The following is a 69,445-nucleotide window of genomic DNA, read 5'->3' on the forward strand; positions in this document are numbered from 1 at the left end:
ACAGCCCAAGAATCCTGTGGTGGAGATTGGTCCAAGATCTGATTTGGTCTGCACCAGCCAGTATGTGCCCAAACCACTCCTGGGCACGGCTTGGAAGCTAGGACAAGCCAGAAAACCATTCCTCACAAGTAGCACTGACGTGCCTCCCTCTATGGAACTCGTGAGTTTAATACCATGGGTATGACCAGACCCTGCCAGCTGGCCTCGGGACAAGAACAGGACATTGTGCTTCACAGGATACATCCATAGTAATGAATTAGGTGGGTTTTTTTTTACATCTAACAAATTTTAAAAGTCCTGAACATGCGTGATGGGGACAGTTTGACTACCAACCTCTAAGCGTACGTGAGGAAATTAAAGATGGGGTCTGACATCTCTGCGACACAGAGTTTGTAGCAGCTGTCCAGCTCTGCTCAAGAATTTTCTAGGCTTCTGTGAGGTGCTCAGCCTGTCCCAGCTGACGTTTTCAGACTGGGGCTGCTGCCCTGGGACTGAGTCACTTGATGATTTGAGAACAAAGGCACTGCACCAATCCACAAGCCATTCTGCTGAGTCCACACGGGTGTGACAAGTGCTCCAGCTGTATTTAGCCAGAGTTTGCACAGGCCCTGTGCAGGGACTGTCACTCACTGGCAGCAGAAGGGTGAGAGGACACGGGGGCATAGCGGAGCCACCACGCATGTGGCTTGCCAATGCACCACACCCCACACACCCTGCACACCTGGTGCACACCCAGGCCAGCAGCCCTGGGCATGTGTGACAGAAGACCTAGTGTCCAGGCTACAGCTCTGCATTAGAACCACCAGTGTGCCTTGATCAGTTTGATGCTGAATGAACTGCAGAAAATACACTTCTGAGCACACGGGATTTGCACATCCGTCAGGAAGAGACAAGACAAGAAGCCTCAGAAGTCAAAACGTGGGAAGTTCACCCTAGATACACAGAGCAATGTCTAATCCAAATCACCTCTGCTCTGGAGAGAGACTGGGAGAACTGAGGTTTTTCACCCCGAAGAGAATGCTCTGGTAAGATATTGGAGCATTTTCCAGTGCCTAAAGGGGCTCCAAGAGAACTGGAGAGGGATTTTGAACAAAGTGACAGGACAAGAAGGGGATGGCTTTTCACTGACAGAGGCCGGGGTTAGATGGGATATGGGAAATAAATTGTTCCCTGTGAGGGTGGTGAGGTCCTAGCACGGGTTGTCCAGAGAAGCTGTGGCTGCCCCTGGATCCCTGAAAGTGCTCAAGGCCAGGCTGGATGGGGCTTGGAGCACCTCGGTGTAGTGAAGGTGTCATTGCCCATACCAAGGGGGTGGAATGAGATGGGCTTAAAGCCCCTTCCAAACCACACCATTCCAGGATTCTATGAAATTCAAGATGGGACCTCAAAGTTGTTACAAGACCTCCAAAGGACAAAGCTTTGTGTATAATCTCCACATTGCATCTAATAGTGTTCAGCCTGTTCTGCAGCTGAGATCAGAGCAGTTTTGTGCCAAAGCTGTTGCCATAAAGGTCTGTGAATGCAAGGGCTCCAAAAAGCATGCTCTCTGAAGCCAACACATTCTGGCTATATAGTCAAGACGCTGCTGGGCTCTCTGACAAAAGTGTGCCACTGTTTATCTCAATGCATTAACTGCTAATAATTCTACATCACTTATAAATGATCCAGCTTCACTTTTTATTAAAGCCATATTACAAAAGGAGGACCCCCACAGAAAGCACAGTCACTAACTTAAGGCCTGGCACAGGTTTTGTGCTGTCTGTACAGCAGCATGCTCCTTCTGGGCCTGATTAAGGGGTGGGAAGAGCCGGGCTGTGTACAGGAGTTAGCAGCACTGCAGCCCGTGGCTGGACACTGGGAGGGATGGGTGGGGGGCAGTGGGAGGGATGGGTGGTGGGCAGCTGGACATGGCACCAGATATGCCCTGCATCCCAGCTGCATGGGTCAGCAAAGGGGCCGGACAGATACCTTTCCCGAGGGATGCTGGCATATGTGGTGCTGCAGAGGGATGAGGGATGGGGCACGTCTCCACCGGTGCCCTCGCCATCCTGCTGTGATCCGGAGAGTGGGCCACCCCTGCCCCCCAGCCCATGCCCTTGGGGCTGCTGCTCAAGGGCACCCAGATGTTTGCCCAACTTACTGCTGCAGCAGGGAGTAAGCACCAGACTGCACATCTAAAAATAAGTGGCCCCTTTTTAACACCCCTGACTGCATCTCTTCCTGAATCCGTCAGTACGTGTTTTGCAACACGGCAGAATGTAACAGAACACGTCCGGTACTCGCAATTCGATTTGATGTCTCAGTGACCTGTCGAGGGGCAAACAGACAGCAGGAAGCGGCTGCTGACAGAGGCCACCCCGGCGAGTCAAAGGACACAAGGACAGCGGTACCTCGGGTACGCTGAGCTCGATGTTCCAGCAAACACCGGCAGCAAGGGACAGGATCCCCGTCACCCGGCCGGCCCCAACCCGCCGCAGCCCGGAGTGTCCGTGCCCGGGGCAGGAGCTCCCTCGGGGCAGAGCGCCCGTTCCACCCGCGGCGGGAGCTCCGGGAAGGGCAGCGCGGCAGCAGCCGTGCCCCGGGGAGGGGACTCGGAGGCCGCGGCGCCCCGGGGGTGCCCGAGGAATCCTCGGGGATGGCGGCAAAGGCCACGCCGGGAATGCAGCGAAGCCGGCGGGGGTGTCTGGCGAGGACCGCAGCCCCCGGGGTGTCCGGCAGGGTGTCCCGGCCCGGCGGGACGCGCAGCCCCGGTGCCCTCCCGGCCCGGCCGCACTTACTGGCTCGCACGAAACACAGGTCGCAGCCGAAGAGCACCAGCACGGGGCTGATCATCGCCGAGACTCGGGCCATGGCGGCGGGGGCTGCGGCCCGGCCGGGCGCGGCCCTGGCACCGGCCCGGCTCCCTGCACCGCGGGACCGAGCGGGGCCGAGCCCCGGCCGCAGCGCGGGGGGGGCGGAACGGCCGCCGGGCCCGGCCCGCCCCCGAGCGGCACCGCAGCGGCTCCGGCACCGCGGCGGCTCCGGCGCCGCCTCCCAGCCGTGCCCCGGAGCAGCCGGCACCGCCCCCAGCCCCCAGCCGTACCCCGACACCGCCGGTACCGCCCCCACCCTATCAGCGGAACCCCGGAACCATCGGCGCCGCTCCCGGTATCGTTCTCCGGTAACCCCCGGCAGCCCCGCCGCAGGCTGCACCCCCGGCAGCCCCGAGCGTCCGCTCTCCCCGTGCTTCACCGCCAGCATCCCCAGTGCCAGCTCCTTCCGTGCTGTACCGCCGGTGACCCCCGGCACGGGAGGCTCCACAGCGGGCACACAACACGCGTGTCCTGGCGTGGGCAGCGAGCGGCACCGGTGTCGCCGCTGCTGGTCACCGGCAGATGCCGACAGTCGGGCTGGTGCCCCGGCACTCTCCCGCTGCTCCTCTGCACCTGCGGGCGCTCTGACCCTCCGGGGTGCTCCTCTCCGTGTGCCTGAGGACACAGGCATGGGGTCCGCCCCATCCCCAGGAAAGGCAGCGCTGGGTGTGCCTAATGAAGCAGGAGAGAAATAAGGAAATGAACCCAAATCATCCTCCATTACCTTGCAGCAGTAACCTACTACTTTCTGTGAGCAATGCAGACTGGAAGGAGGAGTCAAGCCAAGATGGAATCAATGGTTCCAAGGGCTGTTAAGGTGCCTCAGCCAAGCTGTGGTTTTGGGCAGACTTGGGAACTGCTGGGGCTCCTCTCTGTCCAGCTGATGTCCTTGGCTGCAGCCTGCATTGTCCTGCTGTGTAGCATAGCCAGACCCCAATGGCAGCTTAGACCATGCCCTGGATGAGATCAGCCCACAACAGAAGTACATCAGTGCGGGCATGTGTGCAGACATGGGCACAGACATCCATTGTTCTGTGCCCTAGGGCCCCTAAAAGTCTTTACCTGGTCACTTGAAAAGGCCTTTCCTAGTTACAGGAGAATTGGTCTGTGCTTTGGGGAGACCTGTGGAAGATCAGGGCAGTGACGTTGCCATGTGAAGGATTTAATCTGCAGTGCCTGTGTGCAAAAGGCAAGTTCCAGCCAAGTGAAAACTGAAGCTTGTCAGAATTTACGTTATCTGCAGCTGCATGGCAGGTGAGGTGATCAAAATGGTCCCATCTGGGTTGTTCAATGCTGCTTTTCAGATATTCTTGGCAGATCAGGACGGCCTCTTTCCTGTGCTGAGCTTCATTGGTGCTGCAGTCCACAGTGGTGAGGAGGAGGGTGAGCCTGATCCTGCTTTCCCAGCAGAGCCCTGTTTCAAAGCTCCTTCTCCCTCTGTCTGCATTATGGGGAAGGAACTTCAGGAAAGCCAAGGGTAGAGCTGGCAACTGTCAAACTGTGACTGCACGTGGTTTTACAGGAACAGTTTGCCAGTTATGTCTTCCCTGCAAGGTCCCTTCTCACTTGGTTGCTGTGAGAAGCACTTGGTTATTGCAGAGCTAGCTGTGGTGTTAATGCTGACTGCTCCATAGCCTCCACCAGGCAAGGATCCCTGGCTTGCCCAGCACTGCCCTGGCCTGCGCAGGAGTGCCCAGACACGTTATTTGAAAAGCTCAGTGCTGTCAGTGTTAGGTATCAGTGAGCAATACTACTTTTTTTTTTTTCTTTTGATAGCAGAAACAGGTGGCGTTAGCACTGTGGGACAGTTTATTTTGCATCCTTCCCCCAAACTACTTAAAAGTGGTTCAGGCTCTGTGTCCTTTCCCTGTGCTCCAGGGTGCAGCCCCACTGCTTGTGCAGGGTGAGAATTATGCTGTGATTGGGGAATTTTGTGTCTGATGACCCAAGGCATCACTGTTGGCTGGCTGGCATTCCCAGGCTTCACACACCTTCTGGATCAGTCCTGGACATGGAAAACGACATGCTGTGCCACTTAGGACAATCCTGGGAATTTAGTGACTGTGCACAGGCTGCATGGTGTGCTTTGGGAGCAGTGATGGCATTTGTATTTGTGGGTTCAGTCTATAAATAATAAATACTGAGAGTGCAAATTCTCCACACACATTTAATTATCACTTGAGTATTTGGGATTTTGGCCAGGCAAAATTCAATTTGCCATCACAAATCAGGAACTAATGCATCTAAATTGTATTATATGCCTTGCAGTGCCTTGTACTTAGGATTCAGTGGGGAAATCCAGCAGCAGCCTCACCTCTATAGCCTGGCCTGCGGGCTCTGGAGTCCCAAGCTGCCCCAGCAAATCCGAGGTTCTGGGGGTGGTGCTGGCAGCAGGAGAACGTCCTGCCCATGATGCAGGAGCCTCCTGTACCTGCATCACATGGCCCTGCTGTCACCTTCCTCTGCCCACAGAGGAACACACCAGCAAGAGCTCCCAGCACTGGGAAAGGTTTGGATTGATTCTGCCTGTGCAGAACCTGCCCCATACTTGGTACTGTATAAATGTTATTGATTAAATGAAACCCACAAGGGATGTGTGGGTTTTGTGTCCCTAATTTAAGCTTTAGTTAGCTGCTAACTGGTGTGAGGTGAGCATTCACAGATTTAGGAAAGCACGACATGACTGCAATAGCTGGGTCCTGATCTGGGGGTCCTGGAGCTCTGTGACTGTTCCCCTCCTGGGACACAACACTCCTGCAATTCTTTCCCCCACATTCTGGCTGCTCCTTTTTCCTGCTCCACAGCCTCCCATGGCCAGTTGTGACCCAGCTGTGCCTCTGGAAGCCGCTGGCAGCTGTGGCTGTGACTCAGGTGGCCTTGTCCTGCTGAGCATTGCCCCTCAGACAGTGCCTGCCTGGCCTTGTCTGCCCAGACAGTGCCTGCCTGGGCTGGAGGAGGGCAGGGCAGGGTGTGTGGATGCCAGACCTGCCCCTGCACCCCCAGACCCTGTCTCCCAGCCAGCCCCATGCCTGCCCACCGTGTCCTCTCTCCAGGGCTGCCTGGCTGCTGCTTCGTGTTAGCTGTGTCTCCATGTTCACTGAAAGGAAATGTCCAAAGATGCTGTGAGGGTTCATTCCCATCCCCTTTGTCAAGTCTGTGTGCTGGCTGCTGTGTCCTCCATTCCTCTCCCATGGAAGTGGGAATGAACACACTGATTCCCTGTGAGGATAATAATAATGGAGAGCAAAGCACAGACATTTTCTATAAAGCTGCTGCAGGGAAGTGCCCTATTGTCCTCAGCCAAGGAACAGGACCAGACCTGTCACCAGTCTGTGGATATCAGCACTTCATCAACACTTCATGAACTTCCTTAAATGGGGAAAGTCAATCTCCTAATCATTAATATGCACTAATCATTAATAACTCCTGATCCTCCTTTTGTCTTTGCTTATATGTCCTGTGATGGCATCTTTTTACCATCTGCTGCATAATTGGATTTGGGGAATTCAGTACTGCCCAAGAACAGACATTTATACTTTCTATTATCACAGGGTATTGTGAAGTCAAGAGTTTTGCTGTGTAATTATGTGCATTGTGAAAAGTAATTTATTCTGTTTCATTAAGACCAGATGCCCAATTACTTCTTCTGGTGCTTCCTAGCTTCTATTGTAAGAAACAAGTAATATCAGTTTGCTGTCTATCTGCACTGCACCATCTGCAGCACAGCAGACCCTGGTCATCTTTCACAACTGATAATTTCTTTTTTACCCTTTTAGTACGGGACAAGTAGACAGCATATGGTGTTTGAGATGTGGGTTTCCTGTGTGCCAATATATTCATAATAGTGTCACTACTCAGCCCTTTCCCAGTTCATTTACAGCACGTGAAGCCACCAAAGCCAAGAGCCTGGTGAAGCCGAGAAGCCAAGTGATCTGACAGGTCTATTAACAGCAAAAGCACTCAGCAGTGTCATGGTCAGTGAGCACACAGCTGATCAAGGTCGATGAGCAGCTCTATTAAAGCCCACCCCGAGGAAAGAAGTTTATTTGTTATTGCTCAGATAAAAGCACAAAGCACTGAACGTGAGGCACTTAACCCTCTTCATCAAGAGAACGGAGCACTGGGCAAACACTGAGCCTTTGCCAAGGCAAGGGCTGCTCTGCAGTGAGCAGCTGCCATACAAAAGGGGGTGTTGTGGCCCTCTGCAATGGACACACAGCCTGCAAGGAACCTGCTCTGGCTCTATGCCCCATTCCCTGCCTGTTAGTACTGGGATCTCCTCTGAGTTCAGTGTCCAGTTAGGGGCTGGGGCGATAGGAAGGGAGAAAACTCACCTGGCACTGCCCGGAAAGCTCCCTGGGCTGACCCTGGCTGGATACCAGGGGCCCATCAAAGCTGCCCCATCACTCTCCCCCTCAGCTGGGCAGGGAAGAGAAAATATAATGATACACTCATGGATTGGGACAAGGACAGGGAGAGCTTACTCACCAGTTACTGTCATGGGCAAAACAGACTCAATTTTGGGAAATTACTTTAACTTATTACCAATCAAGTCAAAGTAGGGCAATGAGAAATAAAACCAAATCATAAAACCACGTGCTCACCAACCCTCCTGTCCTCCCCAGCTTAGCTTCACTCCCCAGTTCTCTCCCTCCTCCCCCTCAGCAGTGCAGTGGGACAGGGAATGGGATCAATTCACCACAGCACGTCTCTGCCACTGCTTCCTTCTCAAGGGGAGGGTCCTCACACTCTTCCTCTGCTCTCACATGGGCCCCTCCATGGGCTGCGGGTGGGTCTCTGCTCCTGACTGGATCTTTTTGGGCTGTGGGTGGGTCCCCACAGGCTGCAGGGGAATCCCAGCTCCAGGGCTTGGGGCACCTCCTCTCATTTCTTCTGCATGGCCTGGGGCACTGCAGGGCTGTTTCTCTCACATACCCTCGATCCTCTCTCTGGCTGATGCTGTGCACAGTTTTTCTCTTCTTAAATCCCAGAGGCACTGCCACCATTGCTGATGGGCTCTGCCTTGGCCAACAGCAGGTCTGTCTTGGGTCAGCTGGCTTTGGCTCTTCTGGACATGGGGGAAGCTTCTAGAAGCTTCTCACAGAAGCCATCCCTGTAACCCGCCCTCTACCAAAACCCTGCCGTGCAAACCCAATACAATTCCCTTAAGAGGGAGTTTTGGGCAAAGCAGCTTATGGTGAAAGCCTAAATTAGCTTGAGTTGTTTAGCCTAGAAACTATGAAACTGAGGGGGATGTGCTGACAGCTTCTCTTTCAATGCCTGACAGCTGCCAAGCATCTCCGTGGCTGCTGCAGAGACTGGCATGGCCTGTTCCACATCAGGGGCAGAACTTCAGTCCCTGCTGGCTTGGCCCACATGGAGAGCAGGGCTGATTGTCCTCTCAGGGTGAGACTGCAGAATGTGGATTTCGTTTCCAGCCACTCCTCCACCTCTTTCTTGCTGCCATTCTCCTGACACCCTCTCCCTGGCATTGCTTCTGACAGGGCCAAAGTAATTTGCCAGCTGCATCACTGGCACTGGGATCTGCTCCTTGTGTTTGCTTGTGCTGACTGTTCCTGTAATTTGGGAGCAGAGATGAAGTTCTGGAGAAAGGGGAGAGTGTGTATTTGGCAGCCAGCCTGGCTGTCCCCCCTGTTTGTGCTCTGTGCAGTGCCAAGCCCACCTGCCCCGCTGTGCTGGGCTCCACGAGGCTGGGGCAGAGCCAAGGGGGCAGGGGAAGGAGGGGAACCCTGGGCAGTGCCTGTACCTCCATGGCATGGGACAGGGAGCTGCCAGGGATATGGGACAGCGAGAAAAGGCACTGACACAGTGACGCAGGGCACTGAGAGCCCCTGTGACGGAGAGCCACTTGTGTGCACCAGGTCTGGCAGGGGTGTGGTGCCACCACAGAGAACCTCCCTGTCCTGCTCAGGGGCTGCTCTGGGGCTGTCCTTGCCTCGGGGGCTGGTGATGGGAGGTGGCCAAGGACGGGAGAGACTGGACCCAGGCACCCAGCTGGGTGCAGATCAGCCCCAGAGCTCCTACCAGCCCCCTGTGCCAGGGATGTGCCCTGTCCCTGCAGCAGGCAGGGGCTGGGGAGCCGCTGGAGCCAGGGCCCTGGGCTGGAAGTGCCCTCCCTGCTCTGCCTGTGCTCTGCAGCAGCTCTGGGGCAGGGGCCAGGGCCAGGCTGGCTGGAGTCTGTCCTGAACGATGGTGTTTGGTGTAGCATGGCAAGATGTTCTGATGAGGAAGGAGTTCAGCAGTAAGAAGTTATGCAGTAATCCTGTAGGCTTTCAGGATATCCCCATTTTGACCACCAATGCAAACCATCTTTGAGGGGCTGCAAGGACAATATATAGATGTTATTCGGGCCCTTTTCGTTTTATAATACTGAATTTCATCTGCCATTTCATCTCCCAGCCACTCAGTATTCTAAGATGCTTTAGCCCTTCCTCATGGTTACCTTTTGTTTTTTACTGCTCCATGTAATCCTCAAACCTGACCTTAGTCCCTGCTTGTTTATTTCCTGTGTCATAAGGGAAAGATTTTGAACAGTCCAGTGTTAATGTGGATCCCTGTAGGATTTCCCCAGTGTCCTCACTCCCCTGAAAATGCCAAATGTCTTATCCAAATGCTTCCTCTAGCCCTTAACAAGACAACCATCCTGTTTAATGCATTGCAGCCTTGCTTTTTAAAGAGGTCCAGGGCTTTGTCAAATGTTTTTGGGAATTCCAGTTGCAGCTGCAGCAAAATCAGATTGAAGATATTTAACTCTGAGGCTCCCAGCACAGGAAGGACCTGGAGCTGCTGGGGTGGGACCAGAGGAGGCCACAGAGCTGCTCCAGGGCTGGAGCCAGGCTGCGAGAGCTGGGGGGCTCAGTCTGGGGAAGAGAAGGATCCAGGGAGAGCTCAGAGCCCCTCCAGTGCCCACAAGAATGATGGGGATGGACTATTTAGTACAGTCTGGTGCAATAGAACAGGAGCAATGGTTTAAACTGAAGGAGAGTCAATTTAGAGTAGATGAAAGGAAGTTTTTCACAATGAGTGAGCCAGAGACACATACAGGCTGCCCAGAGAGGTGGTGAGTGTCCCCATGTTGCAGTAAAACAGATGGGATCCAGTTTCTTCATGCAGAAAAAGCCCATTCTCTATTTACAAAGCTTATATTTATAGGAAATATTAGAAGGTACCATGTTAGACTTAATTGACTAACAGTATACTGATATTTAGTTTATTGGTTGGTAAATGACTGGGGTGTATGTTTGTTAAATCTCTTTATTTTTGGTTAGTTCACATATTTTGGTTTTTGATTTTTATGGGGCAGATTTCTTGTTTATTACAGGTGCAAACAGTTTTCTTACTAGAATAGTTTGTTATGCTAACTACTTTCATTCTTATGATTTTTTTTATATGGGAAGTTACAAGCTAACTGCTATCTTAGCTAGACTAATAGGGCCAAAACTATATTTTATAAGGTCTTTTTTTTATTCTGTCTTTACCTGTATGCAACATCCCATCCTTGGAAGTATTCAAGATCAGGTTGGATGGGGTTCTGAGCAACCTGATCTAGTAGAAGACAATCTTGCTCATGGCAGGACCTTGGCCTGGTTGACACTTAAAGTTTACATTTGAAGTTGACATTTAAACCTTCCAACCCCAAGTGTTCCATGATTCCATGTGTGGAAATGTCTTCTTTGAGGTTTACCTCTTTACAAGTACTTGAATCAGAGACAAAGTCTATCTCCCATTCACATCCTTCCCCTGCATATGAGCCCTCCTCCTTCCTGCAGCCCTTACTGCTGCACGGGCTGGGCTCTGCTGAGATGAGGGAGCTGCCCACAAAATCAGCACCACGGCTGCCCACAAAATCAGCACCACACCCATCCTAGCCACCACCCCCAGGTCCCACCTGTCCTGGCCACCACCCCCAGCACCACGGGTGTCACCTGTCCTGCCCAGGGCAGCTCTGCCTACCTGGGCTGTGGCCAAGGGCAGGTGAGGGCCCAGCTCATGCTCAGGGGCCCAGAGGACCAAGAGCCTCCTTGGCCATGGGGAAGAACTGGATAAAAAGCTGACAGGACTGGCTGTGATTTTCCTCAGCTTTAATTTGGGTCTGCCTCCCCAGGAACCACTGGGACCCTGTCTCTGGTTCTGGTCATAGTCCAGTGTCTGAATAACTGCCTGGCTTTTGTCACCTCCTCCAATGACAGAGGCTTGCTTCTGAAATGCAACTGCACTCTTTGAAAACAGAAGCCTCCAATTTAGAAGACCTTTGAGTGTAGCTCAGATGGGTTTTTGGACCCAATACAGCATGCATAAAAGAGGACACTGTGCTAATTAATGTCTCAGCAGAGCTGTCCAATACAGCCACCGCCCCTCCAATCTCACTCTCGTTCCACTATATTTTAATGAGAAGATTGACCTACTTAATTCTGAAAGCAGCTGGCTTTCAGAGCCAAGCAACACTTGGAGGAATAATGTCATGTTTAGTGCTGATTTCATTACCAGCATCAGTCCCACAGCATCCCAGGATGGCATTAACCCGTCCACTGGCCAGGAAGGGCAGGTCACCGAGCAAGCACCGAGGACCAGACTGCTCCAGAAGCTGCTCCCAGGCCACAGCTCTGCTCCCAAACACCTGCAGTGGCACAGGGAAACATTTGATTCATTGGTACTGTCACTCCAAGGAAAGTGAAGCAGAGAAGAGCTGGCACAGGTGTGGTGTCCTCACCAATACAGAAATGCCAAACGAATGGGATGTACCCCAGGCTGACAGTGAAAGAGTTACGTGCACGACTGCAATGATTTCATCCTCACACGCCACACTCAGCACCAGACTGTTCCATGCAGGCAGGAATGACAAACTGCACTGGATATCTCTGTGTGAAGTGCACCCCGTGTCACAGTTTCCTCTCAACAGAACAGCTCAATTTTTTTGCAACATTATTAAATGGCATTATTAAAAGAGCTTAAATCTTAAAGCTACTGCATTGCATAACCTGCAGGAAGGATGGTAAGTGATCTCATGAAAATTACTGAATTATTAATGACATTTAACAAATCTTGGAACAATGGGGAAATCCTTAAGGATTAAGAAAAACCAAAACAGAACAACTCCCAAACCAAAATATATTCTCTCTCCTCCTCCAAAAAAAACTCCCTCCAGGCCCCCAAAGCAAAACTCAAGTGTGCCAGTATTTAAAAAAAGACAAACTGTGTGATGAGCGTAAGTACAGCTCAGTCTATCTCCCAGGCACACCAACAACTGACATCAAAGAGCATCATAAGACGCAGCCAACGTGGTTTCACAGAGAAGAGTTTTCTGTAAATATTATTCTTTAATTAATTACAAGTCCATTTTGGTAAAAGTAGCTGTTGACATCATAAATTTCTCTAAGGCCTTGTTTTTGACCCCACATGTTATACAAGCATTGGTGGAATACATTAAATGCTTGATATTAAATAATTGTAAATAAGGATTTGTCCTAGAGAATCCCATACTCTGCAGCTATTTGACATCTTTATCAAGAATGTTAATGAAATTATATAACAATTGCAAAGAGAATCTGCATATTAAACCCAAGCTTTCTGGAAAAGTTACTGTACAAAACATAGTTATTAAGGTATCTGCTAGAGTAGTTGTGTGAAATACACCACAATGCTTCAGAATGTGTTCATCATGTGCTGTCTGGCCTTAAACCCTGTTGAGTTTCTAGAAAAGAAATGAGTTCTCAGAGCCATTTGCAGAACAACTGAAAAATGTGCTTAAGAGGGTAAAAGTGAATATTAATAGTGAGAGAGTTGAGGACAAAAAGAAGTAGGTGAGAGCAGAGCAAGGTCATCCTTGTATCTTACATAAACCAGACTGTTACAGAACACTGCAGCTGGTTCCTGGCTCATCCCCCTGGACTTAAAAAGTGAAAAATGCACCAATTGATACATAACATGTCAGCAAAGAACAATGCACAACAGAAACAAAAAAAAAAAAAAAGCTGTTTTGACTGACACCAGCAAGCCTCTTTAGCTCATACAGCAAATTATGTATGGAGTTAATTATGACTACAAATATGCAGGAAGAAATTTCTGCTACCCTAAAGCTATTTCCATTACCAGGACTCAACAGTGTGGGACACAGAGACTGAAATAAAACAAGTTCCAAAGAGAAGACACAGCATTATAGTACAATGAACTACTGCAACAAGTATTGAGTGACTAGCCGGTCTCTTTTGTTACTTCTGATTCCTTCAAAACTGGATCTCTTCCCAAACATGTACTTGCTCCAGTAGAATTGGTAACAGCAAGGACCGGTTTGCTGGGGCAGTGGGCAGCGTTCCTCCAGGGCCTGCTGCCCATCTGAGCTGCTTGGTGCAGTTGATTTTCTGGAGAGGGATGTCACCCAGAAAAACCTGGGGAATCCATAGATGGCGAGCAGCCTGGGGGACAGACAAGGTCCTAGGGATAACGAAACTGGGCTGACACAATCTGGCCCCGTGCTCTGGCAGCCCAGGAAGCACCAGGGTCCGGGGCTGCCTCTGCAGCAGCGAGCACAGCAGGTGAGGTGAGGGAGGTGGTTCTGCCTCCCTGCTGGATCCCCTGCCCTCAGAGCACAGCAGCACAGCTGCCCTGGCCCCACTGCAGCAGCATGCAGCAGCACAGCTGCCATGGCCCCACTGCAGCAGCATGCAGGAGCACAGCTGCCCTGGCCCCACTGCAGCAGGGTGCAGCAGCACAGCTGCCCTGGCCCCACTGCAGCAGCATGCAGGAGCTCCAGGACAGAGCTCTCTCCTCACAAACCATGCACTGGCAGCAGTGCCACCAGCTCATACCAGCTTGAGCCAATCCCACAATCTGCTGCTGTGCTGATGACACGGATGGAACCTGGGAGAATGCTTTTTTCCATGTGCCATGTTATGTGGAGAGTACGTCACTGAAGTATCTACAAAACCCAAGTGGTCACAAAGTATTCATGTCTAGAGAGCAGGTCTAGTTAGTAACTCGTAAATGACAGGAAACAGGACTCTAGACTGAAAACCACTATGAAAAACCTTCTTTAATTCCTGGCTTTATTGTACTCAGTGGGAATGCAGTGAACATTTGCTCCAAGTACAGCACTGTGGAGTTCTGAAGAGAAACCACAAACACAGCTGAACAGCACCAGAGCATGCAGGGCAACCCTGCAGGACAGCCCTGCAGCAGGACAGACAGCCCTGCAGGTAGGACAGACAGCCCTGCAGCAGGACACACAGCCCTGCAGCAGGCTGGGCTGTGCTGGGGGAGGAGGGATGGCACCAAGAACACCACACAGCAAACAGACAAGAAACCACATTGTCGCATTGGTGACATTTTATTTTGTTCTCTTCTGATCTTGCCCATCTCACTGCAGACTCTGCACGCCCTGCACGGTCTCCAAATCTGCTTTCAGCACAGCACCTGCAAACGCAGCAGACCCTGGTTCCAAAGGCAGTTCTGGAGAGCCCCTCAGCCCTGCAGTATCCCCCACTGTCAGAACGATGGGATCGTGCTGGTACTGACACACAGGTACAAACCTGCCTGCTCCCCACACACTGCCATGCCTTCCCTGGGAATCTCAGCACCAGCAACTTTGTCCAACAGTGCAAATTTTGCAATTTTCTGGTATGGTGGGTCTTTGGATGACAAAGTCTGGAGAACTCATTCTTTAAAAACCAGGACTGCCTGTGCTAGTGCTTCCTGCTCGCTTCTGTGACATCTGCTGCATTCAGACACTGCACAGGGTGCCCAGGGAGGCTTGGATGCCCAAGCCCTGGCAGTGCTCAAAGCCAGGCTGGATAAGGCCTGGAGCAACCTGCCCTAGTGGGACGTGTCCCTGCTCCTGGCAGCAGGGGGTGAGACTAAATGATCTTTAAGGTCCATTCCAAACCCTTAACACTCTATGATTTATAGAGACAGGAAGATATTATTCCTTATGATCCAGAGACAATGCCAACAGCATGACTTAAAATGGTGACCCCTCTTCTTTTAACCTTTTCTACACAGGGAAGCCACTGCTATTATAGCTCATTTGCACAGAGAGGCGATGCTGAAAAGAAACAGGTTATGTAAGACAATGAAGGGGGGGATCTGCAGAGCAGGGGGAAAAGACACTGTGGGAGCACTGGCATGACAAAGAACCACATGCTGGCAAGGCAGCCTCGTGGAGCCTGGTCCCAGCACTGCAGGCTGCTCATGTAGGGATGCATGGGATGCTCCCAGGTGAGCACAGAACAGGTGGGCTTCAGAGGGCACACAAAGGCCACCTCAGTACATCATTACCAAGGTCTCTAAAAGGCTGGTGAATCTCCAAAGGCTTGAGAGCATTCAGCTGTTGCAGCACTGGAAGACTTTCTACACATGTTTAATGTCCAACATTACAGGAGACAGATGCAGGAGGAACAGTGGGTTCCTGACAAGGGTAATAATCATCTTCCATCCCTTCCAAGTCTGGTGCTGTCTGGTGCTGAGCCTAAACGCTGGGGTATGAAATAGAGCTTTGTGCAACAGGATACAGCAAATACTGAGAAGGTCTCTTTTGTGGCAGCCTTGCTGACAACGGACAGGAGAGTGACAGGGCAAGCCAGAGTCCTTGCATTCTGCACAGCACTGTTCTCATGTTCAGTGTGGGTGCATTCTGTGCAAGAAAGGATTTCCCCGCTGAAGAGTCCTAAACATTGTGCTAGTCAGTTCCTTTTGAGAAGAACTGTAAAAAAGAACCCTGATCTCACACATCAGAGGAAGATGACAAAACAGACACTTGCTGTACTGGAAACCACTATACAAGCAACTAGTATGACCAAACTGAGGCTGCAACCAGAGCAGGAATCACACTGAGCACACTGTGAGTGCCACTGTCCAAAGGAACTCCACTGGCAGAAGCAGCCTCTGCACCACAGCTTTGGTTTGAATTCCTCATGACTGACCAGATGTTTCAGTGTCAAAGTCACCTGTAGAACTGAGGCACAGTCCCAAAGACATTCAGCTGCTTATATTAGTGCTGTGGGTTATGAGCCTGACAGAAGTGAGGCTTGTAGCTGAAAAGCTTTAGGATTACTCCTTCTCATCTTCTACGGATTTACTTCGGCCTCGCTTGCGGCCGGTTTTTGGAACTTCAGCTTTCTGTGCAACTTGGGGTGCCCCCTCCTCACTGCTCGCGCTCCTGGTGTCTGCTCGTGGTGGACGACCTCTCTTACTCCTCCTCATTTTATCAGCTCCAGCAGCAGGGAGCTTCTTGGCAGCCAGGCTGCCAGATCTCTTCTTTTTGCCCCTGCTCAAAGGACGTTTCTTCCGTTGCTTCTTCTGCTCTTCCCTTTGGCGAATCTTCATTAGCTTCTGAAAGCTTTTGGTGGTCGTTGTGTTCACATCAAACCAGTCCTGCAGGTTTAGAAAGCAACAGGTTGGTACTGATCGTGGTGGAAATACCAAATAAAGCCTATCATGGCTTACAGTATAGCTGCCTTGTGGGACAAGGTTTCCCTGAAAGGTAAGATCTGGAAAGACAACTGTCTAACAGCACTCTGTTCTTTGATGTGCCTCCTTAGGTGTCACTGTGTCTCAGAGGATTCAGATTTGATTTGACATTTGCTTAGTTAAAGGAACAGGAAATGCTGCAGAGCTGAACAGAGCAGAAGCAGCTTGGGACAAGGCATGTGACACGACACAACACTTACTCCCCAGACTAACACATAAGACCAGCTAAGTTTAATGACCCTGTTCCCAACAGTAAGCAAGGAAAAAGTAAAACATGGCAGCATTTTCTTCTTCAGACACTCTCCCCACCTCCAGCATTCTGAGTTTGAGGTTCCACTCTGCCTGCCTTACCTCAGCGTGCACAGAGTTGATGTGATACTTGACCCCACTCTCTGAAGTGAACTCCTTCTCACACAGGAGACACTTGTATTTACCAGCCACAAAGTCTCCCTGGCACCAAAACAAACAAACAAACAAACAAACAAAATTCCATCAGGAGTTGCTGGACCAGGAGGCTGATAAACCTATAGATTTCATTTAAATCTTGCTCAGATAGAACCCAGCAATAAAAACTAGAAGCTGTCATCCATAGCAGACATCTTCAGCTACGGCAGCACTGCCATGAGTGAGCAGCTGTACCCGTGAAGCACAGAACTGCTCTCTGAGATGCCATAAGGTCTCCAGCAGTGCACCTGAGATCAGGAAAAGCTGCTCTTGTAGCTGTGAACCTACAGGTGGAACTGCTGTGTCATTACAAGGAATGCAGCAAGGGGCTTGCTCCTGTGTCATTACAAGGAATGCAGCAAGGGGCTTGCTCCTGCTCTCAAGTATTGTGTATTTTACAATGGCAACACCCTTAGCACACAGGGGAGCACCCAAACTGGCAGCTGGAATGAGGTGATCTTTAAGAGTCCCTCCAACCCAAACCATTCCATGAATCCATGAACTTGTGAGGATCTCAGATCAGCAGATGGCAGGACAAGAGCTTGAGCAAAGGTTATCAGAGGGACATGGACATTAAGAGGAAGGTTACCAACCAAGGTACATGTGCCAAGGTGAGACTTGAGTCCTGAGACACTGCCATACACAGATTCACAACCCTGAAAAAGTAGAAAAAACACATGTGAACTACATGCTAGCAAGAAATCACTTCTTCCTGGACAATAAAGCATTATTTTGTCTGGAGGCCAATCCCAAAAGTGCAAAAGAGAGGTAGAGGGAGGCAGATACCAATCCTCCACAGCCAGAAAGCTTCTGGTAAAAAGACCATTAGAAGAGTACCTCAGTATTTATATTTCCAGTTTCTGAGCACGTTTGGACATAAAAAAAGAGACCCCTGCAACAGTTACTCTCATACTCTATCAACAGCCTGACTAAAATGACAGTTTGCTTTCTGCCTGAAGTGCAACAGAGAAAAATTTCAAGTGGAGCACACACAAGACACTTCTCCCTCGTGCACTGCTCATGTCTCTGGCACAGAGCAGGAGCACAGCACCCCATAGCCCTGATCTCAGCAGCTTCAGAGGCCTGGCCCATGGGGAGCTCCAGGCACCAGCCCTGGGGTACCACGCTGTGCTCAGCCCTCAGCCCAGGGCCCACAACAGGAGGCAGAAGCAGGACAGGCTGCTGGGTCACTGCCTGGTGACACAGCACAGCTGCTCTCTGCACACTCTCCACAGACAACAGGGCTGCAATTCTGACCTTGGAAATGATGCCAGCCTGAATACTGGGGAGAAAGTGCTGGGGGTAGGGTAGGGGAGGGCACGGGGAAGGCACCATCTGCACACCAAACCCAGAGGGCAGCTGCCACAGCTCCTTGGCTCTCTGACAGCAACCACCACATGAAGATGTCCACCACCTCCACCAGTGGGGCCATTTGATCCCATTGGATCTGACTGGTGATTGTTGTAGGGCATTGTGGAAAACCAAGTTTTCCAGTCCAAGGGGTCCAAGAGAGCCAGAGAGGGACTTAGGACAAGGACCTGGAATGACAGGACAAGGGGCAATGGCTTCCCACTGCCAGAGGGCAGGACTGGATGGGATACTGGGAAGGAATCCTTCCCTGTCAGGGGGCTGAGGCCCTGGCAGAGGTTCCAGAGAAGCTGTGGTCGCCCCATGCTTGGAAATGCTCAAGGCCAGGTTGAAAAGACCTTAAAGCTGGTCTAGTAGAAAACTTTAGTGCTGTCCCAGACAAAGTCTCCTCACTCTTGTATTTCCAACTCTACTCCTTCCTTCTGTGAATAGATTTAGATAGAAAGGCAGAGGCCTGTCATTTTTCCACTATTCAAACCTCCAAATGGACCAACTGCCCACCTGGATGAGAAAACTGTACCAGCCTGACACCAAGTTACTGGCTCTCAGGTGTTCACACACATTCCCAAAAGGATCAACCCAGGGCACTTTGATGCAAAAGACAAAAGGAGCATCCCCAGACATCCCCAAGACTAAACAGGGCCTTGATTACACTGAACAACCATACTGAGATGGAGCAGGATTTGTCTCCCACAGAGAGACCAACTGCACTTTCAGGGTTGTGGGAAGCTGTTGGCTCATACAGACTTGAAATCTATCCCCTCTGGGGCGTCAGAAACAGTTAAGGATTACCTGATTTGGGCAGTGGACTCTTCGGTACATCTTTATCTCCGTTTTCCATTTGCACAGCACATCTTGACTAAATGTGGGCAGTCCAGGACGAGTGTATTTCAGCTGAGACAAAGATGGAATTGAGAGCTGGAAGTAATGCTGGCTATGCAGAATTTCCTCCTCTAGGCCAAGACAGAAGTGCTTTCTCTTCTCCTACTCTAACAGGCAAACTCCCAATAATCAATGTTCTCTTGTCTCACCAACCCTCTAGAAACATAACTGAATCTGGAAAACCCCACAATATCAGAATCTGAAACCTCCCATTGCCTTGACTACAATTGCTCTAAATGTCCTTACTCTGCTGAGATCCATTGTTTTCCTTTGGCTTTCACTCACAGCCTAAAGGACACTACTGGAAACTCTGAAATCTAAAGCACTGTGAAATAGCACAGCATGTATCAGAGACTGGAAGGATTGCTGGGGCCTTACAGCATGGCAGGAGTGATCTGAGCCTATGACAGCCCCTGTTCCTTGTGCCCCCTGGGAATTCCAGCAACAGGACTCTACAGTGATTACAGCCTGCCTGAACAAACAGTGCAGCACAGCAACTGCTGCTGCAGAAATACTGTGAGAGAGAGAGAGAGAGAGCAGAACCCAGTCCCCACACAGCACACTGCTTTCCACGTGCCATAAACACGGGGCAGGAGCCAGTACAAGACTCATTACATGTGGAGGTATAAACTTGAACCCCATAGAGCATTTTTAAGGCCTTATACCTTCCGGTCATCTGGAATCAAGTCCTGCAGAACTTTTCTTTTGGGCCACTCTTTGGCCAGCTCTTCTCCTGCCAGCTCATGGAGATAGTAGATTGCCACTTTTGCAGATCTCCTCTGAACTCTGCCTGCACTGTTTTGCTCCCGTTTCATTTCCTTCAGGTTCTCTGTTCTCTCCTCATGGAGGAAAGTGACCTGCAATGAAGGCCCAAAAAGGTGAGTCTCTTTCACTACTTCCTATTTCAGTTACACTAAATACTGGGAATAAATGTTTTGCCAGACTCCTCATAAACAGGCTGCATCAGCTATGGTTTACTGTCACAGACACAGGACAGAAGTGCATCCCATTGGTCAGACAGACCCCCAGAGCTGCTCACAGGGATCACAGCAGTGAGGCTCCAGCAGAGAGCTTCATGCAGTTGCTAGTCTTGAAAGGTATTCCATCATTCACTGGAAAATCCTCATGGACAACAAGACTGCCTGTTCTGCTCCAATGGTGAGTCTTTTGAGAGCAAAGGAAAGCATCTCACAAGTTATGTTAGCATCACTCTTTCATGGAGCCAAAGTCAGGTGATTTTCTGCTGCATGCTGATTTACTATTAAAAACTTCATCCTAGTCACAGACAAGCAACAGCTGCTGCTAGAAGGTAACTATCAAGGACAAAATAATCCAGGGGCAGGAAAAATGCAAACATTTGTGGTCTGTAATTACCCAACAAAGTAGTAGACAAAGCCTACATGTGTCTGAAGCCTGAGTGGCTGAAGTCCCACCCCAGTCCCTGATCCCACTGCAGGGTGCACTCACTGGCCCATGCTTCGATCGCAGGTGGTAGACAAGTCCTGCCTTTGATCTGTACGCTTTCCCACAGTGATGGCACTTCATAGCCATTTTCTCCAGCTCAGAAGCAGCCTTCCCACATTTTTTAATATGATATAGGTATCCCATTATGCTGGTGAAGCTGCCTGTGCAGCCCTGTCAACACAAAAGGAAAATACATGGAAGAAAACCATTCTTCAAGGGATTCCACCCCCAGTGTGAACAGGATCCACAGTTTGCTGACCAAAGTACTAGCACTCATCTTGACAGAGCAGAGACAGGCAGGTAGGAAACTTTAATGTTTGTCTATTCAGACAGACAACATCTGCAACAAAGAATTGGCATTGAAATGACAATTAAAGGTCTTTTGTAACCCAAACCATTCTGATTCTATGCTACTCTGCCTTAAAAGCATAGCTGGGATCTTGAAGCAAATCTTGCTTTGGCCAGCACCAGAGCACACTCTACAGCACTCTCACGTTCCATGTCTATGCATAGAACACTGCTGTTTAATCGACACTGCTGTTTAATTGACACTGCTGTTTAATTGATGCTTTGCACAATGCAGCTTACCTCCCTTGCACACTTCAGTTTTCCCATTCGCTTCAAGACCTTCCGAAGGCGCTCTCGCTCAAGCTGCTCATCCACTTCTTCTCCCTCCTTCATAATTGGCTAAAGCACAGCAGAAAGATGAATGAAAAACACAGGATGCTCAGCATTTACAGTTCTCCTCACAGGGGAATTCACTACTCACACTGGGGCAGGAAAGCTTCTAAAATAATTAAATCTCTGCAACTTAATGGTTTTACAGACACATATTTACTATAATGATGACTTTCTGTATCTCTGCTGGTTTTGCTGGGGTGACAGCTGGTGTGGGGCTGTGTTTTGGATCTGCGCTGAGAACTGGGCTGATAGCTCAGAGATGGTTTTGCTGTTGCTGAGCAGCCCCTGCACAGTGAGTGCTAAGGGCTTTTCTCGTGCTGCTCTGCCAGAGTGGCCTGGAGGGGCATGAGCAGCTGGGAGGAGACATGTCTGGGACAGCCAACCCCAACTGACCACGAGGATACTGCAGAGCACACTGCCAACCCCAACTGACCAACTGACCACGAGGATACTGCAGAGCACACTGCCCACCCCAACTGACCAAGTGACCACAAGGATACTGCAGAGCACACTGCCCACCCCAACTGACCAAGTGACCACAAGGATACTGCAGAGCATCCAACTGACCACGAGGATACTGCAGAGCATCCAACTGACCACGAGGACATTGCAGAGCACACTGCCAACCCCAACTGACCACGAGGATATTGCAGAGCATAAACTACCATGCTCAGCATGTAAAGCTGGGGAAAGGAGAAGGAAGGGCAGATGTTCAAAGTGGTGGCATTTGCTGTACCAAGCTACCACTATGTGTGATGAAGCCCTGTGGTCCTGGAGACGCCTGGACCTTCCTACCAAAGTGGTGAATGAATTCCTTGTTTTGCTTTGCTTGTGTGCTTTATCTATTGAACTGTCTTTATCTCAGCACATGAGTTTTCTCACTTTGATTCTCTCCCCCATCCTGTAGGTGAGGGAGAGAGTGAAGGGCTGTATGGGGCTTGGCTGCTGACTGGGGTTAAACCAAAGAGGAATTATCTTTAAAAGGAGTAAACTGACAGAAAATTATGCATCTTAAACATTTACTGGTCCTACTGTTTCCACAAAGCCTGACTAAGGTGAAGTAGACTGCTTGTAACAATTACTCATCTGTGCAGAATTACAGCTCAAATCCCTTATTCTCTCTCTGATGGTTACTGTATATTATTTACTACTTTACCTAATATTACACCTAGACTGAGTAAAAAGATAGAACTCAGTGACAGACCTAATTCTTAGGGCCAGAACATGATCCCTGGCCTGATTCATTTACTAATATAGCTCTAGGTTCAGAAACTGCAGTACTGGGAATCGCGCAAAAAATTCAGAGTGAATTATCTGAACTTTACACAAACTTCCAAATGACCTTTTCAAAAGTTCTAAATCTTCACAGCTACAACAGGAGACATTGCCTTCTTTAAAGTAAGAGCAAAGAGGAAAACCAGATTGTAGTATTAGTAGTAATCTAGTGTTAGATTAGGATTTTTAAAGTAAAGAGAGATGAGAACTAATTGCTGCTTCTGCTATTTTACCTCAAATCTAGTCTGCTCTGGATGAAGAAAAACTTCCTCCTTTCTAGCAAAGGATTCAAAATTGCGGCCTAATATTTTTCCTTCTGATTGGGAATGCCTTTTATGTGTGACTTATTACCAGCCTAAACAGAAATTCATCCCTCGTTCTATGATGTTGCATGCCTACCATCTCTGGTAACATTCTACTGTTTTTCAGATGTCAAGTCTCACTGGAAAAATAATAGTTCAACTAGATTTGGACAGCTAGAACACTGGAAAAAAGCACTCCATGTTCTGTGTCTGTGTGTAGCAGGAAAGGACCAAAGCCTGCTCTATGTCTGTGTGTAGCAGGAAAGGACCAAAGCCTGCTCTGCCTGTGTCTGTGTGTAGCAGGAAAGGACCAAAGCCTGCCCTGCCTGTGTCTGTGTGTAGCAGGAAAGGACCAAAGCCTGCCCTGCCTGTGTCTGTGTGTAGCAGGAAAGGACCAAAGCCTGTTCTATGTCTGTGTGTAGCAGGAAAGGACCAAAGCCTGCTCTGCCTGTGTCTGTGTGTAGCAGGAAAGGACCAAAGCCTGCCCTGCCTGTGTCTGTGTACCAGGAAAGGGCCAAAGCCTGTTCTATGTCTGTGTGTAGCAGGAAAGGACCAAAGCCTGCTCTGCCTGTGTCTGTGTGTAGCAGGAAAGCCAAAGCCTGCTCTGCCTGTAGGAGTTTCAGATGCTCAGCAGCTGTGTTACCTGATTGTTATGGTCTGCCATGACATGGTATTTCATCCCTGCTAAAGACTTCAGCTGCTTCCCGCAGTGCTGACACGTGAACATTTCCTAGAAATAAACAAGGAAATTAATTCCTAGAAATTAAACAAATAAACAAGGTGCATTTAACTGTAAATTAACCAAAGCAATGGATAACTCTGGGGAAAAGGAGCAGGAGAGCAGAACAATTTATTTGGGCCTGGTAACTCTCTTCAAAGAACTGATTTTACGGAGTGTAAAATCCAGTGGAACAATGAAATAACTACACCTCTGTTCACTAACCCAAACCTCCTGCAAAAGGCTGGGCAAGAAGCACCAATGACTGTTCTTACAGACGTGTAAGGGACTCTCGCTAAGGGACATGGTGATGAGATGAAACTGGTTTTAAATACAACACAAAACAGGCAGGTATTTCTATCAGTAAGCTGAAGAGGAGTAAAGAAACCCTTGCTCATCTCTTGTGTTCTTACCTTCCTGCAATTCAGCATATGTTTCTTCAGCCCTTCTACAGTCTTCCTCACCACAGCCCGGCACGTGGGACAGGTAACTCGGCCTTTGTCCTGAATCTCTAGAGACCACTGTTCTTCCATACTACCTGTCAAAACACAACGTTTAGAACACAAGCGCTAACACAACATCTTTTTTGTTTCCTCCTTCAATGTGCGCAGTGAACCCTAAAAAGAAACAGGTCACATGCTCCCAAACCTGTGTCCACCTGCACCTCAACATGTGCAGCTCCTCTACAGCTCCAGGTATGGACTGTCACAAGGCACACAGCACTCACTGACAAGGAGCATTTTACAAACACCCTTGGATTTCCATCCTCTTGTAAGGTGTGTTCTTCTACCTGACCAGTGCTAGAAGACCTAATCCTCAGGGCCAGAACATATCCCTCTGTTAATTTCTGTCACACAATTAGTTTAGCATGCTGAGTAAACTTTTCTTTTGGCCAAAGTGTTTTCATAGTAAAAGCAGTCACAGACCACCAGGGCAAGTTACTCAAGAGCCAGGGAAAAGCACCCTGTGTGGCATGGTTTTCAGTTTCTGGCCTCTTTATGAAATCCCAAGCAGAAGTCTGGCATAATCCACAAGAATTATAAACTACTGAAATGGGTTCTAGGAAGAAAGTGGTTTAGCAGCCATCTGCCTGAATTCTTACCTAACAAGATCCACAGCCTCTCTCTCCTCTTTTCCCAATAATAACAGACCCAGGCTGTCCCTCTCCTGGGGAAAAGTTTGTGAATCAAACAGCACTTGGTAGAAAACTGGGGTGTTTAATGAGTGCTGTAATTTACAAACACCAAGTTATTCCACTCACTGAATCAAGGCTAATTTTATTTTTCTAGGACAGATTGCTTGGGTCTCTGGCTCCCAGGATAGGTGATCTGGCAGCAACAGCTACGGAGTTTTTCCTGCAAACATATTCTGCTGAGTAAAAACGATAAATATTTTAATGAGTTTAATAATGCAACTATTTTAACAGGCTTTTGTTCAGTTCAAAAAGTGATTCCTCTTTCACCGTTACATTCTGCAATAGCCAAAGCACGTGGAGCTACACTCAGGCAGTGTGCAGTCCTTTCAGTCCTACTCTGCAGTACTGACACAGTGCCAGGCCAGCAGCCAGCTCCTCCCTGCCAATAGTACAGTGATCTGCTGAATGGGAACACCAGAAGCACAGCTGTTGCTCAGATTCAAATCCTGGAATCACATTTCTCTTTTATCTGCTTCATGAGCAACTCTTAGCTACTGCCTCTTCTTACCTGCGTCATAGGTTTCTGGCTCTTTCTGAACACTGTGGTGTTTCGTTCTGGAGTTTTGTTTTGTTCCAGTTTGCTGGTTTTTCCCTGTTATAACACAAACAAGACAAGCCAGAATAGTCAGTTCTGCTAGCTTTGTTACAATAAAAACCAGATTTTTTTGCTAGAAGGCTGCTATTTAGTCTGCTGTCTCAAAGTTATTCAGAAATGTTCAATGCTTTTTTTTTAAAGCAATGTCAAGGTTATGTTTCCTACTCAATTTCAAGATCTATTTATAGTGGCAGGCATTAGTCCCACTCAAACACTTGTAAGTTCCAAGCTCAAGGGATGTGAACTCTTCACACTGACATATCCTCTGTGCAGTTTGGCTGAGTCTATCTGATGATAACCATGGGGAGTCTCATTGCTCTACTCATTCCAGTCCTCTTCAGACTAAAAACCTCTTATTGTTTCAGCATGGGTTATGATGTTTGCTCTCATCTCCCTGTCCTCTTCAGTTGTCACACACACTTCCTGAACCGCAGTGCCTGTTCCTGGAAACAGCACTCCATGGTGACCCTGCATTAGAGCAAAAGAATTACTCCTAACATCTGCCTTCTTAAAGAACCACTCTGACACTGCCAGTCCCCAGTCAGCTTTTGATCTGCTATGGATCTTCAATCCTCTTCTGAAGCACTGGCTCCTGGGAGGCTGCTCGTTTTCAGCTGTGACAGTGTTTCTTCCCAAACAATATCATCTTTAATTTTATACTGTTCTCTGTTCTATTTTTAAATTGTTTCTCTGTTGTTGAGACCACTTTCACTTTTAGCCTTTTCTCCAGTACACTTGCTGTCACTTTCAGCTATGGGCTGTCTAGATCCTTTCAAGTCCTCGGTGACAGAAACAACAGTCAGAATTGAAAACAGGGACACTCCATGAACCGTCTTTCTACACTCCTATTTCACCGAGCTAGCAAACTCATTGGAGAAGGCTGTCAGGTTGATTTAAGCGTGACTGGCCCTGCATGAATCCATGATGACTACTCCAAATCCCCATCTTGTCCTTCATGTGTTTGGAAATGCTTTCCAGGATGATTCTCTCCATCAGCTTCCCAGGGACTGAGGTGAGGTAGACTGGCCAGTAGTTCCCCAGATCTTCTTTCTTTCTGTCCTTGAAGATACAATTGGTATTTTCTCTCTTCCAGCCTCCAAGAACATCTGCCAGTCGCCATCACCTTTCAAAGATAATCAAGAGTGGCCTCACAATGACATCAGCCAGCTCTCAGTGCACCCCGTCAGGCCCTACATGACTTAGAATCATAAATTGTTTAGGTTGGAAAAGCCCTCCAAGATCATCAAGTCCAACAGTTCCCCCAGCGCTGCCAAGGCCACTGCTAACCCATGTCCCCAAGTGCCACATCTACACACCCTTCAAATCCCTCCAGGGATGGGCACGGCACCACTGCTCTGGGCAGCTGTGCCAAGGCTGGACAGTCCTTTTGGGGCAAAACATTGCTCCCAGTTTCACATCTAAACCTGGTGCAATTTGAGGCCATTTCCCCTTCTCCTGTCACTTCCATGGAAGCAGAGCCTGACCCCCCCTATCAGGGAATTGTGCAGAGCCACAAGGTCCCCCCTGAGCTTCCTTTTCTCCAGGCTGAGCCCCTTCCCAGCTCCCTCAGCCTCTCCTGGGGCTCCATTCCCTTCCCAGTTCCATCCCCTTCCCTGGACACACTCCAGCCCCTGCAGGTCTCTCGTGTCAGGAGGGGCCCAGAGCTGCCCCCAGCCCTGGAGGTGCCCCAGCAGTGCCAGCACAGGGGACGGGCACTGCCCTGGCCCTGCTGCCACCCCAGAGCTGGCACAGCCCAGCAGCCACTGGCTGCCTCTTGCCCACCTGGGCTTCTGCTGAGCCATACTTGACCAACACTCACAGGGCTTTTTTCAGCTCCTCTGCTCCAGCCTGGAGTGCTTCATGGCGTTACAGTCACCCCAGGGCAGGGCCTGGCACCTGGCCTTGCTGACTCTCACACTGTTGGCCCTGGCCCATCATTCCAGCCTGTTCTGTTTCCTCTGCAGAGCCTTTCTGCTCTCTGGCAGATCCACATCCTAATCCACTTGGTGTCATCTTCAAACTTACTGAACGTGCACTCAGTCCTCTCATCCTGATCATCAATAAAGATATTAAACTGGACTGGCCAAGTACTGGGCCCTGGGGAAGAAAACTGGTGACCACCCCAGATGGATGTCACTCCCTGCTCCATGGCTCTCTGGGCCCAACCATCCAGCCAATTTTCCATCCAGCAAAGAGTGCATCTGTCCAAGCCATGAGCATCCAGTTTCTCCAGAAGAATGATGTGGGAAATGGTGTCAAAAGGCTCCACCAAAGTCCAGGTAAATAACATCCACACAGCCTTTCTCTCATGGGTTAAGTGCATCACCCTGTCATACAAGAACATCAGGGGAGTCAGGCAGTAGCTGCCATTCTGCCTGGGCCTGATCACCATGCTGTCCTGTAGATGCCCCACGACAGTACCCAAGACAATCTGCTTCAGGACCTTCCATGGCAGCAAGGCCAGAGCCACAAACATGTCTGTGGTTTCCATTCTGAGGATCCTCCTTCTGAGCCCTCCTGCAGATGGGTGTAACCCAGGCTAACCTCCAGTCTTCTCAGACCTTTCCACCTAACCAAGACTACAGGCAAATGATTGGGTAAATCCAGTTTAAGTGATCAAACTTAGATCTCTTTCACTGAGTGTTGGGCTTCCTTGTTCCAGACTTTCCCTCTGTCTGGTCTCAGGTTCCTAGGATTCCTGAAGGATTCCTTTAACTGATAGAGGCACATTGAGTACCTCAGCCTTTTCTGTGTCCTTTGTCACCAGCTCCCCTGCTCTGAGGAGCAGTGCACTCACAGCTTCCCTGGTCTTCCCTTTGCTGTTCATGTACTTGTAGAATCCTTTCTTATTGCTGTTCACATCCCTTGCCAGATTCAACTCCAGGCTGGCTTTGGCTTTCCTAACCTCATCCCTGCAAGACTGGACAGCAAATGTACACTTCTGTGTCACCTGCTCCTGCTTTCACCACTTGTACACCTTCCTTTGCACCTAATCACTGACTGACAAACCTTCTGAAGGAATGAAAGGCCTTTGGTGTCACACATTTCTCCCCTTGGTCTTTGTGGCAATAAATAAGTGTTTGGGTTTGACTTCCTCTTAACAAACCCATACTACTGTTATCAGCTACTCAATCTCCAGATGTTTACAAGCAATGTGTCCGATTATTTAGTCTATAATCCTTTGGGAAACTGAAATGATGCAGACTGGCCTATACTTCCCATCATTTCCTTCCTCCCTCCCTTTGTTGGACTTCTAAGACAGACTGAAATTAGATCACCTCCCACTGATGAAGCAGACACTAGTCAATGGCTTCTTAGAACAAAACATTCAGAATCAAAAACAGAGTTTGAAGACTCCAGAAGATGTCATTTGGGCAGGCAAGTCAAAGTACCTAATTAGTACCTAATTAGGAATTACAAGTTATTTGTATTACCCGAAATCTTCTGCTTCTTCTTGGGAGAGTCTTTAACATCTTTGCCTTCCCTTTGCTCAGATTTCCTCTTGCCTTTCAACAGTACTTCTCCTGATAAGTAAGAACAGATATGCTTCAGTCTCAGTATTCAGTCTGGATAACAGCTTTGAGTCTACTGCTGCCTCATCTTGTCCTTGTATTCAATACTTATTTAAAATTAAAAAAACAGTAGTTCTTGTGAGGTACCTGGGCACCAGTGAACTGGACACCACCTTCTCACACAGCAACACTTAGGCAGCCCATGGCCCACAGTACTGTGATACAGCAGGTATGGAAGAAACAGTGCCACAGCAGGGCCTGGAAAAATAATCCTCAGGAAAAGAGGCAGAAAGCAGTAGGTTATGTGATGGAAACCTCACCTGCACTCACACAAAAAGGAGCATACAGAAACTCACATAATATCATGCCTGCCCTGAATATTTCCAAGCCTATCAAAATCTTGTCTCCATGAATACAGGTGAGCACAGAAGCACAATGGTAGGCAGGGAACACCAATTATAGACTTAAACAAACAGATAGCTTCCTCCTGAGCCTGTCCCAGGAGACCCACAAGGATCAGTCAGTGAGAAGCCCTCTCTGAAGCCCCCTTTGGAAGGGGGAAACAGTGAGAAGGGAGAGCATGGTGTCACTGCCTAGGGTTATGTAGCACCTGGGATCTGAGTGGAGAACAATTCAGGATTACACAGGACTAGGATGATCAGGAATGCTATCAAAGGGGGGAAAGGGACAGAATTACCCAATTTGGAGTTGATCAAGTGTGGGAAAATAGAGGTGTAAGAGGATAGCAAAGAACACCTGCTCGTAAATAGGTGACTGGTCAGGATACAAATCCTGTCATGTCTGACACCAAGCAGGGTCTGTGAGTACGAGCCTGTCTGTAAAGAGTCTTCACCTGCCCCTGGCATGGCTCTACAGGCCTCAGGGGCCAGTGCATCCATGGCCCAGCAACTGAGGAGACTGGGATCCAAAGGTCAGGCACTGAGCAGATGGAGTGTACAAGGATGGAGGCTGCTGGTGCTGTTGGTGTGCATGCTGATCTGCGTGGCTCCTGTTTGTGTCTGTTGTGGGTCTGTGTTGTTCCTACAGGAATACTCAGTCTGGCCAGTGACTGCACCTGGGGTGTGCAGCTACAGCAATCTCACTTCTATCAAGCTATCAGATTTCCCTCTCTCCACAACAGAATAAAATACGGATCCTGACTTAGAGGTAAGAAGGAAGTGCATTAAAGAAGATTGAAGTTTTGACTCTCTGCCACACAAGAAGTTTGGAAAACAGCTCCTAGGCCAGGAAATCTGAATGTTCCTGCAACAACCTAAGACCCAAACTAGACATTTCAAATCAGAAAATTTTAACTGACAAATGTGAGAAAATGAAGACATCCTTAAAAAATAATAATCTACCAACCACAAAAGCTGTATCTAATCCCAAATACTACTGAATGGTCCCCTTTGCCACATCTTTAGTGTTGATGGTTCTATTTTTAAAGCTCTTCAAGCTTATTTCTGATATGATTGGTGTAACTCTTACCTCTTCTACAGATAAAACTGAGTTCAGGCACAGAATGATTACTTTAATAGACAAGGGACTCAAAAGGAACTGTATAATATCAGAGAACTGTACCTGTATTTGTGCAGTGGCAAAAGTTCATTTCTTCTATATAATACATGAGCAGCACTAGCAAGCTTGTAATTTTTGGCTAAATTGCAGCGTGTCTTTCATGAGCAAACTAATTTCTCACTGAAGAAACAGAGAGAAAATCAGTTTTGCCTTGGACCACCAGTGATAAATACCTTTTTTTTCTGAAGATTTGTTCACGCTGTTTTTCATTCCTCTCATTTCCAGCCAGTAAGCAGGCCTGCGAATGGTGCGCTTGCTCCGGGGCTCCGCACTGCCATTCACTGGGGAGGCAGGGGAGATGTTGGTGACTGTGTCGTCAGAGTCACTGCTCACTCCTACCACAGCAGCTTCCACCTCCTCAGGTGGCTTAGACCTGGAACACATCAAGTCAAATTCCTGTGTGTATGGATGCACACAATCACAATAAACGTGACAGACAACATCCTTCTCATCTTCCCAAGTATTCTAAAACTTAATATCACAATTCACCGAATCTCCAGAGTTTTAGGACCTGTAAAGTACCAGCAAGATAAAACACTGTCCTCAGTGTTGTTTTTCAGTACATCTTTTTGATAATGACATTAGTGAGATCTCAAGAGGAACAGAAAAAAATATTCCTCCTACCTCAAGCTTTCAACTTTAGAAGCAGGAGCAAGTGAATCCTAATTTAAAAATGTGCATTTATCCTTGGAATATAAGAATATTTCTGTAGCCCATCATTACAAAAGAGACATTTTCTATCCCACAAAGGGCAAGATCTCCTTCAGCCTCTACTCCCAGAATCAGGGCTGGCACTATGCAATTAAAGATTTCATGCCAGTAAGAATTTTAACTAGCGAGGCTTTCAGCAATGACGACAACCTTCCAACCTACAAATCACACTGCATTAAGACTACTTTAGACTAATCAGCAGCACTGATTTTTTTTCCTAGAGATCAGAGGGAACTTTGCTTCACTGTTCCAAAGTATTTCTCTCAGGCCTTGAAATGCCTGAACATCTACATTCCTGTACATGACAGGAAACTGAAGGAGGTGTCCAAGAAACACAGAGTATCTACTCTCTGGGCAAATACCGTTTACATGAAGAAGAAAGAAAGGGAACACAGACATTTTGCAATGTATCCCATTGCTACTACAATTACCAACTGAAATAAGAGGATCACTCGATTGAGTGATGACTGTGATGGCCACTCTGTCCATACTCTCAGCTGTGGAGCTCACCTTTAACACATCAATCCAGGAATTAACAAGGGGGGGATGCTGAGGGCACCAGGTCAGGTCATTACATACTGTGTTTCATGAGGTACAACAGAAGCATTGGGAGAGGATTTCTCAAACTAAAGTCTTAAAGTTGCAGTAACACCCAAAATACATACATTTCGGAGCACCATTTGGTTTTGGACTTAAAATATTTATCTTCATAATGCTGAAATCCTTTAAAAAAATAAACGAACGCTAATACACACTGAAGTGCCAGAAAAGCACTTTTCCTACAAACCAGTAAGTGAAGTCAGCTGAGACTCTCAACACATTAATTAAAATTGTTGCAGCTCTTAAAATTCAGAATATTCTCAGCTTTTTTCTTGCCTTCAATCAAACTAGACAAAAACCATTCACATACTTTTTATTTCCTAAGGACTTCTTGAGCTTCTGCTGTCTGTGATGTCCAGTCCTGGTGTCCTAAAAAGGAAGAACAATTCACATTAGCAGCATCATTTGTTTTCTTTTAGCATGTTTCACTATGCAGCCAAGCACAACCACCTGCACATCACTTTGAGGATGTGCATTCACCACTCTTTGAAAAATAAACCACTGTTTTCTGCAACTAGAAGAGCTTAACCTTTCCCACTCCAGCGGAACTGGACTGGAATCAAACCAGGGATGAGCCCCTCCACACCCCCCATATGAAACCTTTCCCCTGCAGTGGGATGTGGTGGAGTGTTCTTTGTCTCCAGTGCATTCACCCATATATGTTTTCTGCCTATATTTTATCACTTGATGACAAATATTTTAGATACTCATTTGCTAGCTTTTATACAGTACTTATTTTCCCTTAATGAAGTAATTCTTCCATTTACCCTGCCAAGAACCTTGTTTCCAGTCTCCTTCATGCCCTCCTTTTTATCTCACTTATCATACCCCATCAGCTGCCCAGATGTTCACGTTATCCACATCAAAGAATCCTTCTTCTTATTTAACAAAGATTTTTTTTGTCACTTATCAATTGCTGTGCTCCTATTAAGAGATGTAATTTAACACATCTTTGTAAAAGTATGTGTACAAGCCAGTTGAACATCTCATTTGCTGTAGGTTGCTCCTAGTGCATACACCTACCACCGCCTTCCTCCAAATACTAATGACTGAATGCCATTCTTCATTAGAAAACTCAGCACAAAACCAGTAGTTATACAGACTAGAAAATAAAAATCACAGCCCAGTGGAAGTATAAAGAATACCAAAACTGTAACCTAGGGAACAAAGGTAGTATTTTGCCATAAACAGAAACTGGCTAAGAAACTGGAAGAACCAAAAAAACCACAAAAAAACCAACAGCCAAAACAAACCAAAAAAATTCCAATGAAACAAAACAAGAAATTACAGACAAAAAAAGAAAACAGAAGAAAAAAAAGAAATTATGGCTAATTACCTATCTTCTTCATAGAAAAATGTGATTCACGCTATCAACCACGAGAGACACCCCAAGCACCAGTTAAGAAGTTCAGCAGCAGGCACTAACATCAATACACGAATGATTAAACTGTGCCTATGCCCTCCAGCCCCAGAGTCTCCTCATGGAAACCTTAGGGAAGCAGCAGGACAAAATTCACAACTGCTTGATCAAAGACTTCACAATCAAATCTTGCCTCCTTGGAAGTAAAGTCAATTGGATGTTTGTATTTGCATGATTTACACCCAAACAATAGCGTCAACAGCATTGTCTGCAAAATCTCTATGTGAGTGGAGAAGCAGCCTGAAGTTATGAAGTTATAATGATAAAAATGAATAAACAGGCAGGCAGAGTCTGCTCCAATTCACTGTCTTAATCTAGGATTAGAAGAACCGAAATGACAAATATGGCATGTGTATCAAGATTCATGGGGTTTTCATAACTAAAAAATTTTGCATAAGAGTGAAGATTACTATGAAGAACTTCGGTGGCAGTTAAGGATCTGGAATAAAAAAGGAGAGTGAAAATGATCTGTCAGGCTTTCCTCTCTGAGAAGTTAATAACAGCAATTATGAAGGAAACATCTATAGAAATTGGTGTTTAAGTTCTGCGTGTTTTTTCATTTATACATTTCCTACTTAAAAAACAGACACCTAATGTATGCAGGAATGCCCAACGGCTGGACATAAGGAAAACAGAAAAGTCACGTTCCTCGCATAGGTGAGAAAAAGTGAAACAGCGGCCCAGAGCCTGAAAAGAGGGGAATGGTGAATTCTGTGTGCCCGTGGACTGCGGGCATTCCGGTGAGCTGGAGCACGGGCTGGGGACAGGATCCAGCCGGCAGGACGGTGCACAAGCACAGCATCGATACTCCCCGAGGGGAGGAGCTGGAACGGGAACTGGAGGTGCCAGCAGGGACCACGGGCATCCTCAGGGCCCCGGCTGTCCCGCGAGGAGCGGGAGGGCTCGGTATCCTTTGGGGAACTCCCTGTTCCAGCCCCGCGTTCCCGTTCCCACCCGCACACTCCATCAGGCACGTCCTCCTGCAGCGAAGGCATTTCGGACAAAGCGCACCCCGGCGCCAGCAGCGCCCGCTCAGGGCTCCTGCCCGCCTCCAGGCCGAACAGAACCGGGCCCGGGCCCAGGCCCCCGGCGCCAGCAGCGCCCACTCAGGGCTCCTGCCTGCCTCCGGGCCGAACGGAATCGGGCCCGGCCCCAGGCCTGGCCTTCGGGCGGAGAGGGGCGGCTCCCGCCGCTGCTCCCCGGGTGTCCGGAGCGATCCCGCTCGCCGCCCGCTCAGGGCCGCTCACGGCGCCGGGCCAGGCCGCACAGCCCCACCAGCTGGCCGGGAAAGCCGGCTCGCTCCCGCCATCCCGACGTCGGAACCCATCACGCGGTGACCCGCGGAGCAGCCAGGCTCTCCGGGGCAGCCGCCGGTAGCATCGCTGAAAAGACTGCGGGCACTCACCGAGCCGCCGCCACCACTACCGCCCCGCATAGTGCCGGTGCCGCCGCCACGTCAGCGCCACGCCCGCACGCGCGGTCCCGCCCGCCGCTCCCGGCCGGCCCCGGCAGGGCCCCCAGCCCCGCCGCGCTGCCGCTGTTGTGGCGCGCCCGGGGCCGCGCCGGGGCGAGCAGCGCCGGGAGCCGCCCGGGGCCGCGCCGGGCCGAGCAGCGCAGGGAGGCCGCGCGGGCCCGCGGAGCGTCTGGGCGGCAGCGGGGCCACAACCGGGCCCGCGCGCGTTACGTCGGGGCCGCGGCCGCCCCCGCCCCGGAAGGACAAGGGGGTTCTGGGAACATGGCCGCGGCGGCGGGAGCCGCTCCGGCGGGAGCCGCCCCGGTGTGTGTGCTGGTGCTGGGCATGGCCGGCTCCGGAAAAACCACCTTTGTGCAGGTGAGAGGCTGCGGGAGTCGCGAGGGGTCGCGTCAGCCCCTGGGGCTGGCCGTGCCCAGCGGGGCTGACGCCTCCCCTTGTCTCCGCAGCGCCTGGCCGCACACCTGCATGGGCAGCGCTGCCCTCCGTACGTAATCAACCTGGACCCTGCCGTGCACAGCCTGCCCTTCCCCGCCAACATCGGTGAGCGCTGCGGGACTGGGGACCGGGGATCCGCCGGGAGGGAGCGGGGCCTTCAACAGAGCCCGAGCCCGTTCGCGGAGAGTCTTCTTGTGTGTTCCGCGGGAGCCTTTTCATGTGTTCCACGTGAGAGAATACAAGCTGGGCTGCTTGTGTTCTATTAAGAGTTTTAATAAAACGACTTGAGGACTATTTGTTAAATTTATAGGTCTTTTCTCCAAACAGTGGTTAATATGGGTATTTTTAGAACCAAAGCTATTCTTCCAATGCGTTTGTACGTTTTTTATGTCATCTGGTGTGACTGGAGGTGTTTTGGCTCTGGAGGCTTTTTTTTTGTCAGTAATGAAAGGATTAGCAGATCTGGTCTGGTCCCCTACATACAAATATGCTAAAAACAAAGAGCTTTAAAGCACTTTAAAACACGTGAATTTTAGAGAAAACATTTTAGCAGTAGAACAGGTCTTATGTTTAGCTGTTCCAAAGAACATACCAATCCCTAGTTTTGTGACAATCCTGTCTCTTACCCTCTGTGAAGGATGCCAGTCAGCCTTCCCAAAGATAAGAAAGACAGTGTGGGTGTGTGGGTTGTTTTGCTGCTGTCAGAGGAATGGCTGGAGTGTCTGTTCCAGTGCTGGATCTCTAAGAACACAGATGGAGATGTGGTGGATGTACTTTGTTAGCTGATGGTGACCAGCAGGGGGTTGGAAAACTGCTTACATGTCTTTCTCCCCTAGATATCAGGGACACCGTAAAGTATAAAGAAGTCATGAAGCAGTATCCTTTTTTTTGTCTGAATAGTGATATTTGAAATTTCAAGTTTTTGAAAATAATCTGTTGCGTGAACACTGTGGTCAAGGGGCAGGAAGTGTTGGGGGGGATTGCAGTAATGCAGAGTGTTGCCTGAAGATCAAGAGTTTTGACTGTGTATTTCTTGCATGTGATATTAGGAATGTGTGTTCTACAAGATTTGGCACTTAGGTGGTTTTCTCCTGTGCTAAAAATGATTTTGCCTAACAGTAAATTTTTACAAGCAATAGGGACTCTGCCCTTTTGTTTAGTTTTATTTTGTTTTTTGGTTTTGGGGAAGCCAGCAGCCTTTTCCCCATATTTTAACTAGTCTAATTTTATTTGTCATAAACAAATATGGAAATTCCTACTTGCCTGTAGTAGATGGAGAAAACAATTTTTCCATTTGGCCATAACCAAAGGACTGTTGTCTCTCTGAATCTCAGAGACATGGGAGTGTTTGCTCTTGCTCAGTGTTGCTGACTGTAGTGCAGTGACATTGTGCTAAAGGGGCTGAACTTCCAGAGGGCTGTGGAGGTCCTTGGCCTTTTATGTAATAGCTTGTGCAGATGGAGACAATACAGTCTTTGGTTTTGACTTGCAAGTATGACTCTTAAATTTAATATTTTAGACAAGAATAAAGGTGGTGAGGGATAGGATTCTTGATTTTGGCTGTTGTTTGATTTGGGGTTACCAGCAGAACATCCTAAATATAAGTTTCAAATTAATATGTAAGTGCATTATTTGCCTCACTGCATCTGTTATCCAGATTGTTGTGCCTTGTTAATAAGGGCCTGAGGAGGATGTCTGGATGTTGAGAGCAGTGATGGAGAAGACAGTGTGTTATGAGTCAGTGCTGGTTCGTGTGCAGTTAAAGCACAAATGGCAAGGAGAAGCCACATAGCCCCTCTTCCTCTGCCAGTTGCACATGTTTGGGTAAGAGAGTATTTGTTACCCTGCTGAATGACTTATAGGTGTGTATTAATCATGTATTGGGGATCTTGTCCCTTGATCTCAGGATATCCAGAGTGCATCTGTTGTCAGAGGTGACAAAGATGACCTCTGGGCTCTGTGTAACCATCTGCTTTCCTGAATGGAGCATCAGATATGGGCTGGGCCCAAACGGCGGAATAGTGACCTCTCTCAATCTCTTTGCCACAAGATTTGACCAGGTACGAGGTGGTTTCTGTGTGCTGCTCCATGATGTGTGCTGGATTTGGGGGTTTTGTGTGTGTCCAGTCTCGAGGGCACTGCACTGTGTTTGGTTGGCCTTCTCATATTTCTGGAGATTTATTCTCCATACAGAACTATGTATTCTACAATGCTGTCAGAGCACATTAGCTTTCATATGAGAGATTTCAGGCTTTCAGTTTGTTTTAAAGTAAAATGAAGAAGCCACAGGTCTAGAACATTCTTCAGTCTTTGTACAGGACTGTTGTTGCAGTGTGTTTCCTGTAAAATCTTTCATGTGGATGCTCTGGTTTAGGAGTAGGGAAGCTCACTTCTGGAAACCCGTTAAATTTTCCTGGGGCTGTTTGATAATTGAGAGCCCTCCTAAATCAACCACTAAATCAGCTCTGGGCTGGGGGCTGCTGTCAGATGTTGAGATGATCTCTTGGTGAAGAGGACGGAACAACTGCCTTTAGTCAGGCACTAATTTCTTTAGCCAGGTACTAGAAACTAGAACACACACAAAATCAAGATTGTCTTTGACATATGCAGGATCTGAGCATTTTTCACCCCTCCTTATTAAGGCATTTTCACACTCTGAAAAGCATAAAGACTTTAACCTTTTGATATTCACCTGCAGCTGTGTAAGTTAATGTAGTTTCTGCTATGAAATGAAGATGAAAATTTCCTGTTGTGAAATACAAAATATACTTCTGCTTTTTCAATCAGGTGATGAAGTTTATTGAAAAAAGACAAAATGCATCTAAGTGAGTACATTCTAGAGAGTTGTGCTTTTCTGAGATCATTGTGGGAAAATTGCAAAATTCTAAAAAACTTCTCTGAATGCTTTCTAGTTGGCTTTTTCAGCCTTGTTATAAATTTAATGTGGAAAAGGGCATAGAATGGATAAACTAGATTTTCTTTGCATACATAAAAATAAAGCCTGCTTATTACAGTCCTGCTTTTCTTGTCTTCCATTAGACTATCGTTTTCTCTCACATACTGTTCAAATACACTGCAATTAATTCTTTTTTTTAAGATTTTGCACTACTAACTGTCTGGCAAATTGATGCCTTCAACTCATGAGATTACATGCTTCTTAGTTACAAAATTCACACCGGAGATTTTCAGGCATGCCCATAAATCTCATTAGTGTTTGGGAGAAGCTTTTCTCGTCTGTTATAGAATAATCATGTCAGTTGCCATTGTATGCTGGTAATAATCTAGTCAGAATAGGACCTTGTGCTTAACTAATTTTTCCTTATTGTTGTTTGGGGGTAACTTCTTACCAGGTATGTTATTATTGACACACCAGGGCAAATCGAGGTATTTACTTGGTCAGCATCAGGAACCATCATAACTGAGGCCTTGGTAAGTGCTTTTGGCATGGCTGGACAGTGAAGCTGTGTGAGCGACCTGGCTGTTGAGCAGTGAGTTTCTAACCAAACTATCCCTGACTTGGTGTTCCCAGGCCTCCTCCTTCCCTTCCGTTGTTGTCTATGTGATGGACACCTCTCGCAGTACCAACCCCATCACCTTTATGTCCAACATGCTCTATGCCTGCAGGTAAGAAAGGCTGGAAATGCAGCCCATCTGCTTCAATTGCTGTGTCTCTTTAATAGTTACTTTTGAGGGGAATCATGGAATAGTTTGGGTTTAAAGGGACCTTTCAAGGCCATCTAGTCCATGCTCTCTTCCGTGGGCAGGGACACCTTCCCCTAGACCACGTTGGTCCATCCAGCCTGGCCTTGGACACTTCCAGGGATGGGGAACCACAGCTTCCCTGTGCAGTGTGCTCCAGTATCTCTCTGCTGTCATCATGAAAAATTTTGTCAGCATGTCTCTTTCAGCTTCAAATCATTATCCTTTGTCCTGTCCCTAGAAGCCTAGTGTGACCATGTTCACAGGGGTTCTTGGATGAGGGAAGAGATGAGGATGTTCCATGTTTCAGAAGGGTTGATTTATTATTTTATAATATATATTACAATAAAACTATACTAAAAGAATAGAAGAAAAGGTTTCATCAGAAGGCTAGCTAAGAATAGAATAGCAAAGAATGATAACAAAGGTTTGTGGCTCAGGCTCTGTGTCTGAGCCAACTGGGCTGTGATTGGCCATTAATTAGAAACAACCACATGAGACCAATCCCAGATCCACCTGTTGCATTCCACAGCAGCAGATAATCAATGTTTACATTTTGTTCCTGAGGCCTCTCAGCTTCTCAGGAGGAAAAATCCTAAGGAAAGGATTTTTCATAAAAGTTGTCTGTGACAGCCTTGGTAAAAAGTCACTCTCCATTTTTCTTATAAACCTCTTTGTATACTGAAAAGCTGCAATGAAGCTTCCCTGAAGCCTTTTCCAGGCTGAACAATCCCAGCTCTCTGGGCTGTCTGCATAGGAGAGTGCTCTGATGGTTTCCATGGCCTCCTGTGGGTCCACTGTACCACTGCACGTCTTTGTTGTACCCTGGTTTGCAGAGCTGGGTGCAGAGTTCCAGGTGGGATGGGAACAGAGGGAAAAGGGAGACTCACCTTGCTCACCCTACTGCCCACGCTGCTCCTGGTGCAGGTGGGATGGGAACAGAGGGAAAAGGGAGACTCACCTTGCTCACCCTGCTGCCCATGCTGCTCTTTGTGCAGGCCAGGGTGTCTCAGATCCACTTCATCTACTGCCTTGGTTATTCCCTTAGTGACTTTCTCATTGAAAAAGCAGAATAAATTAGATGCCAATGGACATAGGGAGGTCATTGGCTCAAAACTCCCACTGAAAGCATTAAATAATCCCTGAGACCTTGGTGTGGTGGATGCTGGTTACAAAAGTTTAGCATTGCCTGTTGCTTATAAACACATTTATCTAAGATGTATCAAGATAGTCTAGTTTAAGTTTTCTTCTTGTAAACACATAGTTTCTTATTCTGTTTTTTAATGTTATTGATACTTCAAGAGATTTTTCAAGATTTGTTTTGAGTTCAGCATAGCAATGAGATCTTGGTTTATTGTATTCTTTCTCTTTTGTATCTCTTCTTTCATGTTAAATCAGGGACTAAATACCTATAGAATGATCAGCATAGCTAAAGCTGTCATAATTCATGGTAAATGTTGGTAAAAGGTTTTCAAAAACCCTTGCAATCCTTGTATCAAGATCAGGAGCTGTATCACTATAACAGTGTGCAAAATATGTCTTACTGCATGCTGCATTTTCTGACGTTAGTTTGAGCAAAAGGTGAACACGTATACAGTGCAATAAGTGTGTGAGCTCTTGTGTTGAGGCAGTTTTTCTTTTTATTTGTTCTGTGGTGTTTGAATTCATTGCTCAGTTCACGATCTCTCAGAACCTGAGGTCTGAGTCAAATGCAAAATGCAAATGTAATTAAAAACTGGGATCTGAGAGACATCGATAATGGTGACCAAAATCAACTGTGTGTGTCAGAGATTTTCTGCCTCACAGATGTGTGCTTACATATTGGGGAAGCATATTTGTTCAACGATTGTAAGCAGGACCTGGGTGAAAATTACATTCTGATTGCTGCAGAGGAAAATAATTTTCTTTTGATGTCAAATGTATTCAGTCTTGCATAAGTCTTGTCTGCCTTATGCTTAACATGCTTTCTATTCTAGTGAGTTTTAAATTGATGTTAAACTTTCATTTTGTGTCTCCCTGCCCAGTATCCTGTACAAGACAAAGCTACCTTTCATCATAGTTATGAACAAAGTAAGTCAAAGCTCTGATTTCCATTTCCTAGTGGGACATTGTTCTGCTCAGCTTCTTTGGTGTGGTGTCTTTGTTTTACCACAATAATAGATTTTTCTAGAAAAGAGAGACTGGGAGGGGGCTGCAGGCTGACAACCAAATCTAAAGGAGGCACAAGAATAACCAGGGATGGGCAGTTGCAGCCAAAACAGAACACCATCACTTTGAAGCACATTTGGGACCTTAAGCCTGGGCTATAGGGACACTTAACCCTGTAAGGTAAGAGGGAGGAGATGAGAGAGTCTGCTCTTACACACCCTCTTTCCACATGGAATTTGACTTTGTTCCTGTTTCTACCCAGCAGCAGGCTAGTGACCCACAGTGAGAGTGGTGTAACCCCTGCATGTTCTGAGGAAGGGAGTCCCACACACTGCACCAGGCAAAACTCAGCAGAAGGTGTTTGTTTGATCCAGTGTTTGCTGGGAGGAGGAAGCCAGTCTGGAGATACACACACACTGCCATGTAGGGCACTCGCAGTCCTAAAGGAGTGCTTCTGAGTTTTACAGCTCAAAACATAATCAAACATAATCATTTCAGATATTGAAAGGATCCCGTTAGATCTTTGGTGTGGGTGCTGCTGCCCACAGATATCATTTGTATTTGTATCCCCAGCACAGCAGGCTCTCTGCACTCACACAGAGCTCCCACAGCCGTGCCTTTCCTGTGCCATTTTAGTGTCTGCTGTGCCCCAGCTCCACCTGTCTGCCCAGTGACCCAAACCCTCTTTTGGGACCTGCTTGCTTACTGAGCAAGGTTTTGTATCTGTTTTCTCTCTAGCTCTAGACAGTAATTTTAGATAAGCTTCTAAGTTTTTGGGTTTTTTTTTCCCATAGAAAAAGGCACAAGGTAGGCAAATCATTCTCTCTTAAGAAAATACTCCTTTTGAAAGACTAAAAGCGGGACTTGATCGTTAGGAAAGGTAGGCCTGAGGTGCAGGATTCGTAACTTCAAACTTCATTTTAATTTAATGTTTGCCTTTGCTAAAGAGTAAAGGCAACAGCATTTTAAGAATTTTTAACAAAATGTAATTAAGTTTAGTTTTTTTAAATTGACTCTTGATTACAATTGAAGAATCCTAGGCAACTTATTGATGTGCAGATTTTAGAATTTTAAGATGTGCAGAGGGAAAAAAAAACCACAATTTGTAGAGATGGTTTTATTTTATTTATAGAATTTGAAGTACTCGGGCTTTCACTCTTGGGGGATTCAGTTCTGTCTTAAATCTTGTGAGTAATGCTAGGCGATACTTCATCTTTCTCCTTCCCACTGGTGCAGGGAAATGAAACGTACCAGAGTTTTAGGCACCTCATGTTGTGCTGAGGGTGGATATGCCTGTGGCAAGATTTTGATGAAACTTTTGAATAGACTGTTTGCACATGAGTCCATGTAAAATTGTGGAGCCATTTCACCTGTTTGTGTCCATTGTTGTGCCCTGAGTTTGGGTTGTAAGCTCCTTGGGTGGGAGCACAGCTGGCATTACAGAGCCCCCATCACTGGGCTGCTGCCCAGCAAGGAAGGGGCACCAGCTCCCAGGCAATCAGGAAAACTTGGGATTTCAGTGGGGGCTGCTCCTGCCTGGCCTCAATCATACAATCTGCTATTTACACTGTAAGCTTTATTATATAGTGTGCAGTGTTTGAATGCTCCTTTGCAGTAAGTCGTAGAAGGCTTTAGATCTGTGATTGTTCCCTTAACAGTCATTGCCTTCTTAAACCTGAGCGGTTGTTTGTCTTCTTTCAGATATTCATGTAGATGATTTGATAAAAACAGAACTTGCAAAACTTCAGACCAGAGCTGAGCATTTGGAAAAGATTAACATTTTGAAAATAAGCTTAACATGGATTTTTTTATATTTGTCCACTTAACAGCCTACGGCTAAGATTATTACTGGTGAATATTTTCCCTTCTCCTTCCAGACTGACATAATCGACCACAGTTTCGCGGTAGAATGGATGCAGGACTTTGAGACTTTTCAGGATGCCCTGAATCAAGAGACCTCCTATGTCAGTAACCTGACTCGTTCCATGAGTTTAGTATTGGATGAATTTTACAGCTCACTGAAGGTAAGAATCTTGTTTTTGTTTATTACCTCTCATCAAAGCCTGGAGAAGAGAATAATGTTTTTGATGTAGGGTGGGAGTAGAGTGTGAGGAAGTCAAAAGGCAGACTGTTCACTGGTGCTCAGGGAAAGGAAAAGAGGCAATAGACACAAAGTGAAATACAGGAAACTATGTTTGAGCAGAAGAGGAAAAAATGACTTAATTTTTACTGATTGAGCACTGAAACAGACAGTGAAGAGAAATTGTGAAGTCTCCAACCTTGGAGACAGACCAAGTTATGAGGCAACCTGTTCTAGTTAATCCTGCTTTTTGGGCAGAGAAGTTGGACTAGATTATCTCCAGATGTATCACCCAGTCCTACCCATTCTGTCCTTCTGTAAAGGGTCTTTGCACTGCCCTTTTGAACTGTCCTCTCTTGATGAGCCATGTTGAGGATTTACTAATTTGAACACAGTAACTTCAGTAACTTGTCAGGCTGAGTGGCAGCCCTGAATAATTCAATGTTGTGATTAATCATGAGAAGATAGGCTGGTGAGAGGCAGCATTCTTTGTTGCAGCATTTCCTGTCTGAGGTAATTTTCCTTGTTCAGAAAGTGTCTAGTGCAGTTGTGCAATTTAGTACGCAGGAAGAATGGAAAAAATCTCAAACCCAAACAAACACCCTCTCTCCCCTGCCCCCCCCCCCCCCATATTTTCTTGGGCAAAAAGAAGTTGGGGTTTTTTTCTCACTTAACCAGGTTTTGAGAAGACAAAGTAATCCAGTTCCTCAGGAAACCCTGTGCATCAGAGGCTGTTACTATTCCCATAGTCCATGCAAAAGGTTTCAGCTAATTGTGTTTGTCATTAGCTTTTACTAAAGGAAAAGCAAGCTTTCTTGGCTTTATGGGTATTAAAAGAAAGACAATGAAAATAAGTGATTCTATTCACAAAGATATAACAACAACAACAACAACAACAACAATAATAATAATAATAATAATAATAATAATAATAATAATAATAATAATAATAATAATAATAATGTAGCCAGATGTACATGTTCTATGTGGAACAATATACAGAATTTCAGAGAGGATTGTAGTGATGCCATTTACAGAATTAAGTACTCCGTGTTCTTTATTTGTTAATTAGGTCCTATTTCTCTGCATGACTGGAGAGTAGGTCATGTGGTGATTGTAGCACAGACTGCAGCTTGTGCTTCAATGCAGGGGAAGTAGAAATATTAACATATGTCAGCATATAGTGATACTTAAAATCCTTTGGAGAGCTGTCTCACGTTTGCTGTATTAATGACCAAGTGCAAGGCTGTATTGCAAAAAGTCTTCCATTTGGTAGTGAGTAGTTAAGACTGTCTTGCTTTCAAACAAGAGGAAGAATTTTTATTAGAAGATGATTGATTCTGGCTAGTAATAGCGCTAATGAAATGTATTTTTAGATAGCTGATTTACCACAGACAGAACAAATGGCCAGATGTGTAATGATAGACAAGCCCAAGTTAGGAAGGAGATGTGCACATTGAATGTATTGCTGCAGTAACTGATGGAATTCTCCACCCCACACTTCTGGGGTTGGACTGCGTGGCCAAGTGTGATGTGGCTAAATACAAAGTATTATTTGTAATTTCAGAGCCAGAAGGTCAGCTGTTGATTTTGCTACCTCTAGTACACTGATACATACTAACTACTTATAACCCTATTGGATTATTAACAGTATTAACAGATTAACAGTATTAACAGATTGGATTATTAACAGTAAACAAGTAAGTGACAGAAAGACCCGACTGTCTCTTGAAATGCCCAACTTGTCAAAAAACCGAAACGCCCCCCAAAAATACTGCAACAACTCACCAAGCAGAAAACCAGCACCACCCAAAAGACAGAGGTAACAAACACGAACAGCAAGTGGACAAGGAGTTTGAAAGCAGGATGGAGAGAAGCAGAAGTGGTACTGCCACTTGTGCCACTACTGTGATTAAATGGCTATTGTTGTGTTTAGACTAGTAATCATTTGTTAGTGGTTTTGGTTTTTTGTTAGAGACTGGTTCAGTTTCTCTGCAGTTGTGTATGGTTTCTCTTGCAGGTGGTTGGTGTTTCTGCGGTGCTCGGCACAGGACTGGAGGAGTTTTTTACCCAGCTTTCTAAAGCTGTGGATGAATACGAGCGGTAAGGCCACAGTCAGCCCAGGGAACACTTCTGAAGGTTCTGATTTGTAGCTCCTTTGATTTGAAGGACTCTACGCCTTCCTTAGCCAAGGTAGTTTAGGGTTTCAAGCATCAGCATAGAAAGTGGCAGTGTAAAGGAACTATTCAGAGGTGAATTTTTGTGTTTGCTGTTCAGTGAAAAAGCAAAAGCTATCTGTGCCATCAAATATGTGAAGGAATATTTTTCTCTAATTCTGTACAACAATCAAGGTTTGAACTCTTGCTGTTTCAATTAAATATGTTCACTTATTTTGCATCCATTGGTTTCAGAATCCAATCTGGATAAAAAGTACTGTTAGTCCTTCTGAAATGTCTCTCAAACATGAAAGCCTTGAGAAAACTTTTTCTGGGGTAGAAGGAAGTCTCTGAGATGTTCCTTATTTAATATAAGTCATGTGTTGATTCAGACTGAATGCACTCTATCTTTTCAGAGAGTATCGTCCAGAATATGAACGCCTGAGAAAAACACTGGTAAGTGGTTTTGGCTGTTGTATGCCTGGACAGAGTATCTTGAGGTCACTTTAATGCACACAAGTGCCTTTATGTTGAGTGGGTCTGACATTTCATTTACTAGTCATACTCGGTGTGGGAAAAACCCCTGTCCTGAAGAAATCTGCTTTCTGCTTGTTTTCCCTAGATGTGATGGAACATGTCTTTACAAGAATAAAGATGTTTTATAAAACACATATTGTTTGCTGCTTTAGTGCTAGTATTTAAGCTAATTGTGAGAAAATGGTTGGGAAATAGTTTTGTATCTTCCATTCAGAAGGATAGAGAGTTCTTGAAAATAAATTCTCAAGTGATTTGTCGAGGCTGTCCTTGTATCTTCCTACCAGTAAAGTGTACTGGTTTGACTTAAACAGTAACAGAGACTGATCCGCAGTGCCAGAATCAGTAGCTCTGCTCATTTTGAGTCCTGGCTGCCCAAAGGATAGTTCTCTGCAGGCACAGCTGCACTGAGCTTGGCTTCCTGATGTTTCTGAAAATGTTCTAGAAGTCTGCCATACTGGAGGGTGCTGTCTGTGTTTGGTCAAAAGTTCTGTGTAACCTTAGTTGTAATGTGAGATCTGCTCAGTGACTTGCACTCTGGCTGGGGGCAGATGCTGGGTTTGGGTGAGGTTACTTTCCTACTGATATTTAAAATGTTCTCAGAATCCACATGTAATACTTTATCCACAGGAGGAAGCTCAGGAGAAACAAAAGAGAGAGCAGCTGGAGCACTTGTGGAAGGACATGGGCAGTGTGTGTATGCAGAGCAGCACCCTGGCAGGTACCTCACCAGGAACATCGAGTTCACTGCAGGAGTTTTCTGAAGAGTTTGTGTTGAGAAATGCTTCTCTGTTCCCACAGCAAAAGGGTGAAAGCAGCTCCATGTTAGAGCAATGGGGCTTTAGTTCCTGTGGGATTGGCCACATTTAGGTATTCCTAAATATGCAGGAAACCCTGCAGTGCAGCTAAAGCAGCAAACAGTAAAAATAATGAGGGACTTTAGAAAAGATGAAACAGATTAGAATATGGGAGAGCTGTTCTGTTGGCTGCACTGTTCCTTACAGGTACGTGCTGATGGAGTCTGTCCTGTGTCTTTGGGACCATGATCCAGAATAGGTGTTAATTGTTGTGTTTATGTGCGGATAAAAGCTGTCAATGTTAACAATATCTTACCTTTAGCAAGCTGGTTTGTGTACAACCATTTCTTTTCCCCTCAAGGACCTGATGATGCTTCTGCAATGGGTCCCTCTGAGCTAATCCTTACACGAGGAACTCTCAATGAAGAGGAAGAAGAGAGGGAGAGTGATACTGACGACATTGACCATGAAGGTAAGGGAATGAGGCCTGAAACTGCCCATGCAGTCAGGAAATGCCCTCTGTATTTCATTACCTGGGTGGCCTGTAAAGAGAGCCTAGAAAACAAGCACACACTCAGTCACCTAAATGCATGTGTCAGAATCCATAGCAGAAGCCCAGCTGCAATGTTTGGTCAGTGCCATCACTCTCCAGCCTCTGTGAGAGTTCAATTGTAAGTTTTCTGTGTAAGTAATTGATAGGTGTATAGCACACATAAACCAGAGAGCTCATTAGGCTTGAGGCATGCAGTGACCTCTGAACCTGATCGATGCCCAGCCGTTCTATCAACTCCTTCACCTTACAGTTTCTGCCCCTGGCTGTGGCTTTTGCTGTGACTATGGTCTTGGAGCAATCTCCTAAGTCCTTAGAGAGCGATTTTTCTCTTCTATAGCTCACAGACTTAATCTTCATTCTTTTCCTGTTCCACTGGTGTTTCGGATCAATTCTTTCTTTTACCCTGGAATGTATTTGAAGATCCAACAGATGTTTTATGTTGTTCTGACTATCCTGACTCTAGCTTTTGTCAGTAACAGAGGTAGAGTAGTGCTGAACTGTCGTTTCTTCCCCCAGTGACTGAGGAGAGTCATGAAGAACCAGCCTTCAGAAACTTCATGCAAGACATGCGGATGAAATGCCAGAGAAAAAAGCAACCTGAATGAATGAGACCTTCACAAACAGAAGGTTTGGAAGGAACAGCATAAAGAAACTTGCGCGGAGCCATGAGTGAAGACTTTTATTTGTGAACTGCTTCCTCTGATAGATTTTTATTTCTCTTTCTGCAGTAACTGTTGGTCATGTGAGTTAAAGATCTTGGAGCCAACTGACTGCGCAGTTTGCCATCTGCCACTGTGGCTTCCTGAAGCTGAGGGAATCAGATGGCAGTTTCTTTTCCTCCAGATTCCTTAGATCAATCTGTTGAGAGCTTAGATGTTGAGCTCTGGCAGGCAGCATTAGTGTCTGCAGCACTAACTGGTCCCCAGAACGTGTTCCATTCACGTGTGCAGCCAGGTGTCTGCTGCAGCCAGGGCACAAGTGATGCTGTTCTGAACTTTATCAATCTACTCACTGTTTGATGGTTTGGTTTCTATTAAATATATTTTATGTACTAACAAATGTGTGATAATAACAGAAGGAAATTTCATTTTAAGCACTGTTCTAAAGGTGAGATTGTTTCCCTGTGCTTGCAGCCCATCTGTATGGACGTGCAGCAAATCCTTCTTAATTACATTGTAAAGACATGGTACAGATGCCTCCCAGGAAAATCCTGAGCAAAGAAAGTTCCCAGGAAAGTAATAAAAAGTCTCCAGCTTGATTTGGCTGAGAACAGAAGTGCACATGGTTATACACTGGCTGCATCTATCCGTAGGTTACTTAAAGTAGAGGCATTTCCATAGATGTGTGCTGACCTGGAATACAGAAAAGTGCTTAGAGACTGGCTAATATTTACTTTTCATGGAGTAATGGCACTTGCAGTTTAGCAGTCTGGACCCTGAATCATTGGGGTTTTCTCCTCCCCACACAGGGGTGGCCTCACTGGGTAGGTCTCTGAGTGGAAGTCTGGCACAGGTTAGCTAGCACCAATCCCAAACTGCTAGTGTGGAATCACCACTCTGCTTTAATTTATAAATCACTACTTCTCTTAGTGGATAAACCCTTCAACTTTACTTCAATTTCACCAAGTTCCGAACTGTGGCGACTGTGTCCATGGTGGAATTCTGTATATGGTCCTATGGAATGTTCACAAGGAACAATTCTGTGTATGGTCCTATGGAACGTTCACAAGGAACAATTCTGTGTATGGTCCTATGGAACGTTCACAAGGAACCACGCTGACCTCACCTGCGACTGTAGCCCAAGGGTGACCTCGTCCCAGCACCTCCAGCTGTGTCAGTGAGTCCTGACTGTGCCCATGCTGACCCATCACAGGTTCCTCTGCCTGCTGCCCTGGGGAGCATCCCTAAAGTGCCACCAAGAGAGGAGCTCTTCATGGGCCCAGTGTCCTGGGATTCAGGGGAAAAGAAGGGGTTTTCATCTTCAGCACCTCACACTCCATCAGCACTCATAGCAAATGGCTCCAGCCTCAGGACGACACAGGCAGTCACATTGTACAGATCCTGGTCTCACCTCAGCCTTGCCAAGGGACAGTCAGAGAGGGAGAGGGAAGGAAACAGGTCTGGACAGACAGCCTGCTCCCAGAAAATCATCCTAACCCTTACAGCACTAAATAGAGCTGTAAGAACTTCCCAAAACATTAATTTCACTGCAGACTGAGGGCTAGAGTGATACTAAGTTGAAGCACAGGCTGGACCTGTCATGAACAGATCATGTAAATATAAGAGGTAAGAGCTACTCAGACAATTCCATAAAACATTCCAAAATCCATCTCCTGGGATATGATCATCTCTGGGTTTTTTTAGTATTGTCAATTTTAAATTTTCTTCCCAGGTTTTTGTCTTTCCCTTGGATTCTTTTAACTCTTGTTTCAATTTGTCATTTTGGTATCGTGGAGACAATTTCACAATACCAATTCAATTTATTTCCTTTATTTCATTTCTCAAATTACCATTTTATCATCTGTTCCCTCCATTGCCATGCAGACTTTAAACATAGTGCCAGTGCATTACAAATAAACTTACTCCCTTTTATCTTTCAGCAGTCCCCATTTTTCATCTATTTTCTCCTACATTTTTTCCCACTTGTACCAGTTATCTGCTGGCCAAAGATCACCAGTTTCAATATGAAAACTGTGCCTTTGCAGGTGATCTGCTAAGCCTTTTGTCTGTTCTCTAAATTGTTTGCCATCCTGTCTTCAGCTATGCCAAAAATGTCATGAAACAAGTGGGAGCTTCAGGCAAGCCCTGCCTTAGCCTCAGATTTTTGGCAACCGCTTAAATTTAAGAAATCTGGTCCACAAGTTCTAAGGATGGCAAATCAGGTCAGTTCATAAAACCAGGTATTTATTGAACAGACAGGAGATAACAGACAAAAGGTCTTCACTACACAGTATAAACAAGGAAGAACTACTGGTAGATTACATAAAAGTGCTTATCAAGGTACCTATTTTAAAGCTAGCAAAAGAAAAAGAGTAATTGATTAGGGGTCAAATGGAACTTAGCAGCAAATACCATTGGTGTACCCAGAGTCCTTTCACTCACTGTCCAGAAGAGTAACTGCAATGCAGGCTCGCTGCTCGGGAGAGAAACTCCACACATGTACAGGGGATGAGCAGAAGATTTCTGCTTTGGGAAAGTTTGGTGTAACTTTTATAGCTTTTTCAGTAAAGTGAGGTGCCTGTCAGTGAGAAATCCAGCTCATCTTTCCAGGTCTCACTCCCACAGTAAGGTGTTCATTGTCAGCCTGGAGCGTTCATCCCATGGCACCAAACCAAGTTGCTACGAGACAGCTTGTCCTGTTTGAGTCAGTTAACAAGCAGCAGATGAGCTCTCCCGGGGGTGAGATGTGCTCCATCTCTCCCAGGGGTGAGATGTGCTCCATCCTTCCGGCAGGTGGGATGTGCTCCAGCTCTCCCAGGGTGAGATGCCCTGCTCCAGGTGATCGGTGTGGATGATGCAGAGCTCCGCCCTTCCGGAGCAATCCGTGCAGTACCGGATCAGGATCAGGCGTGACGCTGCCCACAGCTGGCAGTGCGAGGTCGTGTCGGGCACCGGATCAGGATCAGGGTGGCGCTGGCCACCGCTGGCAGTGTGAGCGTGGTGTCGGGCTCTTCACCCTTCCCAGCCCTGCTCACGCCTCCAGGGGAAGGTGGCAGTGCCTGCAGAGGTGGATGCTGCTCCAGGCAGGATGGCAGCTCCTCCCCACCTGTCAGTCAGCACCATCAGCATTTTTAATGCTCCTGCCTTGACCTTTCGTTACCTTCGCCATACTGACCACATGAGAAAACCCAGCAAATCCTAAGAAATTCGTGCATTACAGAAGGTCAGATTTAGTGTGGTGCTATAAACTTTCTGTTTGGACACCTGTGCACAGGTTCCTACACGCCTTGTGCCACCACCACCACCAGTCCTCAGCGATCCCAGTGCCCTGGAACTGTTGCCCCAGTGCCAGTCTGTGCCAGCAGCAGCTGCAGCGAGGCTGAGCAGGGGCACTGGGCTGTACCAGGTAAGGACCCTCCCCTGGCTGCTTGCACCTGAGTGAGACCCAGCTGCTAACTGAACTCTGGATAGCCTCAAAATGTGATAGAGTCAGACCTTTAGAATGGCTCCAAGGGCCAACAGCTCCAGTGGCAGCTCTGTAAGGGACACATCCTTGTCCCAGCCCTGATTCACTGACACACACACAATAAATCAACAGTAACAAGGAATTCTTGCTTGCAGAATTCCCAACCCCAACCCTTGCCTTTCCTGCCTGCAGCTGAGGGAAATTTGACATAATATTGACAAATAACCTTTGCTGAGAGCAGTCACCACCCCAATCCTTCAGCCTTTGCAAGATTTTATAGTGAATGGGGCCAAATTCAAATCCTAAATTAAACCTTCTAACAAGTTTAGTTAGAAAGATACTGTACAGTAAATCACACAGATTTAAAAGTCTGAGCAGGGATTGCAGCACAACCAACATTAAACTGTTTTAGCTACCAGGAACCTAAACTGTGCTTTCCAAGGTTTCAGGCCCTGGGACTGTCAGTTGCCACCTCTGTCCTTCGTTTGTCTTTTTCCCCTTGAGAAGTTGGAGAGCTGCTCCCAGTTTGCTTTTTAGAATCAGCTCCAAAATAGGAACAAAATAAAACATTTCTGACTTTGGTGAATACCTTGAAGAAGAATGACTGAGAATGGAAAGAATTGTAAATTCAGATCATTTTGCAGATAATGAGAAGGGGTTAGGGTTAGGGTTAGGGTTCATGGGGGGCTCCCGGGGCTGTCTCATGGAAGGACTGCGAGAGCTTCTCGCAGCGTCTGGGCGAACACCTGCATGCGCGCTTGGATACGCAGAGCATCGCTTCAAGGAGGTGCCGAGGGACGAATCTTTGTGCGGGGAAGCAGCAGCGGAACGGGTGAGCGCGTGTGGATTTGGAGCGGGGACTTTGGTCCTTTCCCTTTTCAATTTGATCTTGGCAGTCCCCCCTCCCCGGTTCCCCAGGAACAAAAACGGAGCTTGTGAAGACAAAAGAAATGAAGGAGAGGCAAGCAGCTACTCTCCTAATATTGTCTGTGTTCGAACTGGGAGGGATCCGCCTTCACCTGCGGTTCGAAGGGTGTTGATTGAAGGAAAACCTGCCTTTTCCCGGCTGTTAGGGGTATCCCAGGGGTGACAGGGAATCCCTGCGTTCCATTTGAACAGGAATGGGAAAAGTATTGTTGTCATCTGATGGCTTTGATTTGAAGGCAGCCAGCCCATTTTCATCATCCTAAGGTTTAAATGGAGGGGACAGCGCTGGTGTCCCTCCTTTGCAAGGGTTTGAATTAAGGTCAAAATCCCCCTTTCCACATGGCTTGAAGGATTTCATTGGAGGAAAGCCCCTTCTTTTCTGCTCTCCCAGGGGATGAACTTGAAGGGGAGAACCCATTTCTTTGCCCTTGTTGAAGCGAGGTGAGCGCCGCCCGCGGCGTCAGTTTCGGGGTTCAGTTGCGGGAAGCCGCAGCTCTGGCAGCGTTTGCAGGGCTGCAGTCGGGGCTGTGCCGCTGCATTTGAGGGCGCTTCTTGTGGCCGCGGCCCGGCCCGGAGCGTTGCCGCTCGGGAGCGCTGCCGGCCCGGGCCGGGCGGTTGCCGAGGCGCACGGGGAATTTGGCGCGGCAGCGGCCGAGCCGCTCTGCCGGTGCGAGCCGCCGTGCGGAGCCGAGGGCGGCTGGCGCCGGGCCGGCCGAGGGCGGCAGAGGCGGCGCGGGCGCTGCTGCGCCGGCCCGGCCGGTGCCCGCCGCTCTGTCCGCTCCGGGCGCGGGGCTCGGGCGCCGCCGGGGTCCCCCGGGCAGGGGGAGCGGGCGGGGGCGGGGGGGTCTCCGGGGCGGCGCCGCCCCTGCGCGCCGGAGGAGCCGCTTTGCCGCCGGGAGCCGCGCTCCGTCTGGGGCCGGCAGCGCGGGGTTCGGCTGCCGCAAGTTCTTGGGTGTCGTGGTTCGGAGGTGCTCTGTAGGGATCGATCGCACGGTTTTGTGTGGGTCGCAGTGGGTGTGCGCTAAGGGCTCTGGCGTTCTTCCTGACCGGTACGGTTCTCGGTTCAGGTGGTGACGATAAAGGTTTGGTTTGAATCGAGTTCTGTAGTCGGATATTTTTTTTTGCCGGGCTATTATGTTTTTAAAGGCGTGCAATGGTTTCTACGGGTCATTGCACGAAGCAGCGGCTCGGATTTTAATTCTGTCGCGGTGGCTTTTATTAGCGTGAGTGTGTAGCGTTTGTTTCGGTGGGTTCGAGGTGGCGTCGTGTCGTTAATAGCAGCGGGGTTTTTAAAATCTCTCTAATTGCGTTCGTGTTTCTCGTCTTCCAGGGCTTTTATTGATTTGGTTTGTTTGATTGTAGTGTATGTTTTATTGTTACGGATAATTTGGGAGATATTGTCAATGGTTGCGTTTCTCTTTAGGCTTTGTGTTTATTTCTGGGTGGTATTTTTATTTTGATCGAATGAGGCTCTATGCGTTTATTCTTCAGTTGGGAATAATTTTTTTGTTGTAAATTAAAGTTGATTTGGTTTGGGGGACTTTTGTTTTACAAATGTGTTTTCTTTTGGTTTTTTTCTTTCTTTTTTTTCTTTTCGTTTTTTGTTGTCCTTTGACGTATTTGGTGGTTGTTGATCAGTTTTATTTTTGGGAACGTGGGTATTTATATGGTGGGTCTTTTTAAGTAGTTTTTTTTTATTTGGGTAGTTATTTTCTTATTTTTTAGTGGTTGAGATTTTTTTGGGTTTTTTTCTATTTCGTGCATTAGTTCGCTTACTAAAGTTCTTTTGACAGAGTATTGCTTATTCTTTGAGTTAGTGTAGATGTAGAATTTTGGTTAGTTTTTAAAATAACGTTCAGGGTCAGTGGCAGTGATTGGAGTTGAGTGAGTTGGTTTGGTTTTTTTTAGAGGTTTTTGTGATTTGCTGCGTGTGTTTCTCCAGGGTTTTCTTTTCGTTTGGTTCCATTTTTCTGATGTGATGAGAACTGTTAGTGAAAAGAGTGTTGTGTGTTTTTTTCGCTGGCAGTTGTTTGGCTGGTGGAGGTATCTTGATGGTTTTGGAAGACATTGGTGGGAATTCGATGCTGTTTGTTTTGTCATTGTATTTAGGAATTGGATTTTAAATGTAAAATTCTAAGGATAGCTATCTTTAAACAAAACAAGTAGATGTGTAGAAATGGGAATAAACTTTTACTTTGATCCATTCGATCTATATTTAAAAATTAACAGGTAACATAAGTCATGATATATTCCAATAAGCTATTGTATTTTTTAATAGAGCATTGTGTATGTTTACAGATATATCAATAGAGATGATAAATATAAACACAACTCAAAGGAAATTTTAAATATAGAAATGTGTTGCGAATCTATGCAGATATATCTATAAAATTATTAAAGGATTGTAAATCTAAAGTGACATAAATCCATACAACACGTAATACAAGTGATACTGTATATATCTTATTATGATATATTATAGGAAATAGCTCTAACTATAGTACATCACTATGATATAATATCTAAAACATTATAGATATGGTAAATATAAATACAACAATATTATTAAAAGTAGTTTAAAAGAAAGGATGGTTTTTTTACTTGGCAAAAGCAGGGGTTTTATGATAAAAACTACAAATACAAATAATAGAAAGGTAGAAATCTACTTGTAAAAATATCTCATGAATATATCAAGATGGATATAAAAATTGAAAATATTAGAAAAAAGAAGTTGTAGCAGTAGATTTGGTACATAATAAAAATAATAATTTATCTATATGATGTGAATAATACATATGTGATATGTAATTATGAATAGAATGCATCAGTATAAACGGTGACTATAATTGTGAATATAATTATGCAAGCTCTAAATATAAAACGATTTCAATATAGTTTAAAAGAAGGGGTTTTTGGTATTTGTTTGGTTAGAGATGGGATTTTTTTTTGGAATAATAAAAGTATGATAGAAATCTAAATCGAAGTCTAGAAATATACAATCAATATATAATGATATTGATAAAACCACAAAATATGAATAAATACAGATAATAGGAATAGGCATAATAGATTGTATAAGTGACGTAACACATCAATGTCCGGTATAAATATGCGTGTGAATAGAACTAGGAAAACTAGAACTATAAAATTTATTTCAAGAAGGCTTGAAAGAAAGGGGGCTTATTTGGTTCTTGTTTGGTAAGAGGCAGGTTTTTGGCATTTATTTTTAGAGGAGTTTTTTGCGGGGGGGAATCGCCCCTGTTCCTTTTTGCCGCCTTGGCTGCCCGCAGCCCCAAGGCGCGCGGCGCCCCCGGCTGGGGTGGGCGGCAGTGCTGCCGCCTTGTGGGCAGAGCGCGGTACTGCAGCCCGCCGCCGCCAGGCAGCCCTCTTGGGCGTGGCGCGTGGCGGAGTTGGTTTGACCTTCTGAAAATGGCGGCCAAAAGGGCGGGGAAACCGGAGGACCCCCGGCGGTCTATCCGGACTGCCTGCACGGAACACCGATGCCGGCGCGGCCCCAGCGGGATTTTCTCTTGCGTTTCAGATGTACCCGACACGGGCTGTGGGGTCAGCGGCGCCGCGGGCAGGCGTATTTTGGCGGGTTTCTGACCGGCATCTGAGTAACCGCCTCTCTCGGCCGAGGGGGGGGGGGGGGGGCCCCCCCTCCCACGGCCGCCATGTTGGGAGTGGCACGTCACCAATGTCGCGGGAGTTTGTTTGACCTTCTGAAAATGGCGGCCAAAAGGGCGGGAAATCGGAGGACCCCGGTGTGTCTATCCGGACTGCCTGCACGGAACACCGACGCCGGCGCGGCCCCGGCGGGATTTTCTCTTGCGTTTCAGATGTACCCGACACGGGCTGTGGGGTCAGCGGCGCCGCGGGCAGGCGTATTTTGGCGGGTTTCTGACCGGCATCTGAGTAACCGCCTCTCTCGGCCGAGGGGGGGGGGGGGGGGGGCCCTCCCACGGCCGCCATGTTGGGAGTGGCACGTCACCAATGTCGCGGGAGTTTGTTTGACCTTCTGAAAATGGCGGCCAAAAGGGCGGGAAATCGGAGGACCCCGGTGTGTCTATCCGGACTGCCTGCACGGAACACCGACGCCGGCGCGGCCCCGGCGGGATTTTCTCTTGCGTTTCAGGTGTACCCGACACGGGCTGTGGGGTCAGCGGCGCCGCGGGCAGGCGTATTTTGGCGGGTTTCTGACCGGCATCTGAGTAACCGCCTCTCTCGGCCGAGGGGGGGGGGGGGGGGTCCTCCCACGGCCGCCATGTTGGGAGTGGCGCGTCGCCAATGTCGCGGGAGTTTGTTTTTTTTTTTTTTGACCTTTTCAAAATGGCGACCAAAAGGGCGGGGAAATCGCGGACCCGGGAGTCTGCCGCCCTGTGGCCAGAGAGTGGTACTGCAGCCCCCCGAGCCAGAGCCCTGCCCCTCGCCGCTGGCTGCCGGGGGCGGGACAAGGACGCGGCTGCCGAGCGAGGCAAGGGCGAGGGACAGGAGCGAGCGGCGGGCGGGGCGGGCTCGGTAAATGGCCGGCAGGGGTGAAAGACGTTCAGGAGTGCAAAAGGGACACGATGGCTGAGAAGAATGGCCGGGGCGGGGGCGGCCCGGCGGGGCCGCTTTCGGCGGGCGGCGGAGGCGCGGTCGCAGCGTGCCGGGGGCAGCGAGCGGGGGCGGGCGAGCGCCGTCGGAACAGGGCTGCACCCCCCGATCCCGCGCACGCGCCTCTCCAGGCGGCGGAAGCGACGGCGGGCCGGAAAATCCCGGCGGGGCGGCGGCGCTGCCCGCCCTTTCTGCCGCCAGCTTTGCAAGGTAAGACCGCCCGCCCCGTCCCGCCCCGTCCCGCCCCGTCCCGCCGCCTCCCGGTGTCTGTAAACTTCCCTCTGGCTTCCCACTTCTCCGTGCTGGAGAGTGGGAGAAAGGTCCCTGCTGCTTGCCGTGTCCTCGGTGGGCAGAGAGCAGCTCTGACCTTGGCCGGATGAGCTGCTGAGGATTGGATCCATGGGGATGTGCTTTGATGCATTTAGTGACCTTTACAGATTTCTTTCCCCGCTTTTTTCAGTTCACAGAATCGTGGAATAATTCAGGTTGCAAGGGGCTCTAAAGATCACCTCATTCCAAGGCTGCTGCCGCCGTGGGCAGGGACGTGCTTCCATAGAGCAGCTTGCTCAGAGCCTCATCCCAGAGCACCGACGGGCCTTGAACACTTGCAGCGATGGGGCAGCCCCAGCACCTCTGAGCAACCTGTGCCCTGTGCCAGCCAGGTGCCAGAGGAGGAAGGAAGCCCTTCCCACCTGGAGCAGAGGCTGCTGCAGCTTGGTGTAGCCTTGTGTCACCGAGCGTGTGAGACAGAAAGGCCCTTCCTTTCTGGAGGGGTAAGAACACTCAAAGCTCTTTCTCGGGACAAGCAGAGCAATGGATGGCCAAAGTAGCCTTCAGTTCTTCCAGCAGATTTGGGAACAACTTGAAGGAGGAGCAGAGCTGGCCTGGTGCCTGCCAGCTCTGCAGGCAGTGGGCATGGAGAAGCTGCAATTATCTGTCTTCTTGGCTGAGGCTTTATAAATGAGGCGCTTTTCTGTAGTTCCTTTTCAGGCATGACGTGCAAGTTGCCCCTAGAAGTCTAAAGGCAGCTGTTTTCTTAGCAGAAGGAAGTCAGGAGGAGGCAAAGCCACCAGCTAAGTCTGGATAAAAAACTTGGCTAACCTCTTTTCCCCCCCTCCTCCAAACAGGCAATTGTGCAGCACTCAGCAGAGATCTGCCCGGGAGGAAAAGCAGAGCCAATCTCTGAGAAGCGACGTGCGAGCTCTGGCGAGGACGGCTGCTCCCCCTGGCCTTGGTGTGGGACCTCCTGAGCTGCCATTCCTGTGGTGGGAGTGTTTCTCCTCTCATCCAGCCAAGCCAGAGACCGCCTAGGGAAGGAGCAGGTAAGGTTGAAGTACCGAGGTCTCCCGGGTAAGAAGTGACACGGCAAAAGGAAATGGCCTCAACTTGCAGCAGGGAAGGCTTAGATTGGATTGGAGGGAAAATTTCTTCACTGAAAGGGTGGTCAGGCATAGGAGCAGGCTGCCCAGGGAAGTCCCCATGCCTGGAGACATGTCAAGGATGTCAAGATGTGGTGTTTAGGGACCTGATTTGGGGGGGCAGCAGCTGGGCTCGATGTCCTTAGAAGGCTTTTCCAACCGCAAGGATCCTATGGTTCTGGAAAGTCTTGACCCCTCTGGCTCTAGCACAGCACCTGGATGCTGACAAAATGAGGCTGGTCATAGAGCCTGGAGGTCCCTGTGCCACAGGGAGAGGACAAGCCAGTGTCACCTGCAGGGAGGGTCTCGTCCCCAGAGAGCAGCCAGTGACTCCGTCCCTGCCCGGGGCTCTGGGTGCACCCTCGGGGGGCGGGGGACGACACCTGCCCTCAGGTGTCCCTCTGGGCACCTGGGAAGGGAACCAGGTCCATCCATGCGGCAGCTCCAGGGCTTGCAGGCTTTGGGGCTTTGCAGCTGTGTGCCTCGTCACAAGGTGGCAGGGACGTGACACTGCCCGGCAACGCTGCTGGCCTCGGATCCTTGCTGCTCTCGTCCTTATCCCATATGGATTTGGCAGCAATCTTCTGTCTTTGCTTTAAAACTGTCCTTGGGAGAGTTCAAAGAGAGGGTCATGAGTTATTTCAAAGCCTACATCTTTTACCTATTGGTACTGAAGAGAAAAGACACAAACCTGCTTTGCATCCTTCTGCCTGGAATTCATTGTGACACACAAGGAAGGGAGGAAGGGGCTGGCCGGGGTCAGCCTCTGCTGAGCCTCAGCTCTTGCTGCTCCTGCTCACAGGGTAAACCCAAAAGCTGTCGTGATCAAAAACGCAGGCGCCCTTCTGACCTGAGTCACAGGGGCCCTTTCTTCTGAATGAATCAAGATGGGAAATCATTCTTGGAGCTTCAGAAGAAAAAAAACCCCCAAAACCGTAGGTACATTTGTAAGAGCGTGTATGTACGTACATTTCCTTCGATGAAGAAGAAAATCTTAGAAATATCATGTCACGTCTGGCTTCCTAGAGAAGATCCTGAACTCGGCTTCTGAAAGCAAATGGCTGTGCATTTATAGGAGCGTTTCCCTTCTTTTTATGTGCCTCCCCCAGTAATCTTCTACCCTTGCCCACGGCAAGGAGAGTGTGGTGATTTGGCTGCTCCGCTCTGCCGAGGGTGTTGCAGGCTGTGTAGCAGGGAGTGAGGCCTTTTGTGGCTGCTCATCAGACATTTTCCTACAGCCTTCTCCCTGCAATGGTAAAATGAGACTTGTGTTAGCGAGCAGTCAAGTAGAGCAGGTAACATTAGAAAAGAATTGTTTCTGAGCTGCTGTTCACTAGCACGTGTTTCCCCTTTCCGGCAGAGCGCGCATCATTGTGGGCTTGGGATCGATTGAAATGCGCTAAGGAAACCAGCTCTGGGGAGGGAGGGAGGGAAATGCTCTCTTCACATGTGCAAATTCTTCTGTCAAACTCATCAGGGCAGGACAGCGCTCAGACTGAAAGTGTAAGAAGATGTGGAGTGAGACACAGAATCTGACAGGAGCACCGGACTCACAAGTGCACGAATTTTGCTTTTGGCTTGGATTCAAACTCAGAAGTTGTAAGGAATTTGGGAAGGAGAAGGGACATTTCAGAAGGAGAAGAAGAAAAAGAAGTTGTTGTTGTTACAGCCCTGGCAAAATCTTTGGTTCTAGCTAATAAAGGAAGTTAGTTGAAATAAAAAAAAGAAAAAAACGTGGGTTTTTTCCTTCACTGTTGTATTCGTTGGTGGTTCGTTATATGGTGTGTTGTTTTATTTCTTGGTCTTATTACCTCTGTGTAAGTAGTTTTTTTGAGTGAAGCTAACTTTCTGGACGGGTTGGTTTGTATTTGAGGTAGGATTAATTTCAAGAGGTTTCTTTCCTAGACTTCTGGTAGGTATTCCTGGGATTTTGGTTTTGTTTACTGTGTGTATCAACAGAGAGATTTGGTAGGGCCAGCTGGGCTGCTGGAGTTTTGGGTGTTAATTTATTAGATGGCTTTTGTTCAATGCAGTTTTGAATTGTTGAAAGGGTTTTTAATGTAGTGGTTTTAAGGCGGTTTTTAAGAATTGTTTGTATCGTTTCACGTTGTTTGTAGTTGGTGTATGATCAGGGATATGGTGGAACTTCTTGAACGTTCTGGTTTTAGCGTTCCCAAGTTCCGATTTCTTTCTGCTTTGCTGTTTTGTTTCTGGTTTTCTTTTGGGGGACAGGGGCATTTGTATACGGTGGGTTTCTAGAGGCAATATGTCTTTCAATTTGGGTAGTGATATTTTTTAGTATTTTAATAGTTGCGATTTTTTTTATTTTCATGCTTTTAATGAGTTGTTTTAAAATTTTGAAGATAACCTTTCTAGATGATTGGTTATTATTTGTGAGTTAGCCTCAAGGTAGAGCTTTGGGGGCTTTTTTTAGTGATGTTTAGGGTCAGTTGTAGGGTTTTGAGTTTAGTGAGTTGGTTGGATTTAATTTTTCATGGGTGCTTGTTTTTACTAGCAGTTCTGTCATTTTCCATGTGTATCTGAGTTTTTTGGGGTTTTGAGCCATTGGTTTAGGAGGAAGTTTATGATGAGAATGTACGGAGCTTTTGGGCTAGTTATAGTGGGATTTCAAATTTCTTGACAGTTCGGTTGATTTGAGTTTTTCTTAGGGTTAAATGTTGTGGGGTCTTTGTTCTGTTAGTCCTAGAAATAGGTTTTGTTTGGATATGCTGCGATGGGATGAGCGTGGGCTGCGTACCGGTGCTGACGAAGGTGCGGTATTTTTGTGGTTCTGATGCGTTGGGTTAATTAATTGATACGGTCTAAGATATAGATTAATTAAAGTAGAAATAAATATAAATATAAATACAAATATAAAATGATAGTGGTAAACATAAATATAGAAAACAAATAGATAAACACATAAAACTATACTATATAGTATATTATTGTAACAGATGATAATATATAGAAATGATAGTCTATTATATATGTATACAAAGATATATAAAGATAGGTTGTAAGTATAAAAATATTTAGATAGAGTTAAAAGAAATTGGGGATTTTTTGGTTTTTATTAGGTTATAGGCTGGGGTTTTTTTTCTAAATAGAAATAATATAAAAATAAAAATCCAGATATCCAAATATATAACACGTATACCGATATCTCTAAATATTTAATATAAAGAAATAGAAGTAAAAGAATAGATAGGATATAAAAGTAATATATCTATTATTATATTAAAAGGTATTCTCTCTAGTATGTATAATACCTACAAATATAATAAATAAAAATTATAAATGTGAATAGAATGATGAAAAATAAAATTATTTTTAGAGTTTTAAATATGGTTTAGATAAAGGGGTGTCTTTGGTTTTTGTTTGGTTAGAGGCAGGGGTTTTATTTGAAATAATAGAAGTATTATAGAAATGTGAATCTTAAGATAGAAATCTATCATAAGTATAGAAAGAGAAATGACGAAACTATGGCTATAAATTAAAATCTAAATCTATGTCAGTAATGTGAAGAGTTGTAGTATAGAATAGAAATGACCTTATGTGGCAATATAAATGATAAATGGGAATAGAAATAGAAGAAGATGTAAATATAGTTGGAAAGAAAGGGAATTTTTTGGCTTTTATTTGAGTAGAGGCAGGGGTTTTATTTTAAATAATACAAGTGTTCCAGAAGTGCAAATCTGAACACAGAAATAGGTAATCAATGAATCAAAATACGTATAAAAATATAGAAATAAGTCCTCGGAATAGATGTAATATAGAATATCAATTGATTTATAAATTGACATTGATAAAGATAAATGTATCAGTAAGCAATACACATTATAAATATAAATGTGAATATCAATAGGAAAACCTAGGGGTAAAATCTATTTAAATATTGTCTAAAAGAAAGGGTTGGGGTTTTTTGGGTTCTTCTTGGGTTAGAGGCAGGGTTTTTATTTTAAATAATATGAATATAGATATTACTCTTACCTGTTTCTAAATATTGAGATAGATAATCAAGATATAAATATAAAACCTAAGTAAATATAAATAATAGGAAGGGATGTAATATAGAATACAAATAACAGTATACATTGATATACAGTTTAAATGTAAATGTGAATATGAACCTGAAAAATACAATTTTAAAAAAGATTGAAATAGAGTTGAAAAGAAAGGGGTTCTTTTTGGCTTGAATTTGGGTAGAGGCAGGGGTTTTATTTTAAATAATGTAAGAGTTACAGAAGTAAAAATCCTAACACAGAAATATAGATTAAATATAGAAAGATATGAATGAAAAGATGTCAATAAATAGAAGAAATAGGAACAGATGTAAAATAGAATATAAACTTATAAAAAATCGGAAATTATAAATGTAAAAATAAACATTATACATCAATATACATTTGAAATATAAATGTGGATATAAATATGAAAAAAAAATTTTTTTTACAAATTTAAATACAGTCGAAATTAAAGGGGGTTCTTTTTGGCTTTTATCCGGGTAGGGGCAGGGGAATTATTTTAAATAATGTAAGCGTTACAGAAGCAAAAATCCTAACAAATATATACTTACTATGTAAAAATATGTATATAAAAATAGAGAAATAAATTTAAGTACTAGGGAGAGATGTAATATAGAATATAAATTTATTTATAAATAGAAATGTATAAATATACATCAATACGCATTATAAATAGAAAGGTGAATATTAATATGAAAAACTATTTTTAAAAATATTTAAATATTTTTAAAAGAAATTGTTGGGTTTGGGTTTGGTTTGTTTGGGTTTTTTTTATCCTATTAGGTTAGAGGCAGGAGTTTTTTTTTCTTCTTCCTGGTTGTTTTGGGGCATTTATTTCAGAGCAGTTTTTGGGGGGGATCGCCCCTGTTCTTTTTTGCCGCCTTGGCTGCCCGCAGCCCCAAGGCGCGCGGCGCCGCCGGCTGGGGTGGGCGGCAGTGCTGCCGCCTTGTGGGCAGAGCGCGGTACTGCAGCCCGCCGCCGCCAGGCAGCCCTCTTGGGCGTGGCGGCGGAGTTTGTTTGACCTTCTCAAAAGGGCGGAAAAACGGAGGACCCCCGGCGGTCTATCCGGAATGCCTGCACGGAACACCAAAGCCGGCGCGGCCCCGACGAGATTTTCTGTGGCGTTTCAATTGCGATGATGGCATTCCGGTTCGTCTGCAGGGTTCGGCGTCGCGGGAAATCGTTTCTAGGGCTCGAGGTAGGTGTCGGCATTTTGATCAGGCAGCTGGCAAAACGGCTACGCCTTGGGGTCTTTCCAAGGGGCGCTGGGGGCGTGGCCGGGGCGGGGCGCCGTGTCGACGAGGTGACGTCATTAGGCGGCACTCTGCCTGCAGTTCGCCGATGCAGACGGCAGGGGGCGCTGCGCCTGCAGTGCGCCCATGCAGACGGCAGGGGGCGCTGTGCCTGCAGTGCGCCCATGCAGACGGCAGGGGGCGCTGTATAAATAGAGTATTAAGTATCAACTATCTAGAAGAAGAAATAAAAGCTCTATGTCACCTGCAGCCGTAGAAAATTTCAGGCTCCCATGGAGGAAATAGTTTTCCTAAAATCATTACCGTTTTGGGGTTTTTTGCACTCCCCGGTAGCCTGAACGTTTCTACTGCTGCTTTTTTATTCTAAAGCTAGAATGGAAATCCAAGATTAGAAATACAGGGAAAGAAAGAGAGAAAGAAAGAAAGAGAGAGAGAGAAAGAGAGAAAGAAAGAGAGAGAGACAGAAAGAGAGACAGAGAGAAAGAAAGAAAGAAAGAAAGAAAGACAGAGAGAGAGACAGAGAGAAAGAGAGAGACAGAGAGAAAGAAAGAAAGAAAGAAAGAAAGAAAGAAAGAAAGACAGAGAGAGAGACAGAGAGAAAGAGAGAGACAGAGAGAAAGAAAGACAGAAAGAAAGAGAGAGAAAGAAATAAAGACAGAAAGAAAGAAAGAGAGACAGAAAGTAAGAGAGACAGAGAGACAGAAAGAAAGAAAGAGACAGAAAGTAGGAGAGACAGAAAGTAAGAGAGACAGAGAGACAGAGAGAAAGAAAGAGACAAAGAGAGACAGAAAGAGAGACAGAAAGTAAGAGAGACAGAGAGACAGAAAGAAAGAAAGAGACAGAGAGAAAGAGAGACAGAAAGTAGGAGAGACAGGAAGTGAGACAGAGAGACAGAGAGAAAGAAAGAGACAGAGAGAAAGAAAGAGACAGAGAGAAAGAGAGACAGAAAGAAAGAGAGAGAGAAAGAAATAAAGAGAGACAGAAAGAAAGAAAGAGACAGAGAGAGAGACAGAAAGAAAGAGAGAGAAAGAAATAGAGAAAGAGAGAGACAGGAAGAGAGCGAGAGAAAGAAAGAGAGAGAGAGAGAGAAAGAAATAGAGAAAGACAGACAGAAAGAAAGACAGAGAGAGACAGAAAGAGAGACAGACAGAAAGAAAGAAATAGAGAAAAGAAAGAAAAGGAAAAAGGAAAGGAAGAAAAAAAATGGAAGGAAGAGAAAGGAAGAAAAAAAATGAAAAAGGAAAAGGGTGAGAGTGAAAAAGAAAGAGCGAAAGTGGAAAAGGGGGTGAAAAACAGAGTGAAAAAAAAGAAAAAAGAGTTGGAGTGGAAAAGAAAGGACATTCGGGAGGGGCGGTGCTGCCTAAGGTGCTTCCGCGCCCAGGAGCGAAGGAGCCGTTTGATCCCCTGGCGGGACCGCAGCTCCCGGTGGCGGAAAATGGAGCGGTGGCTGTCAGTCCGAGACTACAACTCCCGGCAGGCCCTGCGGCCGTAAAGCGCGGCGTCTGACGCAACGGCCGACGCGCCATATGAATGGCTGGCGGGCCGAGGCGGCCGCGCGCCGGGGGAGCGGGCTGGGCGCAAGGAGCTCCCGGCGCCTCTCCCGCACGGGACAGAGCCGCGGCAGCGACGCTGGAGGGGTGAAGCCTCCGTCCGGCCGCCCGCACGGAGCCGAGCGGCACGGAAGGGGCGTCCGCCCGGTGCCTCGGCCTCGCTCAGCGGTCCCGGTGGCGGGGGCTCAGCTCGGGCGGGGCGCGCTGCCGCCCGCCGATGGCGGAGCGCCAGGCGGTGCTTTGCTGCCGCAGGCCGGGAGCTGCAGGAGCCGCCCCGGGCGAGCGGCGCCGGGTGCTGCCGCGGTCTCTGTGCGGCGGCTGGCGGAGGCGCGGGAGCCGCCGAGCTGCAGCCGTGTCCCTCGGGCTGCTGCCGCTGCTGCGGGCGGGGGCGGACGAGCGGCTGGAATGACACGGCTGCTGAGTGCCTCAGTGCTCGTGGCTCTTTCTTCCACGCAAACAGATGGAGCGGCATCGCTGAGCAGTAAAACACAGCGATGGCCCGGAGAATGGTGAGCGCAAGGAGCGCGCGGGCTGGATCCTTCTGATGGCACAGGTGCGATCCGCAAACTCAGCCCCTTGTGCCCCTACCCTCCCGACCCCCAGGGGAAATGCTCTCCAGCCTCGAGCTGCTGACAGACAAAACGTGTGATTTGACACTAGGGTCCAGAAAAGGTTTCCGTTTAGATTAGCAAATGCCTCAATTGTTCTTGGTTACATCCTAGGATCGGTTTTAGGTAGTGACTTTATACCGCTTGTTGGATTTTCTTGTGCAATGGTAAGAAAATAGGCAGGTCTGATACTGGTTTCGCTTTTTTTCTACTTCATGTTCCATGAGCTGCTTTTATCCAAGCAATTGTTTTAAAGTTCTACTGTAGGCGTTTCTGGTTCACTTTTTTTTTTTTCTTTGCAGCACCCGTGACTTTTTTTTTTCCCTCTAAATCAGCAGTAAATATAGCTGAGTAAAATTACCTTGGTTTTCTTCCTTCTTAAATGTTTTTATTGATAATCCAATTTGAATATGCAGAACAAGTGGGTATGTCCTGTAATATATCCTAGCTTTTCTTGTTTACAGGGTACTCAGAAAATATTTTTCCCTTAGAGTCCCACTGAAACATTCTCAGTGCAATCTCCGTTAAGGTATGTGTTTACAAATAAGCCACCATCAGCTGAGATATTTGCCTGTGTACCTTTTCCTGTAATTCAGAGCTTGCGTTCTGTGGTTTTTATGATAAACCTATCAAACTTGTGAAACTGTTTTGCAAGTCTTAATCGTTGAAGGCAGCAAGAAGTGGTTTTAAAGCCTGTATTTGAGCAGACAAAGGGAAAAAGTGTGAATTTGATGCTGAACTTGTCCTTTTTCATTTGACTTGCCTTGAATGATTTAGGAAGAGAGAGAACTAGAAAAAAGAGAGAAATAGAATTGGTTCTTGGGCCCTCCTAAAATGCTCCCCGTGATTCTGTGTGGAGCCAAAGTGAAGGGTGATGGAACAGAGCCCTGTGCTTTAGAAGGAAATCAATTTCAACCTGATCTCCACCCTGAGTCTCCCTAATTTCTGTTTTTAAAATGCAAACTAAGTTTAGGAAGTGTTGGAAGTTAGTATTTTGGGGAAGAAATGGCAGTTGTACAAACCGTTCCATTTCCCAGAGGCTCTGGGAACGATTCATTTTGTAAGCGCTGTAACTGCAATCGGTTGGTGGTTCGGGGTTGGAATGTGCACTTGCCCTCCTCTAAAGCACTCGTTCATTTGCATTTCAGTGCCAGGAGTCTGGAGAAACTGGAGAAGAGCCCAAGAGACATTTTTCATCCTGAGATACAAAAGGTAGGAAGTGACTTTTTTTTTGTTTGGTTCTTTTTCTTTATGATTTCCTGGAAATAGAAGTAATTAAGTATAGATACTACTGGTTTGTTTCTTCCAGTAGCTAATAATAATAATAATCTAATACTACTTAAACTGTCTCTTTATCCATTGAACTGGCCATTTCAAATCCAAACTTCTAAACACAAATAAAAGCATCATCCTTGTAGAATCTTTAATAGGAGGGGGCTAAAGATGCTGTTTTTGTTGACAGGATTTATTGGTTCTTGAAGGGCAAGAGGTGAGTACAAGCCTAACTACTTCTTGCTCACAGACCCGTCCGGTGAGTACAGCTTTGTATTTTGATGGGCTTTTGATGACTTCTAAATCAATTGCTCGTTACAGTAAAAAGAAGTAATGTTTTTTTGAACCTGACAGCAAAAATAACTTGAAGCACCAACTTAATAATAATTGATCACCAATCTAAGTTAATGATTTTATGCTATACTATCAAAGTTTAAAGGTAAATTATCGTGTAGTAGGAGATAGTATAAAATGTATGTTCTGATGTGTAGGATGTATGCAAAGATTAGAGGAACCAAATTTTTATGTCTTCTGTTTGACTGTTTACCAAATAATATTTGGTTTTATTTTCCAGGGATCAGTGAATTTTAAATTTGGAGTCCTCTATGCTAAGGATGGTCAGCTTACAGGTGATGAAATGTTCAGTAATGGTGAGTTTTCCACCCTCTCCCTAATTGTTTTGCTCATCTGAAAAAAAAAAAAAAAAAAAAAAAAAGGTTATGTTTATTATTTGTTACCCTGTTCTGTCCGTTTCCTCAGTATTTGCTGGAGCTCTGCTTACCCAAGCTTTGGGTAAAACAAGCTTTGGGTTCCTTCTGTCCCACTGGGTGTTGCCCAGTTTGGTTGCATCTGGTGAAATTCACCCTGAGCCCTTACAGAACCAGCTCAAACCACGTGAGAGCCATTCGCAGCTCTCTCAGGACACCCGGAGGAGGATGGGTGACGTTTCTGAGCATCTGGCAAGTGTACTTCTATCAAAACTCGGCCTGTGTAATTTCTGGGGAAAACCCTTCTGTATCCTGGAGGGTTCCTCAAACTCTGTTGAGGATCCAGTTAGCAGTTGCTCACCTGGATGGTTCCAGCTCCTCAAGTTAACACTTGTACTCTTGCCCTGTAGTTTAGATCTATTGTAGTTTTGTTATTTTGCACGATTTTACGTCTTTGGAAAATAACGTGCATTTCACTCTTTGGAAGCTCTCGGATCATTCCTTGGTGCAGCACCACCTAATGGGACACTTGGCTGCTGTGCTGAAGGGCTTGGTTACTGGAATTGTAAATCCCGGAGAGTTTGTAAGTCTTCTGTCCCCAGGGAGGTATCACGCTTTGTTCACCGTTGCTCTGTTTGTCAGGTGCTGCTTCTTGTCGGAAGTATTAACTTCAAACTGCCCTGTTCTTTTTTTAACTTTTTTTCCTGGTTCTCTCCGTAGGACAGGGAAGGACTCTCGTATCCTGGTCGTCAGACTCAGCGCTGCCCGAGAAGATACAGAGACTGTAAAAATCATAAGGAGCAAATAGGACTGCAGAGGAAACAAACTGGAGAGAACAAAAGGTGATATTGTTCTCCTTAGCCTGGATTAGAAACATCCCCTGTGCTTTGATGCCGGTGGCTGCCAGGGGCTCGTTAGGTCTTTTTAGGCAGGTGTAGGTGTTCACTTGTAGGTTTTCTGTCTGGACGAGTCAATTCAAACTTTGCTAAGCTTATATTGGAAAATTACTCTCTAGTTCAGTCCAGCATGACATTTTTGAATGTTGTAAAAAAACCATGTTACTTGGAAATAGCTAATGATGAGAAGCTTTAGGGAAAAATAAGATTTTGAGGTCGGGAGATATGCGAAGAATTTAGTGGGGACGTTAGACTGGCGTAAAGCCCGCTTTAAGCTGGACTGGCACACTTGCAGATCCCCTATCAAACAGTAGTGCTTAGATTAGCCTGGTTGTTGCCCATTGTTTCTGTAGAAATAAATGTTTCCTGGTCTTCAGAAGTAAGCTGCTTTGAAAACCTGGAAGTTGCAGTACAGTGACAATCCACGTGCTTCGGGTAAAAAGGAGATTTCATAAGGGTGATAGGCTTTTGTCTTTTCCTACAAGTCCATGTAATCCTATGGAGGAGTTTTTAATTGCATGTTGCCGAGTCATCCATCAGAGCCCTGTTGTACCAATCATCATGCAAATACAAAAGAAAAAAATCAGAGCCTGTCCCAGCCACTTAGAGCCCAGACCATTATTTCCTCAGGCTGCCCTCTGTGTGCCATTAATACTCACCACGGGAGTGAGCTGAGGATTGTTGCAGCTGTTGGGAGCAAACTACTTCTCGTCACACAGAAATAGAATTGGGATGACGCCTCAGCCAGCGCCTCTCTGCTCTCGTCTCCTGAACCTCCAGCAGAAGAGTTCTGGTCCATCCGGGTGTGCGTAACCCAGTTCCCGATGGTCTGAACGCGCTGAGCAGCGCTCAGCTGGTGTGGGGGGTTCAGGGAAGGCAGAGCGTGCATTATCATCTTCCTGAACCTACAGACAAATCCAAGTGAGAAGCCATAGGGTGGCAATCAGTCGCATACATGCTAAATAAAACTTGCAGATTTTTTTAAGGACTGTTTCTGCTTGTTGTTTGTTGTGCTTCTGTGCTTAGAAAGCGTCCCTTGAAAATGAGCTCAGTTCATCACTTGAAACTTTGTTTGCAGACCCTCACTGACCAGAATTTGTTGCAGACTGG

The 69,445-nt window shown here is 46.8% G+C and overlaps 3 protein-coding genes and 2 long non-coding RNA genes across 8 annotated transcripts in view; 3 read left to right on the plus strand and 2 right to left on the minus strand.

Annotated features, from left to right (window-relative positions):
• FNDC4 (fibronectin type III domain containing 4) overlaps positions 1 to 2,940 on the minus strand; it is a 9,799-nt gene extending 6,859 nt beyond the window's left edge. The window contains 1 exon segment of the mRNA XM_054518090.1: positions 2,778 to 2,940. Coding sequence (XP_054374065.1) covers positions 2,778 to 2,850 — 73 coding nt within the window. The 5' untranslated portion in view covers positions 2,851 to 2,940.
• Positions 2,941 to 13,877: 10,937 nt separating this feature from the next.
• Positions 13,878 to 34,581, minus strand: ZNF512 (zinc finger protein 512). Of its 2 annotated transcripts, XM_036405213.2 has the most exons (14): positions 34,485 to 34,580; positions 31,970 to 32,028; positions 30,522 to 30,721; positions 28,693 to 28,782; positions 25,172 to 25,255; positions 23,882 to 24,006; positions 23,394 to 23,480; positions 21,081 to 21,179; positions 20,496 to 20,663; positions 19,694 to 19,885; positions 18,939 to 19,040; positions 17,372 to 17,434; positions 16,686 to 16,784; positions 13,878 to 16,238 (listed from the first exon to the last, which is right to left on the minus strand). In XM_036405213.2, exons 1-14 carry the CDS (start codon positions 34,512 to 34,514, stop codon positions 15,915 to 15,917), a joined length of 1,722 nt encoding a protein of 573 aa, XP_036261106.1. In that variant the 5' UTR covers positions 34,515 to 34,580; the 3' UTR covers positions 13,878 to 15,914. The 2 variants fall into 2 exon arrangements, with proteins under 2 accessions (XP_036261106.1, XP_054374064.1); XM_054518089.1 differs by lacking the exon at positions 28,693 to 28,782 and having other exon boundaries at positions 34,485 to 34,581.
• A 200-nt stretch (positions 34,582 to 34,781) lies between these two features.
• Positions 34,782 to 49,553, plus strand: GPN1 (GPN-loop GTPase 1). 2 transcript variants are annotated; one of them, XM_036405222.1, is made up of 15 exons: positions 34,782 to 34,910; positions 35,000 to 35,093; positions 35,825 to 35,864; positions 36,982 to 37,048; positions 37,776 to 37,813; positions 38,339 to 38,417; positions 38,518 to 38,612; positions 40,712 to 40,757; positions 42,713 to 42,859; positions 44,936 to 45,018; positions 45,488 to 45,527; positions 46,236 to 46,326; positions 46,764 to 46,874; positions 47,472 to 47,582; positions 47,684 to 49,553. In XM_036405222.1, the coding sequence occupies exons 1-14, from the start codon at positions 34,815 to 34,817 to the stop codon at positions 47,558 to 47,560; spliced, it is 1,116 nt and encodes a 371-aa protein (XP_036261115.1). In that variant the 5' UTR covers positions 34,782 to 34,814; the 3' UTR covers positions 47,561 to 47,582; positions 47,684 to 49,553. The 2 variants fall into 2 exon arrangements, with proteins under 2 accessions (XP_036261115.1, XP_036261113.1); XM_036405220.1 differs by having other exon boundaries at positions 47,472 to 49,553.
• Positions 49,554 to 56,454: 6,901 nt separating this feature from the next.
• Positions 56,455 to 60,328, plus strand: LOC118700663 (uncharacterized). Its single transcript, XR_004982318.2, has 4 exons — positions 56,455 to 56,813; positions 57,064 to 57,376; positions 57,731 to 57,925; positions 59,499 to 60,328. It is a non-coding gene; the product is annotated as an uncharacterized LOC118700663 (long non-coding RNA).
• Positions 60,329 to 64,798: 4,470 nt separating this feature from the next.
• Positions 64,799 to 69,320, plus strand: LOC118700655 (uncharacterized). Of its 2 annotated transcripts, XR_004982317.2 has the most exons (6): positions 64,799 to 65,405; positions 65,925 to 65,989; positions 66,609 to 66,672; positions 66,923 to 66,949; positions 67,307 to 67,382; positions 68,160 to 69,320. It is a non-coding gene; the product is annotated as an uncharacterized LOC118700655 (long non-coding RNA). The 2 variants fall into 2 exon arrangements; XR_008509004.1 differs by lacking the exon at positions 64,799 to 65,405 and having other exon boundaries at positions 65,414 to 65,989.
• Positions 69,321 to 69,445: the final 125 nt, after the last annotated feature.

Source organism: Molothrus ater, chromosome 32 (assembly GCF_012460135.2).
Source record: "Molothrus ater isolate BHLD 08-10-18 breed brown headed cowbird chromosome 32, BPBGC_Mater_1.1, whole genome shotgun sequence".
Lineage (NCBI taxonomy): Eukaryota > Metazoa > Chordata > Aves > Passeriformes > Icteridae > Molothrus > Molothrus ater.

What these genes read in the sequence shown, in the direction of transcription:
- GPN1 (XM_036405220.1), top strand. Translation starts at nt 34,815, where the DNA reads ATGGCCGCGGCGGCGGGAGCCGCTCCGGCGGGAGCCGCCCCGGTGTGT. An exon ending in TATAAAGAAGTCATGAAGCA is followed by an intron (nt 35,865 to 36,981) that starts GTATCCTTTTTT and finishes ATGGAGCATCAG; the next exon opens with ATATGGGCTGGGCCCAAACG. An exon ending in TGACGACATTGACCATGAAG is followed by an intron (nt 46,875 to 47,471) that starts GTAAGGGAATGA and finishes TTCTTCCCCCAG; the next exon opens with TGACTGAGGAGAGTCATGAA.
- ZNF512 (XM_036405213.2), bottom strand. Translation starts at nt 34,514, where the DNA reads ATGCGGGGCGGTAGTGGTGGCGGCGGCTCG. An exon ending in AAGTCCTTAGGAAATAAAAA is followed by an intron (nt 30,722 to 31,969) that starts GTATGTGAATGG and finishes GATGTGTTCCAG; the next exon opens with GTCTAAGCCACCTGAGGAGG. An exon ending in TGGCAGACCATAACAATCAG is followed by an intron (nt 21,180 to 23,393) that starts GTAACACAGCTG and finishes GCTGTGCTTTAG; the next exon opens with CCAATTATGAAGGAGGGAGA.